The 72,089-nt window shown below is 39.4% G+C and overlaps 1 protein-coding gene and 1 non-coding gene across 2 annotated transcripts; both read right to left on the reverse strand.

Annotated features, from left to right (window-relative positions):
- Positions 1 to 3,697: 3,697 nt before the first annotated feature.
- Trnat-ugu (transfer RNA threonine (anticodon UGU)) lies at positions 3,698 to 3,772 on the reverse strand. Its single transcript has one exon. It is a non-coding gene; the product is annotated as a tRNA-Thr (tRNA).
- A 13,566-nt stretch (positions 3,773 to 17,338) lies between these two features.
- Positions 17,339 to 48,039, reverse strand: LOC126248148 (cystinosin homolog). Its single transcript, XM_049948884.1, has 11 exons — positions 47,999 to 48,039; positions 47,053 to 47,139; positions 46,881 to 46,971; positions 45,461 to 45,640; positions 43,189 to 43,329; positions 42,004 to 42,103; positions 40,290 to 40,409; positions 37,985 to 38,155; positions 30,478 to 30,595; positions 30,231 to 30,333; positions 17,339 to 18,142 (listed from the first exon to the last, which is right to left on the reverse strand). Exons 2-11 carry the CDS (start codon positions 47,105 to 47,107, stop codon positions 18,073 to 18,075), a joined length of 1,149 nt encoding a protein of 382 aa, XP_049804841.1. The 5' UTR covers positions 47,108 to 47,139; positions 47,999 to 48,039; the 3' UTR covers positions 17,339 to 18,072.
- Between the last annotated feature and the right edge of the window lie 24,050 nt (positions 48,040 to 72,089).

A 72,089-nucleotide genomic window follows, 5' to 3' on the forward strand; every position in this document is an offset into this window, starting at 1 on the left:
AACAATGAGGGAAAACAACTCTGTCACATTAAGCACAGATGATAAACCGGTAGATTGTGTAACAAACACAAATGTTTTTAGGGAAGAATATGAACTGTCAATACTCTGTGGTGATCAATATTAAGATCCAGTTACAGATTTATGCTCATCCTTCATAATGAGTCTCCATGAAACGGACTCACATGTAGCTTCTTCAGTTTCTCTCATTGATGAGTTTTCGTCTACTGCAACAAATAACCATCTATGTTTCCCATTAACCTATACTTCTCATATGTGCTTAGATATCCCTCAAAAATCTCACTGCTGTCAATTTTACGTTTTAGCCATTCTTCCTGTGTGCAGTATTATGTTAGTGCCACTGCTTTTAGGACTATCAAACTCTGGCACTTCATTGCAAATGCTTCAGCAGTTGATCACTACAATTGTAATCAGCTTACTCGACGGTTGCATTTCTTAGCATCTTATATGATATTTCAGAGGCTCCTACAGGTATCATTATCTGAACTGGTTGGAGAGCTGCCTAAATTAAAATGTCCTTGCGTACATCTCACACAGAGTCAGCTACCTGTGTGACAGCCTCTGATGTGTAGTGCACCCCAAAATCATTTAGAGGGATCCTACAGTTCTCAATTCTATGGCACAAGTCTAAAAAGCCACAGCCTTCAGTATCCCTGGTTGAAGCTTTACACTTGACTCAGAACCTGGGGTCATGATCACTTCTGACGACAATGCAGCAGACTGTGAACTCTGCTGAAATCCTGTAAGTAAGACTAATCTTCATCTTCTCAACCTTCGGCCACTGGAACAATCTAGGAATGACTTCGAGACCAGACGACAGGCTTCAATTGTTCCAGTGTGTGGTACATTCTGCAGCTAGTTACACCCTGTTCCCCAGTGGCTGCCTGAATAGCCTCTTCAACATACACACAGGGTGCAAAAGGTGATCCTTCTCATCCTTCGCTACTATTTCCCTAAGAGGCATCATTATTTGCCACAAGCTGGAACTGCCGATTATTAACAGACCCCTACCCTTCTGTGTTTGCCTCCCCTGACATGGGGCACAGCAGCAGCAGGTTCCCAGGAAGCAAAGTGTGTCTCACTGGCTCAGTTTCAGTGGAAGACAGCACCTCAAACAGGTCAGTCAGGGGGTTGCAAGTTTTCACTGGTCCCTGCCTATGCTGTAAAGGGCCCTTAAGACTGACACACCTCTCGGTGGACAAGTAGTGGAGACAGATTCCAGGAGAGCAGGTAGTACTTCAGGTACTTTTGGTATCTCTGGTACATACAGCTCTGGTAACACACTGACCACACCCATTCACAGCAGCTACTAGTTGCTTGATAGTAGTGACTTCCAGCTGCTGAAGAAAGCAACAGACTCTTCCCGTGTCCGAGAATGGCATTCACAGTGGGGATGCATTGTGGCTGATTCAATGTTTTAGAGAACAGTAAACAAATAACTCTAAACTAAGCTTGCTGATTCTTTTTTAATTTCTGGATCTATTCTATTTATTACCAAAAGGGTTACAAGTTACCTTTAACCCTTTCAGACCTGGTGGTCACAATTGTGTACATAAAGTTTGTTCACTAATATTTCGATGACAAGAAATGTCAGGTGCATCCAAACCCATAGTGCACATTTGTCTATGTTTCTTTTGGCCAAGCTCCAGCAGCTGCTGCTCTCTTGTGAGCAGTCTGTGAACCAAATGGTGTTGTCTCTCTGTGGGAAGCCATTACTCGTTGACTTTATTGTTATAATAGTCACGTTCTGGTTTTTTTTTAATGAATGTTTCGTGTGGTTTCCTTATTTTGGAAACATTAGACATTCTTTCAGTGGAATTTTCAGCACTTTCATTCAGTTCATATTTGTGTTATGTATCAGTTAATTTAACTGTACACATTTGTGTACAACAGGTCCTTAATGGTGCAAAACAGGAAAAATAGCCTAAAATGTGTCTCAGCTGTATTTGCATGGTTATGGTAGCTATGTGTGGTAATTTTTCCATTAATTCCAGTACCAGCAGCAAGGAGGAGAATAACTGACCTGTACATATGATGTTATTTTATATTGCTGGCTTTTGACTTACAAATATGGATAAGGCATATCTTTCTGTGGAGAAAGATTGTGACTTGATTATGGGCATTATTGAAAAAGGTGACATTTCTGACATTAGTCTGAGTGGAGATGACGATGACAGTGTACCACTTATTGAAAGGCAAGCTCCACAAATAATGAAACGTGTTGGAGCAGATAAAGTGGCCGTGAATGATGTTTGTAGAGACACCATATCTGAAGATGATGGAGAGGTGGTGGATGCTGAAATGAACTTTTTATGCAATGACAACAACCCAGAATTGAATAACCTGTGTGACAACATAATGGTGACACCTAAAGAATCCATAAAATGGAAACGCAAGCCTCTAAGTACCATTGCAGAAACATACAAAGCTCCATATTTGGAAGAATATGTCTTGTGTTCTCCAATACAATACTTCAAAAGATATATACCAGATGATTTGTTCACTAGCATGGCAGCACATACTAATATTTATGCATTACAACAAGGCAAATCCTCATTCAAGCAGACAACTCCTCAAGAACTAGAGGTGCTATTTGGTTTGCATGTGTTGACTGGCGCCTTGAAATTTCCCAGATTACGAATGTATTGTGATACAAGCCTGAAGGTAGATGTGTTTTGGGAAAACATATCACGAGACACATTTTTAAAATTACAAACAAATGTGCACTTGGTGAACAATCTGGAGAAGCCACCTGAAAATGATAAATTTTACAAAGTCAGGCCAACTTACTCAGCCATTCGAAAACGCTGCAGTGAACTTCCTATTTTGTGTCAATGAAGGAATTATTCCTTTCACTGGGAAGTTTTCTGCAAAGCAGTAAGTCAAGGGGAAACAAAGTCCATGGGGAATCAGAGTCTTCATGTTGTGTGGAAAGAGTGGAATAGTGCATGATTTTCTTTTGTATCAAGGTGCTACAACTGAACTAAATACCGCATACTGTAAAAAATTTGGATTAGGTCCCGCTGTTGTTTTAGAATTTTCTGTTCCACTCTCAAAAGGTAAAGGTCATAAATTATACTTTGACAACTTCTTTTCATTGTATCATCTGTTTCAATTTCTGCAACCTCAAGGCATCAATGCAGCAGGTACTGTCAGTCAAAACAGATTTCGAAAGAACTCGCCTTTTGCAGATGATAAAACAATAATGAAACAAACCAGAAGTTTCTGTGAAGAAATCATTAGTGCTGATGACATTACCATGTGTAAGTGGTTAGACAATAGGCCAGTTATATTGTGTTCAAACTTCGTTGGTAAAGGCTCTGTGGATTAAGTTGAGTATTGGGACAAAAAACACCATAAATATGTGAAAGTTGAAAAAACCTGAAATAGTGAAAAGATATAATCATGCAATGGGTGGTGTGGATCTATTTGATCAATTGATAAGCTGCTACAGAGTTTTCATCAGATCTCCAAAATGGCCTTTGCATATGAATTTTCATGCTGTTTGACTTTGCCATTGTGCAAAATTGGTTGGAAAACAGACGAGATGCAGACAACCTGTCTATCCCAAAGAAGAAGCAAATGGACCTTCTTTCCTTGAAATGAAATGATAATTAAATAGACACCCTAGCTGCAAGCAGGCGTTGATACACTTCATTGGGGACATGTTGAAAATGTGTGCCCCGACCGGGACTCGAACCCGGGATCTCCTGCTTACATGGCAGACGCTCTATCCATCTGAGCCACCGCGGGCACAGAGGATAGTGCGTCTGCAGGGACTTATCCCTTGCACGCTCCCCGTGAGATCCACATTCCCAACATGTCCACAACACTACATTCGTAGTGCGCCTAATAGATGTTTGCCCATCATACTCATTACTCGTGGCAGATTAATCTACCAAGTCCCGTACGAGTTCGGGCATAGCGTGTGCGTTCGCACAAGAAGGTCAAAGGCCGGGAACCCATATTTTTAACTATATATGACGGTAGTATCTGTTCTCTTTCGTATCAGGGTAGCAGATGGATTGACACCGTGCCAGAAGAAAGTGGCTGAAAAGAAGAGGGGGCGACCATCTGATGAAGGACTGGCTTCAGACATGAGATAGTTTGATTCCATTGACCATTTGTCTTTGCATGAGTAGGAGCTCCAAGTCAACTTTCCAAAATGTACAGGGCATTCTAGAATACAGTGCAGAAAATGTAAAGTACATTTGTGTCTCCTAAAGGACAGAAATTGTTTTTTGCAGTTTCAAATGTAACCTTAAAATTAGTGTGTTGACCATTGTTGTTTAAATAAGAACTGTAATTTGGAATTATTTTTATTGTTTCTTCTGTTTTAAAGTGAAATAAAGAGTGGCATACTTGATCCATAGTGTTAACCTACTTAACGTATGACATGAAGCTCGAGACCTGATGAACACAATTGTGTACAGTAAATATCTAGAAAACTAGAGATCATATGAAATTTTTTCTTAGAAAAATGTTGTCGGGAGACTCACCTGAATGTAAAAATGTCAGATATTTTTTTTAATGAGTAAATAAAAAAGTCAGGTCTGAGAGGGTTCAGAGCACCCTTTAACACCCAACAAAATTATTTCTATTATGACAAGAGAGAAGCCTGGGATAAAATTTACTGATTCCCGGAAATTACTTGGAAGTTTGAGCCTTCATCTTTTGATTTTTTTTAAGATTCTGATCATGAACAGATTCATATCGTGTCAAAAGTATCCTCAACAAATATTAATCACAGACAGAGCAGTAATTCAGATTCATTAGCCTATTTCATTCACAACTTATAAACAGTACATTGTGCTGCACATATTCTGTAAATCATGTTGCAAGTTCATTCTCCATTACTTTTCCTTTGACTTCATTCATTTCTATTGAAATACATTTGTCTCTTAATGCCTTTCTGCCCTATAACTAAAATGGCTTTATGTGGCTTATATGCAGAATTTCACTTTTTCATTGTTATTTATCTGCATTTGTGATTCCTCTTGTGAATAATGTAAACTTTTAAATAAATCTTCGAATGCTAGTACTTTTTCCTCTGTTGTTAGTTACTGTGCCATCTTAACCAACGAAACATAAATTCTATCCACCATAAGTTACTGTTTTGTTTCCTCCGTATTTATTTTGTTTTTTAATTATTTCTTCCAGTATTTTAATTGTATCTTCACATACCCCCTTCAAAGACCCTTGCAAATAGTTTTGTTTATTTCAGTATATTTTCTTCACCATTTGCATGAACCTTATGTTTAAATTGGCTTGTTCTATTTGACACTTTTTTTCCTTTCTTCATACCTGCAATAACTTCTACTGTTCCCATAAAAAACCTTTGTTAAATAACTGCCTTTTTTGTCTATGTTCATATAACCTTACTCTGGAACTTACTAGGCTACAATCACTTGAAATTCCGAATCAGTTTAGAACCATGACAGCCTGCATGGTACTCTTATTGTTTCATAAAATGTACTCAGTTTTATTTTTAAATCCATTTGATTTTTGAGAAGATATTTTCTATTTGTTTTGTTCTAAAAGTATATGTTGAAGATAAATATGTTGTTCTCAGTAAATTCTTCTGATGTACAACATCCAACATCTCTGTCATCATATCCAAATTTTCCCACCGAATAATCATTCTTCAGTTTTTGTCCTAATTCTCTGTTATTCCCCCTCCCCCCTTTTTCCATTTATCATCCTGCAGTAGGCTCTACTGTCAGTTATGAGTTTCTATAAGTCTCTGTACAGGTCTTCTCTCAGAATATGAACACATCGGTGCATAGGCTTGAATGATTTCCATTGAATATTCTTGCTTATTTTTCAGTTTCGTTATTCTGTCTAAGATTCCTTCAATATTTGTTTACAAATCAGAATTTCCTCTCAGCTCTGTTCCTCTGTAGTAAAACACATGACCTGATTTTAGTTCTATTTGGTCTTTTTTCGTTTTGTTTCTCTCCCTGGTGCATTTCTGGTAATTCTGCTATACTTCATTTGAAGTTAGTTAAGTCCTCTTCCAGCTACTTTAATCTATCTTCGGATTATAAAGTTCTGCAATTTATGGAACATACAAGCAACTGGGTTTCTGACTCACATTATTGTTTATTTAGTGAAATTTTGTGGGTAAGGTGCAGTTGCAAAAGTAGTTAGGCATACACCATGGCCTAAGACCATTACCTCAGTTTCCTCTGTCCCGTACTCACAGCACTTTCATCTGGTCTGAAATACCAATGTTATAGGAATTCACACATTGTAGTTGGGCCTTTCACAACTATACCCCAGGTACGCTAGCCTGCCAGGGCCTTAACAGTGACAAATATCAGCAGAATTTTGCTCACATCAGGACTGAGTGTTTCTAAGTCTCAGATCCTGAGCTCAACTTAATAGTTTGCATACTGTTCACTAGCCAGCAGAGCCCTTGAGTCTCAAGGCAATGTTTTCATTTGGCAGTTCTGTATACTGTGTAATGCATTTCAGTCTAGAGGGTTACAGACAATGATTCACCACATTACCTGCAGCATGAGAGTACTCTCAGCAATTTTCTTTGTTGAAAATCACCTGCACTGGGAAGTGTAGCATGGGATGTTGGAATGGTTCACATGCGAGTTTTGTTAATTACTTTCTTATGAAGTGTACACATTACATCACTGGAGAATTCAGCCACTGGTATGACTTCTTTTGATAAAAAGAAGTAAGCTCTAAGTAATTCCTAAAACATATAAAATGATTTTCCTTACTAACAAGGGAACCTCCCCATCGCACCCCCCTCAGATTTAGTTGTTTTGGCGCAGTGGATAGGCCTTGAAAAACTGAACATAGATCAATCGAGAAAACAGGAAGAAGTTGTGTGGAACTATGAAAAAAATAAGAAAATATACAAACTGAGTAGTCCATGCGCAAGATCAGCAACATCAAAGGGAGTGTGGGCTCAGGAGCGACGTGGTCCCGTGGTTAGCGTGAGCAGCTGCGGAATGAGAGGTCCTTGGTTCAAGTCTTCCCTCGTGTGAAAAGTTTACTTTTTTTATTTTCGCAAAGTTATGATCTGTCCGTTCGTTCATTGACGTCTCTGTTCACTGTAATAAGTTTAGTGTCTCTGTTTTGCGACCGCACCGCAAAACCGTGCGATTAGTGGACGAAAGGACGTGCCTCTCCAATGGGAACCGAAAACATTTGATCGCAAGGTCATAGGTCAACCGATTCCTTCACAGGAAAACACGTCTGATATATTCTATATGACACTGGTGACGGCATGTGCGTCACATGACAGGAATATGTTGTCGACCCACCTAACTTGTACACTTGGCGAATGGATAAAAGGATTCTTCTACATTGCCCGATTTAGGTTTTCTTGTGGATGTGATAATCACTCCCAAAAAAGCAATGAAAACATAAGAGTTTGCCAGATAATAATCGTCTGAAAATAAAAAATTAAAATTTTCACTCGAGGGAAGACTTGAACCAAGGACCTCTAATTCCACAGTTGCTCACGCAAACCACGGCACTCCTGAGCTCACATTCTCATTGATGTTGCCTATCTTACGCATGGACTACTCAGTTTGTATATTTTCTTATTTTTCTCATAGTCCCACACAACTTCTTCCTGTTTCCTCGATTGATCTGTGTTCAGTTTTTCAAGGCCTATCCATTGTGCCAACTTGTAACTAAATCTGAGAGGGGTGCGATGGGGAGGTTCCCTTGTAAGTGATTCCCAGTATTTAGATTTCATTAAAATGTTTTTGATTCTGGCACTTCACAAGCTGACTGTTACAAGGCCACTTGGCACTGTATGCCTGCCAGCGCCCACCGCAGAGCCTTACACCACATGCTGTAGCTTGGCCTTGCCTGATGCTGACACCTCCATTTAAGTCTCTTCATGAACAGAATGTGTTTTTCTTAAGTACTTAAGTAACACTAAATAGATATCTTTTACTTATGAAGATATCACAGTTGCTTCATAAACCAGGAAAACATATGACACTGGTATTTCAGGGATTGTGGTGTTTATTCCAGGATTTCATACATTTATTCATAAAACAAATCTAATTTTATTCATCTTTCAAAAGGAGAACTACATTAACATTTCATGTAACAACTAGATTTCTTAATCATTTACTGTTTTAACAAGGCTTCTGCAACATCTTTTTGAGTCTCCAGCAACTTACACACAATGATCCTTGAAGGCTGCATAATGGAGGGGGAAGGTGGCCAAGGACTTGTGAATCATTTGGAAGTTTTTACTGATTTGTTGGCTCTTTTCTGGTATGCACACATACTGCTCTGCCATTACTAATGTCGCCAATGGAATATACACATTGCACTGTCTGCTCTTGCATTTGTCACTTTGGAAGTCTACACTTGCTGAACTTGTGTGTAATTATTGACCACTGCAGTTGTCTCCATTTACAATTAATCCATTTTGGAAATAATGTTTCACTGTTTAAATTTTCAAGCCTTGTTTATGTAACATTAAATGTGGCGATTACAGCAATGCAAAGAAGGATAATCAGAGATATGATGAACTGTAACTAATTCCATTCCATTCAAAGTAAATGAAGAATTTGACATATCTGGGGATGTGTAATACTGCAAAATTGCATGAAATGTCAAGGATGAGTGACACACAGCATATCAATATGAACAATCTGATACAGGATATAATAATTCATGAACAATTACTGCTTCATTATTGGACAGTGTTTTATTTAAAAGTTTCCAAATAAAATACAAATTTACATAGATCAGAAACAAATGTGACTGATTGTACACTGACGTACACTTCAGTGTGAATGGGAAAAGGAAAAAATACTTGTACAGCTGAAACTATATCTTACATACATATCCATTTTTGTTCATATATTCCAACATAACTCTTGGACCCTTGGAGCAATTTCAACCAAACTTGGTACATATATGACTTACTATTTGGAAAAAAATACTATGGGACTTGAACACACCTAGCCCTCTTAGGAATGGACATGTCGGCAGAGGAATCAAACATTACAAAATTTCGATCTGTTCTACTAATTATTCCAAATGTGCTTCAGTTGCTCGCGGATTTTCTATTCTATTTTATTTAATCCACCCCTCCCTCTTCTTATACTCATCAATATTTTCACATAACATAAAGCAGAACCATTTCTTTTTGAATATACATTATGTTGTATGTATCTGTCACTTGATAAAGCACTGCAGACTTGGAGAGAACAATTACTCATACGAATAAAGACATATTAAGTTATTAAACATATACCATATTAGTCTAAAAATAGCAACTGACACAAAGTTTTCAAAATAACATTTAAAACCAGTCCACACTTTGCCTTTAACTGGTTTGGTTAACAAAGCACTTTCAGATCTTTCACTACATCAGTAGTGGTCTGCTCAACAACAGTATCACATGGCAGCTTCACCTCAGTGTTCAGCAGGGCATTAGAATTCATATTTTACCAACATATCCAAAAAAACAAGCACATACCATACCTGTTAAACAGGGTGCCTTCAATTCTAAATTCCTCTCTGTTGACTAACTCTTATACCTCACCCATCTCCTTCCTCATCAACTTTGTAACAAAAAATCTAACCTTGTCCTTGAGGAAGGCAGTCTATATTTTCAACAATGGAAGACTGTTTGACTCAACTGTCAACATGTGCAATAAAGTCACATGGTAATTCAAATATAATTCACATTTAGTTCAAACATTATTTAGAAAAAATAATTAACAGGCTTGTACATTTTGAATAAATATTTCTTACACAATTATGAGAGAAAATTACAAGCAATGCGCCAACTGCAGAATCCGTAACTGTGTAGGTGCAGTTACTTTTTAAGAGGTTATAGGCATTAGACATCACAATTCTCCTCATTTGGACACAGCAAAAATGAGAGTAGGGGAGGATGGGGAGAGTTGGGACAGGGGGAAGTTTGGGACATTCATTTTAAAACTTTGTTGTTGGTATCACTGGCTCAGTTCCCATCCATAATCTTTGACTTTCAACTGTTTATAACTGCCATAGTGAAATTTCACCAACTGACTTGAATTTAGACACTACAGGTAAGTTAACATGAATTTCACCATGCAAAAATTGTGCTACTTCCAAAGTCAATAGACAGTGAAATAACTAAATTTATGATAGACAGTGAAGTAACTAAATTTACTGAAGTGCATGCCTTATTATAAATTCCTCATTAGTTTATCTTTGGAACGTAATAAAAGTTTTTGTCATTACATATATGAAATCCAGTATTTTAGTATCAAATAGAAAAAATGGTAACCAATGGAGGGTTGGGTCACGACTGTCCCAACCCACCCTTATTAAAAGTTGATATTCCTTTACTGTTTACAGTTTGTTTTGGGAGCTTGCCTACAAAAAAAGAACAGTCGGACAGCCACTGTCCAAGGAAGCAACACAATCTGTCATTGAAGCACTGAAAAATGGAAGAAGGTTGCAAGAGACAGCAAAAATGTATGGAATACCTAAATCAACCAAATTGATGTATGCAGCAGATCATGCTAGTAAATTCAATCATATTGAGAAATACAGTTCTCTGTATAATCATTCACGAGTCTTCACGAATGAAGAAGAGTCCATGCTAGCTCAGTATCTAATTACATCTGTCAAATTGAATTATGGATTAAATTGAATTGCACCTAGGAAGCTTGCATATGAGTTTGCTGTCACAAATGGAAAGTTTCACTCAGTACCCAAAGGCTGGACAGCTAATAAAATATCAGGAGAAGATTGGATGAGAAGTTTTATGACACGAAACAAAAGACTGTGACTGTGAAAACCAGAAGCTAGTGGTCTTTCTCGTGGGACAAGTTTCAATAAAAAGAATGTCGGAGATCTTACAGATAACTTGAGATCTGTTTTAAAAAGATACGATTTTCAGTCAAACTTCATATATAATTTGATGAGACAGCCTTAACTACTGCGTAAACACCACAAAATGTAATTGCTCAAAGAGGAAGCAAGCAAATGAACCAGGCAACATCAACAGGAAGAGGTACATTGGTAGCTTTGTGAAACAATTCCAGCTAGTGGAATGTTCATTCCACCATATTAAATTTTTTCCTAGAGTCCACCTCAAAGAGAATATGCTCAGTGGTTCTCTACCCAGATCTTGAGGTTCTGCAAATCCTTCGGGATGGATGAATGCCAGTAATTTTATAGATTACTTGCATCGTTTCACGAAATGTGCTTCTCCAGCAGCAGAAAACTTTCTTATATTTGACAACCATGATAGCACATTTCTTACCCCTAAATTTTTGCAAAGAGAACCACATTAAAATTCTGACACTGGTTCCTCACTGTAGGCATAAACTGCAGCCTTTGGATGTATCTGTGTTCGGGCCCCTGAAGAAATATTAAAACACTGCTGGTGACTCTTGGATTAACCCTGGAAAAACCATTTCTATATATGACATAGCTGCATTATGCACCAGTGCAATCACTCAAGCATTTTCACCAAGAAACATATTTTCAGGTTTTAAGAAGAGTGGCGTCAATCCTTTTGATTCAGGGATATTTTCTGAGGCAAGACTTTATAGGTTCAAGTGTAACCGATTGACCTCCCCCTAATGAAGGGCATCATACCAACATTTGAAACTGCTGTGGACTCCAGCTCAACTACCAGCAAACAGCAAGCAGAATCAAGAGACACAGACACTTCAGATTGAATTGAAATTGTATCAACTGAGGAGATATGGTCATTTTCAAAAGCTCCTTTCGGAGCAAAAAGTCACATACTGACAGACACCCCAGAAAAAATCAGCATAGAAGAAGAGCTTATGAAAAGGTAAACAAACAACTGTGCAAAGAAGAATGTTAAGAGAAGAAGTTTACTCATTCTAGCAGCAGTGAAGATCTGGATGAATTATGTGATTCAGCAGTGATATTTTTGAAATGCCCTCAGATTCAGAACGAGAAGAGGAAATATCTAAGGGAAAGTATGAGGTGTGATTGGAAAGTTTTAAGAATGAGCTTGTAATTGTACAATGGTGGTACTTACATGCTACTGTGATGCATCTCCTTCAAAATAGCCCCTTCTGACTGAACTCACCAACTCCAACTGTGTTTCCACTTTTGGAAACATTCCTGGAAATTTTTTGCCTGAAGTGTGTTAAGGACACACTCTGTATTTGCCTGGATGTCTTCAATCTAGCCAAATCGCATCCCTTTCAGTGAAAATTTCAGTTTACGAAAGAGAAGTCCGCAGGGGCCAATTCAGGGGAATATGACAGTTGTGGAAGCACAGGAATTTTGAATTTGGTCAAAAATTCAACGACGGAGAAGACATGATGAGCCGGAGCATTGTCATGGTGTAGCACAAAACTCCTGTCTTTCCACAATGCAGGCCTTTTCTTCCGCACCTTTTCGCACAAACGCTCAAGGACACATTTGTAGTATCCCTGGTCAATTGTCTGTCCTCCAGGGGTAAATTCATGATGCACAATACCAGTGGAATTGAAAAAAAAGCAGCAACATTGTGTTCACCTTTGACCGACTTTGCCGTGCTTTTTTTGGTCGTGGTGAACCTGGAGTCTTCCACTGCAAAGACTGCACTTTGGTTTCAGTATCATATCCATACACCCATGATTTGTCACCTGTAATGACCCTATTTAAAAAATCTGGGTCATTTTCAGTCCAATCAATCAAGTCGGCATTGTCTCTAGTCACTTGACAACACCTTTGGAATGAATTTTGTAGACACTCGACACACGTTCAGCTCTTCAGTTAAAATTGACTGAAATGCATAGAAACTTAAATTAAGTTCATCAAGCATCCCCCTAACTGCAAGTCTACAATCAGAGTGCAGTAAGTCGTGAACTTCCACAACATTTTCATTCGTTTTTGAGGTGGAAGGATGGCTGGACCGTGGTTCATCTTCAAATGATTCACGACCACTTTTAAATCTGCTGAACCAGACAAAAACATTTGACTGGCTCATACAATTATCTCCAAAGGCTGTTTTTAATAGTTCGCAAGTCTCAGAAGCTGATTTCTCGGTTTTAAAACAAATTTTTACACAAAGTCATTGCTCCATTTTTACGTCCATTTTCACCCAGACAAGATCTGGCAACATGCCATAACAGACCCGCACTCAACCAGCTGCCACAACGAACTGAATAAAGGAAACATAGTTTCCTGTCAGAGGGCATTCACGAACAAGGCAATGACTCACTCCCCACCCTCTGTGTACCTGCCAGCCAAACCAGTACGCAGTAGCGCATCCATTCTTAAAACTTTCAATCACACCTCGTATGTGCTTGTTCAATTTGCCACAAAATTAAATCACATTCATTATGTGGGGTGCACAAAACATTCTCAGTGAGGACTGTGAAATTGTATTTTTGAGAAGGAAACATACTAGTTGTGAATTTATATGTCCTGTTGTAGATGATATTTCTAATGTCAGCAAGGGTGATATTGTTCATGTCTTTCAGAGCCCAATGAAAAAAGTATGACCTGAATGAAGAGAACTGCAACGGTTTTCTCCAGAAAAAAATTTGAATAGATTTCAGAACGTATGATAAGAACTAACTCAAAAAATAATCACTGTAATTTGTATCAGTGCACTTCATTTTATACATTTATATTTGATTAGTGTGTATTTTCATATGTGGAACTTGTATGTGTCCCAAACCTTCCATTCCACTGTCCCAAAGTCTCCCTTTGCAGACAGAATGCAGGGTATCATAAATTTGTTTGTACTTGCTATAAATATATTGTTTTGTAAAAAATAAAAAAAGAGTTTTTAGTTTAGAAATAACCAAAGAACAATATTTGGAATAAAAAAATTAAAAGGAAAAGTGTCACAACCCTCCCCATCCTTCTCTACGACATATTATATACATTGAATGTAAAGATAAATAGTGTATGCAAGATACAAATTAAAAAACAATAAATAAATAACTTCCTACAAAGATTTGTCTTTAAAAGTAACAAACAAGACATATCATCAGTCTTTCAGAAACTGTACATTTGCTGTTTATGATATAATCTGTGAGCGTATAAATAAATATTGGACACTGTATAAGTACATAAAAACATAATATGAATAAACAGTCAATGACTAGGAAAGAACATAGGCCACAAAAGTAATCTTTCCAATATCAACATATGCAAAGCATACATATATACAGGGTGTTACAAAAAGGTACGGCCAAACTTTCAGGAAACATTCCTCACACACAAAGAAAGAAAATATGTTATGTGGACATGTGTCCGGAAACGCTTACTTTCCATGTTAGAGCTCATTTTATTACTTCTCTTCAAATCACATTAATCATGGAATGGAAACACACAGCAACAGAACGTACCAGCGTGACTTCAAACACTTTGTTACAGGAAATGTTCAAAATGTCCTCCGTTAGCGAGGATACATGCATCCACCCTCCGGCGCATGGAATCCCTGATGCGCTGATGCAGCCCTGGAGAATGGCGTATTGTATCACAGCCGTCTACAATACGAGCACGAAGAGTCTCTACGTTTGGTACCGGGGTAGCGTAGACAAGAGCTTTCAAATGCCCCCATAAATGAAAGTCAAGGGGTTTGAGGTCAGGAGAGCGTGGAGGCCATGGAATTGGTCTGCCTCTACCAATCCATCAGTCACCGAATCTGTTGTTGAGAAGCGTACGACCACTTTGACTGAAATGTGCAGGAGTTCCATCGAGCATGAACCACATGTTGTGTCGTACTTGTAAAGGCACATGTTCTAGCAACACAGGTAGAGTATCCCATATGAAATCAGGATAACGTGCTCCATTGAGCGTAGGCGGAAGAACAAAACTAAAATGAGCTCTAACACGGAAATTAAGCGTTTCCGGACACATGTCCACATAACATCTTTTCTTTATTTGCGTGCGAGGAATGTTTGCTGAAAGTTTGGCCGTACCTTTCTGTAACACCCTGTGTGTGTGTGTGTGTGTGTGTGTGTGTGTGGTAAAACTTTCTTTCGCATTATGGAAACAAGCACATTTGTGAAGCATGGCCCTAACAGTTTTTAACATTCAGTCATATTCGAGTACCGAACTCATCTATCAACAATGAGCAAACTGAACTGCTGTGATGGTTTCTTTACCTTCTTACTGAATGCCTCTTTAGAATTTGGAAAAGTGAACTTGTGGAATGTGTCTCTACACTACAGCCTTTGAACTCTTGATAGAATGTCTTATTAAAAGCCTAGGAACTTGCCAATACCGTTCACTGCTCACAGCTTCTTCTCTAAGGTCACTACATATCTATCACATTTGACCTGATTTCACATCATTGTTATCCCACTCCTATACAAAACAATACCTAAAACAAAAGGTTACACAAAGACAGTTCATTACTGAGTTGTCAATACAAGAAGATTGGAACAGAAATCTTAAATTATACGTGCCCTCATTTGATCTGTACAGCCACTCACTTTAAGGACACCATTAGGACAAGAAAAATATATATCAAACAATGGAAAATCCAAGATGGAATAATGAAATATTATGAAAAGGGTAGACTGCTACTCACCATATAACAGAGACGTTGAGTCACGCACAAGTACAATAAAAAGACTACTGAACATGTAAGCGTTTGGCCAGAAGGCCTTCTTTCGAAATAGACAATATCCACTCACACATTCAGGCAAATGCAGCTCAGACGCACATGACCACTGCCTCTGGCAGCTGTGGCCAGGCTCTGGTCCCGGTAGCCAGAGACAGTGATCGTGTGTGTGAGCTGCCATTGCATGATTCAATATCAATTTCAGAAAGCCCAAATTTCTAAGCAAAATGCATAATTTTTTCCACACTTTTATGGACAAGCAGAAAGGTTGTACGTCATAAGACATTCCTAGATAATCAGTTTTAACTAGGTTGCAAGAAAATGTTTTTGTTTACTTATTTTAGCATTTTTAATTAAAACAGCTTGTTAATGAAAACTGTGATTTTTAAAAGTGCATATTCCCCCCCCCCCTTTTAAAAATTAGTTTTGGTTGAATGTGTAAGAAAGCAACGCTAAGATAAAACCAGGATGCTTACAGCATATAATACTGCAAGGAGAAAAGCTTGCTGCAATTGGGCAGGTTAGTCATCACTTCATTGGTCAGTTACCTCATCAGATGATGTCATTCTCATGGATGGTGAATCCGCGTGTTCCAAGACGCAGTGTGTTGTGCATCAGTCATTAGTTCAAGTGTGCACTGTTGCTCACTGTTGTAATTAGGGAATGCCACCCACAAAAACCTCTAAATCAGCATTCTTATGCAAGTGCATAAACAAATGTGTTTGGAAGAAATGTTTTATTTGAAGACCGGTAGTGTCTGATTTTGTGTGGTGAATGAAAAGAGTGTTTCTGCGAATAAAAAAATGACATTATGAAGCACAAAAATGTCACGTGGCTTAAAAAGAAGTTTAGGAAAAAATTTAAGTTAAACCAACCACTGATTAAAAGCAATGTTGTCAAACAAGTGAGTTGTAGAGACACATTCTTCAAAGATAGTGCCTTTTAGAAAAATACACAAACAAAATGGTACTGGACAAACTAGGTTGCACCAAAACTATACACAACAGTGTTTTCAAGGAGAAATTTGAAATACATTGAACCATGAAAGAATATTAATTTCTACTGCTGAAACTGTCATAAGTTAGTATAATGATGTGAAGATTTTGTTTCTAATGCGAAGAATGCGTTTGTCAAGTCAGCAAATAGAACTCAAAACTTCTGTGAACTCCTAAATTGGGTTTTACCTCCTAAGCCAGTTTTAACTCTGTAGGGATTGTGGTTACAGGCTGTGTTATACTATGCGAAACATTTCAGGGAAGTGAAAAATGTTTTGAATTGCCTAAATGCAGAAGATGCAGTCAGTCTTGCCACAGTTCAAAAATGTTTAGCTAAAAAAGGCACCCATGAAAAAATACAGTACATCCATAATCATTTCTCCAAAATATCTGATATTTTAAAGCAGATGGAAACTCGAAATAATTCCTTGGAACATTAAGTTTCGCTGATAGATGAGAGTTTAATCACATTGTCATTAGAAACACACAGGGTTGCAAAACTTGCATTTGAGACACTTAATCAGGTGCTACAGAATAATTATGGTTGCAAAACACTGTACCAATTTTTAAAAAAAATTTTCTGGTGAAGAAACAAACACTGAAGAGGAATTCACCAAAGAAGAACTGTGGTGTTTTTCACACGCACCTATCACGTCACGTGACACTGAAACAACATTTCACTGTACAAATCATTCTTCACCTATTGATGCAGGAGTTTTACATAAGAAAATCTCACGATGACCTCCTTTGTGTACTGTAACAGCCTTCAATAAGATTAGAGTTCTGTGAAACTATCTTTTGTGTGTGTTCATTTTTGCTTATTTTCAACATGTTTCCCACTTATTTTACTATTTCATTGTGCTGAGAAATCTGGGCTTTAGTCATCACGTTCAGTCTTAATTCTGGAATACAATGATATCCAGTAGTCAAGATTACATGAAAAATTTAGCACCATCAATTCTCTTGTCTTAATGAAACTATCATAATTTGCACAAATGCAACTCACATACATTCAACAGTCACCTTATGTGGCTACATACATCACAAAGGAACACTTGTTTGAAAAAACTAAGGAACTTCAATGCAGCACATTTTTCGTATCCTACACACAATATTTTTTTCCATAATAAACATCAGTGGCACATTATTTCAAACAGAAATTACCTAGTAATGTACAATAAATTCATATAAAAACTGAAGTATCAGATCCACAAAAACACTCTAATTTTAAATTCAAGAAACTAACAATGTCAACTAAATAAATATAATGAGCCCTAAATTACTACAATTTAATTGTCTGATATGTGGTAATAATGAAATATTCCTGTATAAAATATTTTGAGAGATCACAGCAATTAAATAATTCACATCACATTAGACACTTGCAATACTTCTTGAGAGTCATCATAAGTGCAGTTAGAATTTGCATTAATACTGAGATTAATTCAAAATTAATCATGAGCAAGCAAGTAAAACTAAAATGATCACACCTCGAATTTATGAGCTAGTGCACTGTCATGCACTAATTGGTTCACTGCTGGATGAGGTGGTGGTGGTCCCGGCCACGATTTCATATCCACGGGTTCTGTAACAGAGAAAAACAAATAAAAGCCACAGGCCAAACTAGTTTCATTTGTTTCTTTCTTAAAAAATATTTCTAATTAATCCCACCCAGTGTTATCTTCTGTCTCATTCACAGTTCATAAATAACATGAACCTCACTTTTCAAAATTTAGATATCCTTATCATAACTGTTCATACACCTAGACAAGTCACTGATTTTTGTTATAGCAATATTTAGAGTGGAAGTTTCATTTTTATGCAAACAGCAATTGTCACGAAGTTACTCACTGAAATCATATAACACTAATGTAGTATCTTGCAAAAAATGTTCTGCCTTTTGACCTCTACAGCTGTATCCTACGACGGAGGAAACATGGTATGTAGCAGCTTCGCTTCCACACAAGGGCTATCAAAGCGATTAAAGGTAGAGCAACTGCAGAATATTTGTCAGACATCCACTGATCAAAGGCAAGGGAGATGAAAATGGTCACAGGAAACTGCAAAATGTATTACTTTTTGCACAATAATATAACAGATTCTCACGAGAAAACTGCTTATAACAATAATATAATATTTTTTTGTAACAAAGCTGATTAACACGTCAACTGCCACACACTCAGTAAAGGACATTTCACCGCCGGCCAGGCTCAGCTCATGGCTTTAGGCGTTTGTGGCCGCCGACAGCCTTACGCCAGTCAGAGTATTACTTAATGTCATTGAATGCTCATTTCATTTACATAAATATTTAATGAGGTTAATTACTTCTAGCAATACAGAAAACTCAAACAAACTCTCTCTACCTTCTCCATTCCTGATGAAAGCTCTGCTAAGATAATGAACTTTCCATATTATACGTGTATAATTTGTAAAATTACAAGACAGTCACTGCAATGAAGACCATACAGAATGGTATCCTTTTTTGATACAATTTATTTTTGGATTATAAGTTTAATGTCATAAGTGGAAAGCTACAAACTTTAATGTCATTGATCCCATGAACAAACAACTAAATGGAAGGCTGTCAGGGTTTAACACACAGACTGTGGAGAGATCACTGGTGGACACAGCAGAAATTCACACCCGACACTGTGTGCCCAACAGTGGCCACATACTTAACTCCATTTAGTACAGCATATCTTTAGGCGGTGAGTAAAGTCGCAAAAATTAAGCTCGAAACATTTAACACAAAATTGTACCAGATTTCTTGTATGCTGGAACCAACTCAATCCAGACACACACATTAATGCACAGTACTGCACTATATACTGTACTAAACATTGGAGCTTGTGGCCGCCCGGCTGGCACACAACACTAGGCATAAATACCTGCTGTGCTCGATGATCATCATGTTAAAAGAATCATTAACTAACAGACAGTTAACATGTCTGAAATGTATCGGCGTAACACCCCTCAAATTTTACTGAAGCAAACAATACTGTCCTTGTCTCACAATACACCCACCTGTCACATTGCTCATTCTGACTCACCAGTCACATGTAAAAACCTTAAATAGGTTGGATTACAATGCCAATGGCGACTGGAGGAAACAATGTATTTCAAATGAATCTTAACAAGAATGCCATTCTTCTTTCCTTTTCTGCCAAGATTATTTATTGCATTCTTTTTACCATGTGGTGTCAATAAAAACAACATTTACCGATACACTAATAATTTACTGCATGATACTTGCATATATTGATAAGCAGTCTCTGTTACAATATGGGATACTTTTGAAATGATAATATCCAAAATATCCTTTGGGAAGGAGAATAGAAGCAATCACAATAACTTGTGGATGCAGATATTTTATTAAGTTACCACAATATTAAAATTTTCATCTTTCCTGAAAAACTGAGTTCTCTTTCTTGCACTACACTGGTACTGTTTTCCACAGTGGGTAGTATTATATAGTAAGCAGGCTCTTTTTTATATTCAATACCTATGAAACTATTTGAAAATATACATGGAACACTAATAATGTCATTACTTCTTTTATTGCTTTTTGCTGAAATTGTTTTCTTTGTGACATTATGGCATGTAATTCAAAACGACATTTGCACAATTGCTACTTTGGTTTCACCTTCCCTTTATCACAAACAAAATGGTAATAGCGCTGTTCTGTAGTAAAATCAACAGCAGTTCCTCATGTTTCAGACTAGCTTTGATATTTTCAAAAAAAAAAATAATATAAGCACTCAAATGTGACAATGGAGGAGGACGAGGAGGAGATTGAGAGAAAGAAGAAAGAGTACTGATGTGATGGGATATGAAGGAATTATTGGCATTCAACAGAAACCGAAGGCAAATTTGAGGAACTGCACAATTAAGTAAATTAATTGTAGTACAGTACAGTACACAATAAATACAAAAATATGAGGTGCGATTAAAAAGAAATACAACTTTTGCCGCAACACTTTTATTTCTTATGGTACAACATTTTAAGCACTGCCCCCTCCTCCCCCCTCATAGTAGACCCATATACTGGCAATACACCATTTTCAACCCACTTTTGGAAATCCTCCTGAAATGCATTTTCTGGGATGACTCACAGGTCTCTCATCACATTGTCCTGAATCTCCTTAATAGTTTGGGCATGACATCCTTTCAACATAGGTTTAAGTTTGGGAAACAGGAGAAAGTCTGCTTGGGCTAGGCCCAGAGAATAGGATGGATGGGGGCCCACAGGAATGCGATGTTTTGCTAGATAGCTGCGGATAAGGAGTGACGTAGGAGCCACCACATTCTCATGGTGCAACATTGATGTCTGGTTTTCCCACAATTCAGGCCTCTTCCTCCGCACTAGGATTCATCTGCTGCTTTTTGAACAGTTAATTATTCCCACTAATCAAACAACCCTCTCTACATCATCTGTTGATATGGAAGGTTATCCAGGCTTGCGGGCTATCATCGATCAGCATTCTGCCCTGTTGGAAACACTGAAACCACTAGTAATGCCACATGTGATTCTTATAGTTCTCCGTGTATGCTTGGCCAAGGCAAGTTTCACCAAGTTTGTAGCCTGCTGGTTGGGGTGGGCTATTTCAAAAGCTCTGATTCTTTTTGAACACACCCTGTACTTTACAGTCTTGAATGAGTTGTATGATGTATTTCTGAATGCAGTAATAAAACTGGATGTAAAAGTGGCTATTTTCTTTTATTGAGGTCAGTATTTGGAAAAACAATGACAACAAATAAGTTGCACTGGAGAGCACATTTAAAGATTTGCAACTATGCCACACGGTGTAGGGATTCAGATGTAACAATTGGTACTGAGCTCATTCTTTCAAAACTAATGTAGAGTTTAAAAAAATATTAACAAAATAGTGTTTCAGTTCTGGAATATATTTTCAAAATAAAATGACTGCAGATTTTAAAAAAAATCTTCAAGACACATGATCACAGGGACTGTAATGCAGAAAGCTTGTAAATGAAAGTGATTAGAGGTTGGGCCCATCACATGAGTACCTCAACATTAAATACAATAATACATTGCACTTCTGAGGATGAGGAATTACGGACTGCAGCCAAAATGTCAGCACCCACATTTTAACTATAGGACTGATTTCAAAGAGTGATAACTGTAAAAATTCATTTCTCTTAACACAACCAATTAGACTACTCAGCAATCACTATTGGCTCATATGATACATTGCAAACAGTTATGAAATGATAATTAGGGTGTCAATTTAATTATCATTTCATTTCTAGCAAAGCTGAATGGTCATCCAAGGTAACTGTTCTTTCGGGAACAGATACTACCGTCATATATAGCAAACAGTTATGATTCCACAAACAAATTTTGCCCGTAAGTAAATAGAACAGGGAAAAAATCTTCCTTTATTTAATACAGTATTTTGCAAGGTATATTGATGATAAATGTTTAAGAGGAAAATGTGCAACTGAACTATATAAAACAAAATGGATAACTTACAGAATGGAACTTTCTCACAATGATCTCAACCTGTGATAGAACAATTTTGTCAACCATGACCTTTCCTGCTTTCGGTCACATTTTACCTTGCTGGTTAGCTTACAATTTCGTTTAAAGATAATTAAAACAGAACAGCCAGATTATTTTAAAGATGTAATCAAAGAAAGCATGTCATCTGCAGTTCACAGCATTGTATTATGAAAAACACATTCTGTAGCTAGTTATTATAGTCATGGAATTCATAGCATCTTTCTCTTGTTCATTTTATTGCACCATCTTCTCCAGCTTTTCTCCACTACACTCCATCTTAAAACATCTTGGTTGATCCTCTCGCAGACCTCTTTATTCAAAAAGTCTGCTGCTAATGTGTAATATGTTGGCTTATTTCAAGTATTACTGACTAGTACGCATTCTCCTACAAACATTCACTCTGAAGATTTCAAGGCAATTCATTCTGAATTGCCTTACAGAATTCCGTAAGTCCTAATGAATTTTTGTGTTTCCACATGAAATGTCTTAACTGCACAAACGCATTTGGTGTCAAAAACATGCATTTTTCTTGTAGTTGCAAACATAGAATTAAAATACCCTCAATAATTGTAAAGCAGCTACAGGCAACAAGGAAACACAAATATTTCATTTAACAGAAATAGTAGTTTGATCCATCTGCAAGACCAGTACTAGACAAATTTTCATAAAAATTGACATTTATTCACAAAATAATACTTCTTTCAACATCACCTTGTGACAAATATTTATGTCAGTGGTAACATTTTATTACAAAAAATTTTGTAACACTGAAAGTTATTCCATTACAAAAGGACTGTGAATTCAGTCACTCATTCAACCATGTTTCAAACCATCTGTTTCCAACCTCCCTCATAGAAATCTGAGCACATTATCAGTCCTACTTGTTCCCCCTCCACAAAGATTGTGAAAACCAGATCTGATAAAAAAAAGGAGGGAGGGAGGGAGGGGGGGGGGGACTGAGCTAATTAGAAAGACTACAATAGCCAGTGCAATAGGCCAGCCTTTGTAATACCAGTCTTCAGCTTCCCATCAAGAATCCAACTAGTAACATGGTACATCACACTACTCTTTCATTCATTTTACAAAGTCAGTTCCTTTAAAAACAATGACATGTTAGCAGGGAGCACAGTGGTAAGAGATTATGAGTTTGACATGGCTATGCATTTCAAAAATTAAAAAATTTGCTGGGCTACAGAGTACAAGTCAGTTACAACTATGACACTAGGAAATTTAGTACAGTGATAGTGGAGTAGGAATGGCCACAGTGCACAATAATAATACCCTTTTAACTTTAATCATGTTCACATAATTTGGATCCTTTGACATCTTATATTACTAACAGAATTTAATACTGTAACAATTATAGATATTATCAAATTTACTCATATTTTACATTTGTCTAATAAATAAAACACACACACACACACACACACACACACACACACACACACACACACACACACAATTTTAAAACATAAATATTTAATAATAATGGAAGTAAAACAGAAATCATTGCACAACAGGGATTGAGGAGATTTGGAGTGTATATTGTTTCTTTCTGTTTCTCCTTGTGCTTTCATTTGAAAGTGACTACACACACTTAATCATTCATGTATTTTTTGTTAAATATCTCACAATAAGATAAAACATGACAACTTGAACAGGATTCATCACTTTCTGCCAATTTCATCTGCATGCCACGGCACTGCAAAACTTGGTGGCCATGGCACATACTGAAAAATATCCTTCAGCAGATTCAACCTCCCACCAACAATACTGACTAAAATTTGAATCAGAGAAACACGGATCTTTTACATGAAGAGTTGTTTCAAACTCAAAAATTAGGTTTTTATAATATATGGCTATAAAGTTGGTCCTCAAGGTAACTTTACATCACTAGTCATAATACTTTTTGTTTTTCTTTACACACAGTAGAATGTACTTAATAGGTGACATTTGTACATTTTTAAAAACGCATTTCCTCCACCTTGCACTTTACCATAAAATTCAATAAATACAAATATGGTGTTCGATAAGGCAAGATTATCTCTCTTCTTATACCGTATACTCTGCCATACCATGACTGAAACAGTCTGTCATGAATATGTAACACTAAGCAGCAGAAGAAATAATGTGATAATAGAATTAAAACCACAGGGAACATAAAACTGGTGTCATGTTATATAGGCTCTTTAATACTTTCTGATGTCTGCTTTCGATCACTGAAATCAAAATTCAGAGAAGTGGTAAGACAAATTAATATATCCTGTATATAACAGTAAGATAAATTATTAAAAAAAACTAACAAAATAATTCTCAAACATGTCAAGAAATTTTATGTACCATCAAGTCTTCACTCTTTAACATATCAACTGCCACTCCTGTAGTGATGGCCATTTCACCGTCAGTCTAGTGGGCACACAGTGCAAGGCTCTGCTGTGGCCACCGACAACCTCTTGGCAGTCAATGTGTTAAACATGAGTGTTTTGCACAATCAATCCCATATCTTTTGAACAAAATACTCTGATGCTACAGGTCTCTTACTGAGGAAGGTGGCACTGACTAAGTTGTTGGGCTCATGTTTAGCTGCACAATGGTTCAGACTCTCCACCCAGTTATTTACATTTATGTCCTGCACAGTGTCTAAATCAAATGAGACTAATATTACATCCACTCCTTTGCAAAGAATATTGCCAATTTACTTTGTTATCCTTGTCCTATGCAACTTGTGTTCAGACTTTACCTTGTCATCAATGGGAGTTTTATCCTAATATTACTTACCTTCCTTCCTCACTCTCAATATAATACTAAAGCAAACCGGGGGCGGTGGGGTGGGAGGGAGAGAAGTCTATGAGAGATCACATACCCAAAAGAGGATCTTAGGAATTAAAAGAAGATATTCAATGCACCTGCAACTAATGCCATAATTAATAAGAACTTCAACGCTGTGTACTCAAGTTTTTAAATATGTTTACGTACAGAAAGAATATTCCATAAATACACTATTGGCCATTAAAATTGCTACACCAAGAAGAAATGCAGATGATAAACGGATATTCATTGGACAAATATATTATACTAGAAATGGCATGCGATTACATTTTCACACAATTTGGGTGCATAGATCCTGAGAAATCAGTACCCAAAACAACCACCTCTGGCCGTAATAACAGCCTTGATACACCTGGGCATTGAGTCAAACAGAGCTTCAAGAGGTGACAGACATGTAACCAATGCCACCCCATACCATCACGCCGAGTGATACGTCAATATGGTGATGACGAATACACGCTTTTAATGTGCGTTCACCTTGATGTCACCAAACACGGATGCGACCATCATGATGCTGTAAACAGAACCTGGATTCATCTGAAAAAAAAAATGGCGTTTTGCCATTCGCGCACCCAGGTTCGTCGTTGAGTACACCATCGCAGGCGCTCCTGTCTGTGATGTAGCATTAAGGGTAACCGCAGCCATGGTCTCCGAGCTGATAGTCCATACTGCTGCAAATGTCGTCAAACTGTTCGTGCAGATGATTGTTGTCTTCCAAACGTCCCCATCTGTTGACTTAGGGATCGAGACGTGGCTGCACAATCCATTACAGCCATGCGGATAAGATGCCCGTCATCTCGACTGCTAGTGATAGGAGGCGGTTGGGATCCAGCACAGCATTCCATATTACCTTCCTGAACCCACCGATTCCATATTCTGCTAAGAGTCATTGGATCTCAACCAATGCAAGTAGCAATGTCGCGATACGATAAACCGCAATCACTATACGCTAAACTCCGACCTTCATCAAAGTCGTAAATATGATGATACACATTTCTCCTCCTTACACGAGGCATCACAACAACGTTTCACCAGGCAATGCCGATCTACTGCTGTTTGTTTATGAGAAATCGGTTGGAAACTTTCCTCATGTCAGCACATTGTAGGTGTCGGCACCGGCGCCAACCTTGTGTGAATGCTCTGAAAAGCTAATCATTTGCATATCATAGCATCTTCTTCCTGTCGGTTAAATTTCGCGACTGTAGCACGTCATCTTCATGGTGTAGCAATTTTAATGGTCAGTAGCGTATTAATGCTACCATAAATACAGAACCCACTGCATCACGTTTTAATATGCCAGGAGAAGAAAGTAAATTTAAACTGATTTACACCTATCTGCACATCTGAATTACTAACAAGGGAGGTCACGACATTGGGATCACAGATTTTACTTCAAACTTTTTACATCTTTAGTAGGCAATTAACATAATGTTCAAGTAGTAAGGTGCACTACACTGCCAATTCCGAGAAAATCACAAGAGAAGTTTTCCGTTTTTATACTGTGGCTTATGTATCTGTGTGCAGGTGCTGGACATCAAGAGTTCGTGGTGGTCAAGTGATATAGCGTTCCAGCTTTGTAGACAAATATGTATAAGGTGACAGCTGAACTCCCACTAAGACTAAATTATTAATCTATTTTTTTTCCATCAGTGGTCATATTATTTAATTTATATGACATTTGAGAGGTCATGTAATGCAAAAAAACATGTATTTGCATCAAGTTTCAATTTACGTTTTCCATGTCTGTATGAGAGGTACCATCCTGCAATATGTGCTGTTGAGAGCACATCTGATGAGTAATTGTGCATTACTCTTAAGGTCTGGTACATTGTGACTTACCATATTAACGATTGTGAATAACATCATTCACATAGTTATTTACTGAGTTTTGACTTCGGCTTGCCAAGACTGTCTCTCACCCTTGAAAATTTAATTACAAATAGTAAATATCAAATAACATATGAAATTCACTACAACTTCGTTAAAAAATGTCATAAATTAAATAATGTAACCATTGGTGAAAAAGATATAGATTAAAAAATAAGTGTTAGCGGTATCTGAACCATCACCTCGTCCACGACTCTCCATGCATAGCTCGAACACTTACTGCTTGACCACAATGACTTCATATGGCAGGCACTTTCGAACACATACATAATAGACGTGTAAAACTTCTCTAGCAATTGCCAGAGTAGTGCGTCTTACTATATGCAAACTATGTGCAAACAACCAGCTTTAGAAAACTGGACGAGCAGTGACAGCATGTTGTGACCGTAATGCGCTGCAGCACATCTGAAATATCAAGTGTCTAGAGGATTGAGCAACTGTTCACTTTTCCTGATGGAATGTGTGTGTTTTATTAGAGTGAGCTAAGCAGAAGGCACCGTCATCAGAATCACCATAGCAGATAACATTTTTATTTCTTTGGTATATCAAGCAAGGTCTCAGTGTTCACTGCATGACGCGTCACATGCACTGGTAATAAAAAAAAGAGATCGTCTTTTTCCCAACATGTCTGATGGTTTCGTGTGCAATAGTGCACAAATCAGTTAAGTGCAGCACAACATTTGCAAGTGGCCTGGAATAACATACCTCAAGAACTTTTTCCAAGCTGGCCTGCCATAGATGGAATATGTAACAGACATGGGCTATAATACAAACCACTTAACAAATACCATCAATATAAATCTCCAAATTAAATATTAAAGAATTACGTGTGATGGCTGACAAATTATTTGACAGATCATCTACGAAAATATGAACGTTTCGCGATCAATGTGTGATAGCAATGCCAAAATATTTTCACAGACAAATTAAAATAGATAATGATTATCGGCTTTTACATGGAACAATTCATGTAAACCTAATCTAGAACATTTGTCAACAGCTCATTTACACCATTCAGTGTTACAGCACTGCAAACAAATGATTATATTACAAATGTAACACATTTACCCAAGTTTAGTATGATCCTTAATGCAAGACAACCTCTTTTCTTAATTATAAAAGACGCACCTTTTTAACATATTCTGACTAATCAAAATTACAGACTGTCAATAAAAACAAAGTATCTGCCTAAAAAGTTAACATTGTTACAACTATTTTAAAGTTATGCCATTTAAGGACTGTCTACATTATGATAACACATGGGGAAATAAAATAAACAAAAACAAATAATTTACATTAATTTTGATCTTCACTACCTTTTAGCTTACTAAGGCTGTCATCCACATTATCACTATTTTGAATAACCATCATTATCCTAACAGCACAGCTACAAAATTTGTATCTTTGTAGTTACAAAGATTTTGTTGTTTCTTCTTAATGTTGTGATTTCTGAGGTTGTGGTTATGATTATAGACAGAGACCTGACAACATAGCTATATTTGTTTCTGAATAGTGTACACAATGGACTTCACTTTTATACTAATGTGAGAATGTAACAATTTCTCTTGCTTCTAAACGCATTGTCTGCCTGCCACTCTCTCATTGGCTGTTAGAACCAGCAGCTGACACATCCCCTTCTGTACCCAACATGCCTCACAGTGAGCATCAAAAACATGACTGTAGGAAACATTTAAGTACACCATTGGTCCCTATCCAGAATTTTACTGTCTCCTGTAGAAATGTCTACCATTGTCAAGTATTTGACCAATTTCAAAGTACAAATGGAGTCAGGCTAACTGCAGTTTAAATGTAATAGATGTTCATAAAAAGCGAAAGTATGTGGTACAGATTCCCAATGTTGGCAGGATGACAAAATCTGCTGCCCACACGTCACCACTCCCCCACCCACCCTCCCGTACTCATCATAGTTATGTAATAACAGCAACTAATTCATAACTAAAAGAGTGCAATCACGATTCAGTCCAATTCTCAAACTTTCATTTGTCCCATGATCTAGTGATATCTGTTGGAGCTATCTCCACAAAAGGTCCTGCCATCATAATTTATTCTCCTGGTAACTATTACAGTCACTTCAATAGAATTTATTTTACTTATTAGGCATTTAATACTGGATTAATTTTCTTTTTTGTTTCATCTGGATATCACCATATGATTAAAAGCTGGTGACATTTTTACCTGATATTCTAATATGTGAACAGTAACCAAAATTCTCATTTGCAATCCACTTGGCAACAATCTCACACACTCCTAAAGAAACAAAATATTGGCATGGGTTCAAAATCAACTTTTTTCTTTTTAAGGGCAGCATTTTCAGCTTTGAATGTTACCTTTACTTAAAAAGCACCATAAACATTTGTATACAGTATCCATACTAGTACAAGTATGAAAACTTATTTTTCCTTTTCTTCTGTGTTTAACAAAATTATCAAATTTTCATCAGAACAGTAGAGTGGTGTAGTGGCTAGTTCACAGTTTCTCGTATATTCCATGTGTTAGTGCTGTGCGAGGGAAATGTCATGTGATAATTCGAGCAAGGCCCATACTGCATTGAGCGCTGCAGCGTATTGGGAAATTTCGAGCTAGATGAAACACAACATAGTTTGCCCAGCCCTAGCCTCCTGAGTTCTTCAAAACACACTTGCTTGCGACCCCAATAGCCAAACCTTCATCCATGAATATGGCAAAACCCCTGTATTAAGCTATTAAACAACATAAAAATGTTTAACTACGCAGTGATAGCTTAATCTGCGATAGCAAGATGACCCTATATTTATTGAATAAATTTATCAACCAGTTTAATGGGCAACGTATCTTCTCGCTATAGACAAAAATTTTATTTTATTTGCATGAAAAATGTTTTCTTCCAGGATAAAGGAAGACAAAACAGCTTTTTTTCCTCCAGGAACTTTTAGCATTCTTACAATGTGCAATACTGACCAAGATGAAGATTGATGATGCCAAAGGCTGGTAGTTTGGTAAACACACTTTCAGAATCAAATTAATCTATCTTTCATTATAATATGTAGGAAGTAACATGAATTCGAACTGAAGTCAAGAGAAATTATGTTCGAAACATATTGGAATGCCTAATATACAACCAAACTTACAATGAAGAGAGAGAGAGAGAGAGAGAGAGAGAGAGAGAGAGAGAGAGAGAGAGGAGAAGAAGAAGAAGAAGAAGAAGATACCTAGCAATGCACTGTTCTGAAGGTAGTGTAGTACTTTTTTCCAAATAAAACTGAACTTAAAATATCAGAAAATTAAGTTTACACTACCAGACATTCAGCGGGGAAGTTGAATTGCCTACTTATCTTTCTCTCCCCCCCCCCCCCCCTCTCCCACCAAACCGGCCACACACCTTTGACACCCCCTCCCATACAGTTTTGTTGCAGATGCTAATTACACTTACCGGTAAAGCACATAGTGCTGTATAATGAAGAAAATATCAAATATCACTGAGAAAAGACCCAGCCCAAATTTTGTAGGATCTCCAAATATCGAATTCCAGTCATCTGGAAATTAAAAAAAATATTTTACTGACAATGCTTTGATATAATCAGAACAAACTAAAATTCAAGGAGAAAGGTATGACTTATTTTAAAGTACAGCATGGTGCATAGTAATGTTTATACAAGAAATAAATAAGTGATATTTACTGTAGTTGTAGGCATTAAAAATCATTTGCAGCATGCTCAGCATTCCTCCAGTGAAATCCAGCAAGATGTTTCCAATGCTCCACCCCACTGTGCTCTTGCGTTTGTAGTTCATGTAAGCCTATAAAGAGTTTTTCCATTACGTATGTAACCAACTTTTAATTTATTCAGTATCATGAAAAAAGAATCAAATTTATTTTATACACAAAGTACATACTGAATTACTGTCATATAAAAGTAGTTTTAAATGGCTAAAAATTGAAGCACATTGGTGATTAGTGCGCAGTAAAGAATAGCTCACTCTTAACAGTTGTAATTCAATCTGTTGGCAGTTTCAGAGTAGAACAACACAAAAAGTCATCAAGCTTAATCTTTCTTGGAATATTTATTTACACAAGAATTACACTTCATCAGAGTGTCAGGGTGTGTCTATTCAGCCACCAGAACTCACTGATAGTGAGGAGAATGAAATATAACCACACTACAGTCCATAATGGACCCACAACAAATATTTGTTGGTTGGGGGAGGGGACCAAACAGCAAAGTCATCGGTCCCATGAGCTAAGGTGGCAAAAAGCACCGAGGAACAACACAAACAGTACAGTCCAGCTAGGCAGTGGGAAAATGGGCAAATAAAGAGGTAAAAGGAATGTCGGGGACATGTTTTGGGCACCAGCACAGCCACCGATTCTTCTCAATCCCCATGCCATACCGTGAGCACAACAACGGGGACAACACCAGAGAAAGGCAACACAAGAAAAGGGGAAACAAAACGGCATTAAAGTCCACATAAAAATGTAGGAAAGAGGGTGGGACAACATGCCACTTTATTTATTTTTTTGGCACAAGAACAACTCAGGTCATAAGTGCCAATGTCATAACCTTAAACACCAATAAGTAAAAGAAGTTTAAAGTGACTATACATTAAGCGGAATCAATGAAAGGGAAAAAGAGCTTAAAGCAAGGAATTCCCCACGGAGAAAGGTTTACAAAATACACCGTACAGACAGTGGAGGTCCCAAATCAAAGATTAAATGTCTTTCACCATATTGCTACAACGGATACAAAGTAGAATGTGATCAACAGCCCATGCACAGTTCACTAAAATGGCAGATAATTCAAATGGTAAACACACTGGATTGTAAGTGGTTACAAAATGGGCATTGGGTCAGGAAATGGCGAACAGTCAAAAGTTTATGACAATAGCACAAAGTGGTGGGATATCAACACGTAACAAATGGCAATGGCTAAAATGACAGTGCCCAATAGACAACCTAGATAAAATTATCTCCTTGCAATGAGAGGGCCAAGAAATTGTCCAAGCCATTGGGAGAGGTTTAATTCCTGTGAAGAGAAGACCAGGGGTGATGTCAAACTGGCACCATCTGCCGACAGATGGCAACACAGTTATCATTCAAAGGAATGGAAGAGCTAGCAGACCGAGGTAAGAGGACTGCAGCCTTGGCAGCAGCAGCATCAGCAGATTTCCCACCAGACTGACGTGACCAGGAACCCACATGAACATCACAATGGCTTCCTCAACAGAGAGCAAGTGGAAGCTTTCTTTGACTCATTCAACTAAGGGACGGACTGTGTACAGCACAAGGAGGCTCTAAAAGCCCCCCCCCCCCCCCGAGAGAATCAGAGCATATGACAATTAAAAACCCTGTGTCACAAAACGTACCGCGTGATCTGGTAGAGAACAAAGAGCTCTGCTGTAAAAAAATCTCGCAGAGTTCTGGAAGGTGATACCGAAAATGGTCGGTGGCAACACACAGTCTGTCTTAGAGCCATTCAGTGCCCATGAAAGAGTTAGCACTAAGTTGTATGCGAAGGTTGACAAACGTACAGCTATAGATCCAATCCTGAGTAGTTTCCTTGGGAAGTGAATGAAGTACAAGATGAACATAGGCCACCACACAAAGCCAAGGCAGCGAAGGGTTCACACCCATCAGGAACATGGCAGGTAGCGTGAAGTTAAGTTGCCGGAGCAGTTGCCGAAAGTGAACTTCCAGGATGTAACAGAAGGTCACACCCCGTACTGGCGTTCAAGGGAGACGTCAAAAAAGGGGGGCACAGAACGGGTGGTCGGGCATGGAAGACAAATGGAATGCATATCCATTGAGGAGGACATCACATCAGTATGACAGTGGTAGCTCGGCAGCTTATGCAGAGACTCAACGGAGCTAGTTTAAAAGCACCAGTAGCCAACTGTATTCCAGGATGGTGGATTGCGTTCAGACAGCCTATGCTGCATGGGTGTGCAAAGGAATAAATGAAACACCCATATTCTAGTTTCAACGGGATTTGTATCAATGGAGGAGGGTGGCCCAATCTGCTTCCCAGGAATTACTGCTTAGGACACGCAGTACACTGAGGGACTGCATACAGCATGTGGTCACTTAAGACATGTGGGAGAACCAAGAAAGTTTCCTATCAATCATGAGCCCCAGGAATTCAAGACATCACTGAAGATGCTGCTCAAGGAGACAAATTCGTGGAGAACTGCAATAGATCTCAAAGTCATCAACAAAAAGGGGTGGGAGACAGTCTGTAATAGGGTTAACGGTTATAGTGAAGAGGACAGAGCCTTGAGGCACCCCGTTCTCTTGGATAAAGGTGGCCAACAAGGCTGAACCCACACGTACATTGGAAACTCCATCTTTTAAAAATTCCTGATGGAAATGGGGCAGGTAGTGTCTCAAGCCCCATGTGTCGAAAGTATGGAGGATACCAGTCCTCCAGCAGGTCTCTCAGGCTTTCTCCAAATCAAAAAGATAGCCACAGTCTGGTAGTTACGCAGAAAACCATTCATGGTATGCGCTGAAAAGTGATGAGATGGTGAACAGCAGAACGGTGTGTGCGAAAATAACATTGTGCAGTGGTTCGAAACTCGAGCCACTATTCCAGCCCGACATGAATCATACATTCCATTACCTTGTAAACACACTTGGTGAGAGAAATGGGACAGTAGCTAGAAGGTAGGTGTTTGCCTTACTGGTATGACACACACTTCACGCTAGCGTCTGGGAAATGAGCCATCTGCCCAAATGTGATTGTACATATGAAGGAGAAAGTGCTTGCCCACAAGAGAAAGGTGCTGAATGTAAAAACATCATCTGGCCCTGGGGCAGCAGATCAGGATGAGGTGAGAGCGTAGTAAAGCTACCTCACAGTAAAAGTGGAATTGTAGGACAAGGATATTACCCAAGTGGCCTCCACTCATTTCCGAGGGATAAAGACAGGGTGATAATGGGTGGAGCTCCAAATCCCCACAAAATAGTGGCCCAAGGTGTTGGAGATAGCAACAGGATCCATAACAAAATCATCTACTACTGTCACAGGCCGTGTATTAGGGAACGAACCCTGGGCCCAGAGAACCAAAAGAGGTTGCCCCCACATAACAGAAGAGGGAGTGAAATTGTTGAAAGACCTAACAAATAAAATCCAGCTAGCTTGTTTGCTACCACCAAAGAATGGGCAAGAATGTGCACCTGTTTATAACCAATACAGTTCACCATCGTAGGATGACTGTTACAAACATGGAGAGCACATCTCCGTGCGCGAATTATGTCATTGCACGTCTCAGTCCACCAAGGGACTGGACATGGCACAGTAAAGAAGAGATGTGAGGTATGGAACATTCTGCAGCTGAAAAGATAATGTTCATAATGTACTCTACGTGGTCATCACAACTGGGGAAATATTTGTTGAAGGTCAACAGGGAGGAGTAAAGCCTCCAATCAGCCTTAGGGAGCTGCCAATTGCGTTTGCATGCAGGTGGGGGAGTCAGCAAACAAATAGTGCACAGGAAATGCTCTTTCAAGTACGTGTCAGAAAGAACAGACCACTAGAGACAATGGGCAAATGGAGCAATGCAGAACAATAGGTCCAAATGGGGAGAGGTGTGCATGGAGTCCAAAAGAAATGCGAGTGCTCCAGTCTTAAGACAGATGAGGTTGAGTTGGTTGAGGTCAGACAGGTTCTCGAAGGGCCCCAAAAGGGATGGCGTGTGTTTAAGTCGCTGAGCAGCAAAAAGGTGAGGGAGCTGACCAATAAGCTGAAATAAGTCTGCCCTCTTGACAGCAAACAACAAAGGGATGAAGACGTTACAAAGAGAAAAGGTGAAACGAGGAAGGAAAATGTGGACTGCAGCAGCTTGCAGCTGGGTGTTCAATGAGATGGTTTGGCTATGGACATCATCCCAAATGAGCAGCTGTTCAAACCCAGAAAAAAAAAAAAAATGTGTTTTGGAAAGATCTTTGGTGTGGGGCATTTACACTACATATTTTCATAAATATAAACTAGAATTCCATGAAATGCAGCATAGTAGCTTCCGAAGCACCGAAATCGAGATTGCAACACACTTTTGTCAGCCAATCACAGGTTATGTCATGAGATCTTGCCACCAAATGCAGGCAGATATTCAGAGCATAGGACACGTGATGTAGTCAGGCAATACCAACATCACTGTTAAGTAGTGTGAATGCACAAACAGGAAAAGTTTATGCTTTAAATTAATATATGTTTACATACAGTATAGGTACAAGAAAATTTCAGCTTTTACATATAATACTGGTCGTCAAAAAGCTTTTACCGTTTCTTTTTTCCGAGGGTGTGGTTACACAAGATCCTAAGAGTACAGCTTAAATTGCAGCAGCTGAATTTATAAATTTCAGCTGCTGTGCACCAAATATCTCTTGGGTTACCTGGCTTAGTACATGTTCCATTGAGCAATTTGACTTTCCAATAGAAACGTCAATTACATGTGAAATTGCTCAAGTACTCACTTCTAATCAATTTTTTAAAGGATAACTATACTTTCTGTTAATCGCCTTGCTGCATTGGTAACACCAGTTCCTGTCAGACCACTGAAGCTGTCGAGCTGGGTTAGCATTTGGATAGGTTACAGTCGGTCTGCCAAGTGCTGTTGGCAAGCAGGGTGCAGTTAACACTTTGAGGCAAACTGAGGAGCTACTCGATTGAGAAGTAGCGGCTCCAGTCTCGCAAACTGACAACAGCCAGGAGAGTGGTCTGCTGACTACATGCCCCTCCATATCCACATCTGGCGACACCGACAGGTCAAGGATGACACAGTGGTCGGTCAGTACTGTTGGGCCTTCTGAGGCCTGTTTGGACAGAGTTTAGTTTAACTATATTTTTTGCCATCATTATTGCACAATTTGTAATCTATAAAAGAACCAAAATAAATATGAGAAACCAATCTTGAAACTTAGTCTTTTTTAGCTTGTGTTAGCATTTAAGATATATCAAACACAAATGTGCCACTGAAATTTTAAATAATTGCAGAAATGGCTGGTCTTCTGGCTGAAATCTTTTTGAGTGGCTGATCCAAAGTGTTACGTTTTGAATGAGAGTCTAACGCTCTATGATTTAAGAAATTTATCACACATTCTCACATGTAACACAACTGAACTTGCAAAAAAGGAAACTTACTTGGAAAATAACTCTTCTCAAACCACCATTCACATTATTTTCCCCCACAACCTACTAGAAACAAACAGTTGTGATGTCACGCTCATCGAAACAAAGCCCAAAAGAAAGACGCATTGAAAGCAGTTTGTTGTTACAAAGTACTGCATAGACTTCGACAGATTTTGCAGTCAGCTGTGTTTTGCTGTTGTAAATGGTACATTTTCCCTGTGACTGAAGTTTCATTTTGGTGTTATTTTCTTTTTTATGTTCTATTGCTGCAGTTTTATTCTGCAGTAGCAAGCTAAAGTAAAATTCCTCTTTAGAGGATCAGTTTTTACCAGTCAAAATTACAAAAATTTAACTGACTCAAACAATGGAAATGCACATAGGAATATCAACAATGTAGGAAAAAGACAGATTCCTAGTTACCCTAAAGACGATATGTCAACCTGCAGATAGGCATGATCACTTGCATGTAGCTTTCGGCCACAGCCTTCATCAGTAAAGAGAGAAAGAGAAAGAGAGAGACAGACACAGACACACAGAAACCACCAACTCCAGCATTCCGGCCTGAGATGCTGGAGTTGCTGGTCTCGTGTGTGTGTGTGTGTGTGTGTGTGTGTGTTTTTTTTACTGATGAAGGCTATGGCCAAACACTACATGTTAGTGTCTTAATTGTGCCCATCTGCAACTTGGCGTGTCTTCTTTATGGTAAGTAAAAATTTAACTTAAAATTACAACTGTGAAAAATCTCTGAATTGTAAAAAATTCCTGAGTCTTTCCTGGATTTCTCCTAGATGAAAAAAAAAAAAATCCCATTTTTTCCCAATATTTCCCGGAGGGAAGGATGGGGCAGAAGGGAAGGAGTGAGGACCGGGGAGGGAAGGGCAGGGGGAATGAAATGCAGCCAGGAAGGAAGAATGGGCCGCAATAGCTCAGGGTCCAATGTCCGCGGCACACAAACTGTGAGCCTCCTCAGGGGCCACAACAAATAAACGGCACTTTCCTTCATTTTTAGATTATTGTAGCCTCTGGTGGTATGTAGCATTAATAACAGGGCAAGATACTATGATTTTCAATAATGACACAGCCCGCATTTCTGATACCAATTTATTGTAGAGTACCAAATATATTTAGCATTCTAATACTATGAGGTTCCTACAACCTACATAATTCCTCTACAAAAATCAGTATAAATCTGAGAAACAGTTTCACATAAAAACTATCAAGTGTGTCATTCAAGAGGTCCACTTTTTATGGTTGCTTTCACGCTTATCCCGTAATTCAAAACTACTGAAAAGCCTCCACAACATGGTTCTACATCATTATTTTATGAAGAAAATACATGCTTATACAGTAACAAAAGACAAGAAGCTGGATAGTACATCTATTGTCAGGTAAGACCTGACAAGTTGTCGTGAATGAGGAGAAAGTGTCAATAACTAACAAATGTCGACTTGGCCCCAGCAAATGTGCATGTTGGCCAAAAATGAACCAGAAACAAATGCAAATTAAACTGCTACCCTGTAACCATCAGTATGTGTGTGCATACTTTTAAAAAAAAGTGCAAATGTACACAACGTTTCACATTAAAAGACGTTATTAACAAACTGTATTTATGTACTGCTACCGTACACACCATAGGAGGAAAGAAGCTTCAGTTTAGCAGACACTGATGTTTTGGACCCTCTACAGAAAGTATAATATGATTTCTCAGTGTCAACGTGATCACTAAAAACCATACAGGGGCCTGAAGATGGGGTGGAAACTGGTTGTGCAAGAATGAATCACATAAATACACTTGATGTGCTATCTGTACTACATAAAAGATACAGTAACAGTTGTTGTCACAATATCCCATAGAAGAGTTATGTAGAGAAATAATTAGGTTTCTACTTAAAAGACAGAAGAAAATATTAAATACAAACAATGCAAACCCCTCTCTCACTGTCACACTCATTCATTCCATAGGAGAAAGTATCCCTACTACACAGTAAAGTTAACACTGATTTAAAACACTACGAAGAAGCCTTTCACAGTTTCTGTTTATTACCAGAAAAATTTAACAACTCACCTGTGGAACATATTTTATAAGAGTAATAGCCAGTTTAACGTAGGAACAATAATACAGAAAGTCAAGCCAAGTAATGACCAATGTAGCTGCAAGGATTACACTTATGAACAAGAAAAGTGCAAATATGCCATGTATAACCCGTGCCGTGATGGAAACTGTCTGGTCACCTCGCTGTGAATGAAGAGAAAACATTATCATGAGAAACTTATATGAAATGTATCTCACTAATGTGGACATAAAATTAAAACAAAACAGAAATAGGAAAACATCACTTCACTCTAAGATTAAGTATCATACAGAATAGTACTATACTTAATATTTATGTAATGCAACCAGATAATGTCATCTGGGTTATGACATACAACTCAACTAAACTCTAGTTATAAATTACTTGCTCACCCAACACTAGTATCTCCCACTATAGCACAGACCATTTGTTATTTAGCCAGAAAATAAAACAATAATGATAGTTGAGGTATGACAGAAATAGCTAAGATGGAGGAAGCTTTCAGTCACGCAGGAAAGGAAATGGAATAGCTCTAGCAGTTTCAAAGCTAGCCTGTCACATACATTGCTTCCACAGTGACTTTTCTTTTCCTCTTTCACATTTTCCACACTTCCTCATCCCCTGATGGAGAATAAAATGAAATCCTAATCTTCAATGTTTCTATTACTTTCTTTTGGTATCATTAACTACACTTCCATATTTTTTGTGTGTACATTTTTCTGTTTGTGTAAATAGTATTAATAGTAATTTAAAAATGAATTCATGGGGACCAGAGTCACATTGTTTGAAAGTGTGCAGTTTATATATCATATCCAAGAACTTACATTAGGAAGATGATATAGTCTGAGGTCAAGGGCTGCAATTAATAAATGTAAAGCACTTCATTGAAATACACATTTCTGATGAGAGGCATGAAATATTTCATTGGTAGTTTGTTTTTAACTTTTATTTCCCCATATACACATGTAACCAGCTATCTTCATGAACTGTGTTAATAAGACCAAGAACCGATGATGCAGAAAGCTGGAGGAGAGAGAGAGTTACATGGGAAATGGTAATGTCAACAAGGCATGGAAGCATGCGATTCTCAAAAACTTGTGAACAGTGCTGTCATCAAGTAGCAACAGCACATCTGATACAAATAATGAAACAGGTGAAGTGGTAAAGAGCAATAGGGCAACTTCACCCTGTTCTTTCGAATACCAATACAACAAAAAGGTAGAGAAAATTATCTACAAATATACAGAGAGTACTGCTAAGCACTGTGTAGAGACATAGGACATGAGGAGACAGAGGCAGGGGAAGAGGCTACTGGCACTGAATTACACGTTCAGGGAAGAAGTCTTAGCATTTCAAGGGTGAATAATGCAAAGAACAATAGAATAAGGGATTATGTGAGCCAGCATGACAATAACTGAAGTAACAAAACAAAACATCTACTCAGGCTTGGTCATCTAGAAGAGGTGGGTGACAGTTGGAAATATTAATTTGGAAAATGTCTGTACATGGGAGGACAAAGAGGACACTTAGAGAACGGAAGGAGCATATCCTTAAGGCAACAGTGACCAGAGGCTTCTAGTAAGGAGACAGGCTGAATGGCAAAATGTGGAAAACTGGCAGCAAGAAATGAATAAAAATGATAAACAACACAAGCACTGTGACACACACTACTCATCAGACATAATCTGTTTTAATAGGTGCCTTTCACCATACATATTTCTTATACAGTGAAGAACTACATCTTCATTTCTGTCCTTGTGCGACTTCTTGCTCCCCTGAAAAATGTACCAGTTTTCTTTCCCATAGGTAATAACATCTGAAAACATATTCTAAATACTTGTGCTGATAACATAAATCCTTAGACAATATTAAAAACTATGCAATTTCATTCCTCTCTAACTAACACACATGAATATATATGAAATACCCACGTCAAGTACAACATAAAAATTTCTGGCAAAATATACAACACAAATTAGGAAGTTCGTTAGCATCTGAAGAGCACCTGATGTCATTCCCCTCAGTGTCTAACCTTATCTGAATCTAAAAACTCTCCAACTAAGTGCTTTGTATCCTATCCAGTCGCTTTTCCTCGATTTTGTTCCTTTGTAATATGTTAAGTTTGTGCTTCCGACAAAAAAAAAAAAAATTCAGTGTAAAGTTTATTGGCCCTATCTCAGACACTTACACTTGGTGGGGCTTATCTTCATTTAACTCCATTTCCTTTCTGACTTTACTATTATTTTTAAGCTATGTCATGGCAAGACAAAGTCAACTGTAATGAAGTGAAGTACTTACTTCATAGATGAAGCACTGAACTATGGTGATGAATGTCGCAAATGATGCGTGAAGGGCAAATACGATGTCATTTACTTGTACAGGATTCAGTCCTTTAGGATAAAGTTTGAAGTATTCCTCCTGGAAAAATTTAACAGGTTACTGTAAACTACAAATACTGATGCAAAAAGCTTAGGGAAACAACATTTACCATTATTAAAAGCACAAAAAGATGTAACAATTATTTAAATGTGGTCAAAGATTCCAGCTAACTTGAAGCAAACTCTGATGTGAAATGTATCACTGTCCACACACTTTTACTTTATGCATTCCTGAGCAAGAAAGGAATCTCAGCACTTCAAATAAATAATGAGCCAGTACCAGCATCTTTAATCAAACAACCATGACTTAGTAGACACCAAAGCACATTTGGATGCTGTAGTTTACACATTTCGCGTGAAAATAAGTAGTGAAGTTCTTACCTAGGGGTCCCATACACATTCTTCTAAGAGAAGTGAAACTTTTTTTTTCCAATTTTAACTCTATGTCCTAGGTGTGAACACAAAACATGTCTTACTGTCGTGAAAAATGATACAACATTAAAGAGGTGGAAACATGTCACCAACTCCGCACAGTTTAGTGTTCTCAGTGGGTCTTCCTTCCTGTTCTTCCCTTCAATGAACAGTGAAGTATGCAAACTATACTAAAGCCTCATTTTAAGTTTATATTTCCCTAAAACTCCCACCCACTATGACAAGCTGCTGCATGTATTAATCTGCAATTAAATAAATGCAATGTGCAGACTATTTTCTACTCTGCAATGAAAGTTGCTGCAGATAACAATATTATTATTGCTCAACAATGATAAGGAGATGTGCTGTAAAATTATTCTGTGTCTACAAAGCTTCACAGTTTGGGAAACATGTGCTTGAAATTATGGACAAGAATCTGAAGGAAACAACGCATGACACCTTATAATGAGTGAACATTTCCAATCAATTTCCTTCTCCTTCAGTTTACTTTGTTCTTGAGTAAATACACAACAGTAACGCAGTATGTTTTTGAGGTAATGTTAGTTAAAAATAGATATAATTCTAACCCTATGGTGTTCCTGAAAACAAACTATTTAAATTACATGTTGGAATATTTTTAAAAAAACTGTTACACATATAGCTTTCAGCCAAGAGCCTGCTTCAGCAAAGAAAAAAAAACACACACACACACACACACACACACACACACACACACACACACAGAGAGACAGACAGACAGAGAGAGAGAGATCATATGTGCACGAGATATGCTTAAGGATTTGGCTGAAAGCTGTAATGTGCAACAGTCTTTTAATTGTGCCTGTCTGCTACTCAATTGGGTCACCTCCGTGGTGAGTAGAACTTCACCTTTTCCTAATATTGTTAGTTTCTAAAAACTACTTAAGTGATGGTCATGGTGTACCAGCATTACAGCGTGTTAATCTATAATTAAAATTAAACTGAATAAGTTACTGCAAATGCCAGTTCTGTAATCTAGAAACCATTAAGTGGGTTAATAATGACACCAACTGTCAACACTCGATAATTTACTGTGCACTTTTCTGTATTATTTTAGTAATTTCATTGAAAATATGGAAAAATGAATTAAGAGAATGTAGGCATAACAGACATATGTTCTCATAAAAAAAGAGCAGGGATCTATTTTAGAACAAAAGTATTAAAAGAAATGAGAAACGGCCTACCTCCACCTCAGGAATCCAATACAGACCGCAGTTGAAAAGTGAATATAAAATAAAACCAAGTATGTTCAATGACAGAAAGTCAAAATTGAGACCCACAACACTGGAAAAAAAGGAAAACTCTACAATAGGTGCGAACACTGCACTACACTTTGAGATGTAAACAATGTAACATCAATTTGCAAAATAATGTACGAGAAATACATATATTAAATAATTCATAACAAATGAGAATGCAATGGCAGTTCTATACTCTGCCCATGTCTCTCTGAGACTACTTGACGAACAGTACATGCCCTTAATGAGCAAAGAATACTCGCAAAACATTTTGCAATGCCAATTATTAAATAATATTGACTTCACTCAAAAAAATAAGTGTTGGACTTTGATAAAAAATAAATAAATGAAGCAATACTGCAATTCAGAATTTAATTAAACATCTAGAAAATATGTGCCTGAGTGAAGTAGCTCGAAACGGGAAGGACAAAGGTTCTACCAACGTAACTTTGGCAAAGCTTATTATTTTTCTGCGCCCCATGTCCATTGTGCTTCAGACATATACACTTATCAAAACTATTATGAAACAAATGTTAACTCGAGCTAGTTACTGTTGTTTTCCATTTCCCATTTAGAAATATTTTGTATGTCTCAAAGCACTACACAACAATAAAAGCAAAAAGTTGTGTCAGGGCAGTTACAAAGGCTTATATGCCTTATCACAAAACTCCCGTAACTAACCCAAACTCACAATCTGAATGGTTTTCGTGAATTTCCTACAACACTTGGCTCCTGGTACACAAAAGCGGGAATTGAACCTCAGAAAACTTTTCTTTCTACCATTTTTGTTACGTTGAAGGGGAAGGCAACACAGTATGTTATCAACAAGAAATTATAGCATGCCTCCGTTTATGAATTGCCATTTTTAATGCAATGTATTGTACCAGAGAGGTACAGTGAACTCTAGATCACTTAAATATGCTCAGCAGTAGTAGCAACAATATTTTATTAATAACGCTTACCCTTCTTACACAACGAAATGATTTTAGCAGAAGGAGGGAGGGAGGGACAGTGGCAGTAGGTTCCATAGAAGCCCTCACCAGTTTATTCGAACATTTCATGCAATAGTCACACAATGTTCTCATTATGGTATCAATCTTTAATTTTTACTGTGATTAATATTAGACTCACCTCTTCCTCTTCCAATTAATGTATATTTGTGGATAGAAAGATATCGACCAAGCTGCAAAATATACCCATCCAACAACAATGCTGGCATGATAAAGGAAATCTGAATGCTGAATAGTGAGCCTCACGAAGGCTTCAGTTACACTGGGAAAAAAATGGGAAAAAAAATGGCCAATGTCATTCACAACTGAGCAACTTACGTAAGCACTAACAGATTTTATATTTTCCATTATGTACTAGACAGCATAAGAATATGCAGAAAAGCTATCAAAGGTATTAAAAGATCTAATATCAGCCACCTTTAAAATTACTAATTACTAGTAGTATCACAGGATAAGACACAAACACAGTTTTTGGGGGTTATTATAAACATGTAAACCGTCAGAATATAAATTTATAAAAATCAGCGCACACACACACACACACACACACACACACACTCTCTCTCTCTCTCTCTCTCTCTCTCTCTCACTCACTCACTCACTCACTCACTGTCTGTCTGTCTGTCTGTCTGTCTGTCTGTGAGTGCTGGGGCCGGACTATGTGGTAAAGGAATAGGGACTGTAGTGTAGAATCTATGGAGGAAATGGATGGTCTCTCTTTATAGAGGTGGGTAGGTTATGGGCGATTGACTGAAGGTGTTTGTTCACGAAAGCAGAGATTCTCTCATTAGGGGCACAGTAATTGGCTACAAAGGGGCGTCCTGGGTGATTGGGTTTATGGAAGAATGCAGAACACAGCATTGAGAGGGGGGTTGGGAGAAGGGAGGGGGGGGGGAGGGAGAGAGAGATATTCTGGAATGTTAACAGGGGGTGATTCAGGGGAAGTGGGGGTGGATCACGCAAGGAGCAACGAAGACGCTAACACTGGCTTTGGGATGAGTCTTGTAGGGTTGGCTTAGAAAGAGTGTTTCCACTGGAGGGACCAGAAGGAGAAGAGAAGGTCCTGGGTGGTTGAATTTGGGAGCAGGGCAAAAGGTAAGGCCTTTGGAAAGGACTGATACTCTATGGGACTAAGGCTTTTGGAGGAAAGGTTCAAATCTGTGTTTTGGGTATGTTTACACTCTGGATTGTGTATGGTGATGGAAGGGAATTTTCAAGGGTGTGGTAAATATAGGATCACAGCAAGGCAGGGTTTGTGGGCTATGAGGGGACGGAGGAGAGGATTGGGGGCTGTTGTAGAGTTGGTGGATAGTGGTAGTCCAAGGAGGGAGTAAGAGGCAAACAGGTGGGAGAGTGTTTTTTGAGGTAGCGTTTTGCCTATTACTGAAGTTCTTGGAGAGTAAGAGTTTCATTGTAAAAGATGGGATGCCGAAATTGGATACTGCAGAGCAGGTGAATTTTACAGGTGGAGAAGAAGGAGGTTTAGGCCTCATGCATCCCAAGATGGTTAATTTGATGGTAAGGTTCATTTGAGAGGGTTTCCATGATCTAGGCAACAATACACAAACAGTATGTGGAACTGGGTTCTGACAAGGGATAAGGAAAGAGGGGAGAAACATGGATCCATGGTGGAGGGCAAAAAAAGCGTAATGATGCGAAAAAAAAGATGAAACAAATGAAGTATGGGGCCTCAGCAGCCAGAGACATTGGTCTTGTGTGTGAATTTTCTGATTTAGAAGGTCTTTTGGCCGAAGGCTTAATGTATAGTAGTCTTTCTTGTGCCTGTCTGCAACTCTATGGTGGGTAGCAATCAATCCTTTTCATAATATTGTCATACTGAGGAGTATGTGTGACTCAACACTCAGAAGAGAAGGAAAAAAAAATTCATATAATATTCAGACAGATGTATGTATGTATGATAACCTTCCATCTTACACATGGACAGGAAAGGCCATAAAAAAGCAATGGCAAGTTAAGGATAATTGATTAAAATTTAAGACCCTAAAAAAGCAAGTATAATGGTACAGAAAAAGTGTTGCACTGCATGGAGTTAATCTGGGTGTACAATGAAACTTTATTTCTGAAATATCAAACTACATTCAGCCAGCTATTTTAGTTCATTGTACCACAAGTTCACAGCATCACACAGGCAGTTAATGGTTCAAACGGCTCTGAGCACTATGGGACTTAACATCTGAGGTCAGCAGTCCCCTAGACTTGGAACTACTTAAACCTAACTAATCTAAGGACATCACACACATCCACGCCCGAGGCAGGATTTGAACCTGCGACTGTAGCAGTCGCGCGGTTCTGGACTGAAGCGCCTAGAACCACTCGGCCACCGCAGCCGGCACACAGGCAGATAGAAGTATTCTACTGGTAGTTATACTCACTCAATTAATGAGCTAGATGTATTTGCTGCAACAAGTGCTCGACCAACGTCCACAGCTGTCACATTCACAGTCCATGCCTCAGATACATTCCCTTCAATAACAGTTATGGTGGATGGATAAATGTATACCAGATCTGCATGATCTGCAGAGATTTCAATAGTTGCATTTTCAGGTGATTTCCTACAGTCATATGAATGAAACATTAATAGTTAATCTCAATAAAGCAATACAAGTATCTATTATTTTTAAACACTGTTGGAGAAAAAGGAAACAGTAAAGCAGCCAAATGTGTTAAGTAATATCTTACTGAAATATGATTATAGCAAAGTTCTTTAAAGATATACAGAAAGGATGGTGGGAAGTGGGGACGAGAACCTAAACTTTTTATTGACAAAACTATTGTCAGTTAACGTTTTCATGTAACATAGAATTTTGTCTACTTCGGAAGGCAAATCTAAAACTGAAGTGACACATGTAAGAGTGGTTCTCACATTTGGGCACAAAAACCAGTCTATACAGAATGTTTTTTTCTGGTTCTGTATCAAATATCCAGTGGTGAGAGTACAAAGTAGTGGACAGTTTCACCAACATTAATTTCATGTAAGACACAATTCATATACTTGATCCATTCTGTATCAACAAAGACATTTTGGAACGAATCTGGTAAAGATACACTTGAGTCCAAAAACTTGCCAATAACACCAAAATAATGTCTGAAGCTTCACTAAATTCAGTAATTATAATTTTCAATTTTGCAAAGAACAATGTATTTTGAATACAAATTAAATTGCTCAACTTTTTTTATAAGATGAACTAAATAACAAAAATCCAAATGACCCATACTAACACACAATCATGAGCAAGTTATCAGTTTAGTAAAGTATGTTGTGCAGACTACAAGTAATCACCAACAGTGAAACTGGAATGTAATATACCAATATGAAAAATTAAATTCAAAATATTAGATAATAGGAGGATGTCAAATTTAGTCTTATTTCCATTTAGCTTCAGGTCTCTTCTTTTGCCATTTGTGACAGTATCATTTTTTTGCAGATTCCTGATAGTAACTAAATGTGAAGTGAATATCGTTCCATAGCTGTGACCTTTGATACAGAATTACCAATATCACTGTGCGATGCCTTCATATAATCGATGTACAAGCTGTCCACATTTATGTCATATTAGTCTTTCCACATACCAATTGCTCCACTTCAATACGAGCAATTTCTTTAATTTTACAGTAACAAACATCATGCTTGTAATGTAGTTTAATCTCTGCTTTTTTTCAAAATTTGATTAAAATGTTTCCATTTCATCGCAGAAGAAACCTGCAATCTCTTATTTAACTATATTTATCTTCATCAAACATTAACACATTAAGAAAGAGACGTACACGAGACTGAAAAGTACATTTACTCACTTTAGGGACAGAAGAATACTAGTAGATGCCCCTTTCAACAGAGTCAGATCTTGTGGGGTGAACCGAAGCTCCAATGATGTACAGGAGCCGTCTGTAAGCAAAATTATGTATACAGTTCACCAGATTATTAATGAATGTATTCCATAATACAGTAAGACTGAAGATGACTTACATGGTGCTACTGCAGCAAGCAGAAGAGTAAGCACTTTCAGCATTTTACCCTGCATCAGGTGCTGCAGAAAAAATGTGATGATTCTACCTAAAACACAGTGAAAGACCATATCTGTAAAGAGTGTCTTCTCTACATTTATGTCTCCTTAGGAATTAGCAAATAATGTAGTCATAAATGAGAAGTTTAGTTTCAAAGAACACATACGTTACTGAATTTTTGAACTGTTCATTCAAACGCAAATGTATTCTTATTGCAGTAACATTTATGCCAGTACTCCATGCAGATAATCATAAAGCTCTTACTTCCAGTAGTGAAAGTGAATGCAAACTAAAATAATGAATCAGTAATACATATATCAACGAAAAATAAGTATGAAGTACACTTGTGCGAAATGGATTTAATGTACCAGTTACTTTACACATAATTCACAAATGTCTGTCTTTTTTGCCTTTTTTTTTCTCTTACTCTCATTCACGCAGGAAGACTATGATACAGAAATACCTCATGAAATGCGTAGAGCCAAATTCCATAGCAGTATGTCTGTAAGTTTTCTACACGCAATCAACAATGTCATCTGATTTACTGCATGACATACAGTTTCATCATAACATCAACCACGAATCAATATCATTCTATCACAATTTCAACTCTACAAACACCTTCTAAATAAAAACTTCTATTATTTTATCTTGCAACATTCAATAACAGTATAGGAGACGCATTCGTTTCTCCTGTTAACGTTTGATTCATTTCAACACACGATGATTAAAGCTTACTACACTCATATTATATGCACGGTTCTGTGAATGTTATTTTACTTTACAAATGTACTAAACATTAACAAGAAAGTGCTGTTGCTGAACTGTCGACAAACTCACTCACTTGCCACAAGCGCCTCATGAGTCTGACTACGTTTGTTTGGTGCAGCTACTATTTGAACACCCACCTCCCGTTTTCTCTTTGCCGAAGTTGTGCGACTTCTCACGAGTGAACTGTGAGCTTAGCCGAAGTGAGTCATGTTATAAACGCAAGGCGCCCGTGGTGGGAAGAAGATGACGAAACAGCGTACTTACACAGCATATTTTGCCGTGTGTTAAGTCACCCTTACCTCAACTCAGTAAGTTAATTCTCGTCTTTTTCCAGAGGATTTATTCTAATCTAATTACCATCGACTTATGATAAAATGTCTGTTGATGTGGTGTAATCGATAGGCTATCTAGTAACGAATCAATGAAGAGATCATATTGTTTTTAGCCCATTTATCTCTTTGAGGACAATTTTGTTGCAACAGCAAACAGACCGTTAGACGTACAGGGGGAAGCACATCGTTGTTTTGTGGAAGTCGCATTTCAACTTCTACATCCATACCCGGTAACTGGTGTACAGTACTTGGCAGAGGGTACTTCGTAATGTATCGCTTATTACGAAAATGCCCCATTCCGTTCGCGTATGAGGCGTGAGGAGAATAACGCACTGTAATTACGGTAATGTTGTCTCCGCGATCCCTACAGGAGTGATACGTAGGCTGTTTGTATATTCCTAGATTCGTCGGTTCAGGCTGGTTGTTGAAAAATTTCAGGTAGGCTATCTCGGGATCGTGGGCGTCTTATTTTCAAGTGTCTGTTACTTCAGGTTTTTCAGCATCTCGTGTGGTCACACGCTTTGCTTTCCCCACCTCCCCCCCCCCCCTCTTTTCTTTTGTAAGTTCAGTATCCCATACAGTCGTATTTGGTATGGGCCGACCACTCTTGAGCAATATTCTTGGGTGAGTCAAAAAAGTGTTATGTAAGTACTTCTCCAGTATCACACCAGTCAATCAAAGTCTGTCACCAGGTTTTGCACTGTGCCTTTGTGATCATTCGATTTCATGTCACTACAAGTTGTTACACCCAGGTATTTCTATGAGTTATATGATTCCAGTTGTTAGTCACTGGTATTGTAGTCATATAGTACCAAGTGTTCTGGTTCTTTGAAATGTCGAGTTTACATTTTTTCTCACCATTTAAAGCAAGTTATCAATCATTGCACCACTTTTAAATCTTGTCAAGACCTGGCTGGATACTGGTGCAGCTTTTTGTCAGAGAGTAAATCTTTGTACACGGTGAACTACGACCTCACCAACAAACTTTCAGAGATTGTTCAGGGTACCTTCTGAGTATTTTGGAATAAGAGACCTACGCTGTCCGGTTCTAGACGCTACAGTCTGGAACCGCGCGACCGCTACGGTCGCAGGTTCGAATCCTGCCTCGGGCATCGATGTGTGTGATGTCCTTAGGTTATTTAGGTTTAAGTAGTTCTAAGTTCTAGGGGACTGATGACCTGAGAAGTTAAGTGCCATAGTGCTCAGAGCCATTTGAACCATTTTTGAACCCACGCACTCCAGCGGCTCGAACCAGAGTTACTGCGTTTTGTTTGGTTTCTTGCCGCACATACCTTTGTATCTATACTACACTGAAAATATTGCACAACAATGTCGACGGTATGCGCTGTTTACCTGTGAACAAACTTTCACGTTTCTTGCCGTTGACAACAGTAATGCCTACCTTCCTCTTTGCCCTCAAGCTTGCATTGAGCATTGCTTAGGTTTGTTTTCTCAGCAGTCTTAATTGTATGCTACCTGTGATACACAGCAGTACTAATAGGTTTATTGTTATTGATGAAGAGTTGGCTGGTATTCATCTCTTGTTTGGCATCTGTACACGCGCACCTACTAGAATATGGGTCCTTCCATGTTACAATGGCTTGCATATTACAGGATTTTTCATTGTTTGCTGGCGTTTTCAAATGAATTAATAGAGGTAACATATCGAAAAAATCGTAATTATATTATTACTCAGTAACCAGCAGCCAGAGACCGTCGGTTCCTTATACCAAAATACTCAGAAGATATCCCAGAACAACCTCTGAAAGTCTGTCGTTGGTGTTCTGGTTCACCTTGTGTATAACTGCATAACCTACGAAAAATCTAAGGTTACTGCTAATATTGTCTGCAACCTTTTTCATAGACAATGTAAACAGCAAGGCTCCCAGCACTCTTCCTTGGGTGAATCTGAAGTTACTTTTACATCTGTCGATGACTTTCCATTCATTATAATAATCTGTATCATCTCTACCAGGAAATCTTAAGTTCGGTCATAAATTTCATTCAATACCATATGATCACACTTTCGTTAATAAGAGTCGTTATGCTACTGACTCAAATTTGTAAACAGTAGTACTTTTAGATTACATGAATCAATGAATTTCGGAGAATTTCCTCCTAAAGGCGTAGGTACAAAGCAACTTGAATAGAGTGCAGTTTTGCATTAGGTTCACCCATTGCGAAAATGTAGGGGCTTTCCTGTTCTACAAGAAAGTCAGTGAAGGTAGATTTACATTTGATGGAACAGAATGTCAAAACATTATAGATTGCTTTGAAAGGGCGGCATTCACATTACCAGTGAATGGAATGGGACTTCAGCATCAATGTTTGTCAGTAAGAAAATTTCGACGTTGATGTGGATTGGAGGGGAGGTGTGTGGGGGGGGGGGGGGGGAGGGGAGAGGGCTCGACATCATCTGCTCACGTTGGAAGTTAACATATTATAGGAACGTCACAATAGATGACGCTGGTTACACATTTTAAAACCTTTAATTCCAGCACACAATATCAGAACATAATATAACAACACAACATAGACGCGCTATTAGGACGCCCAGCGTCTTTCCGCTAAAGCTATTTCAGACTGTCTAGTTTGTCTCTTGTTTGTCGATCCGTGCCCCAGGCCCATACACCCAACCCACTTTTTCTTTTAAAACGTGGAACCCCGGGATTTTTTACTGTGCAGCCAGATCTTGTAGTTCAAATGGCTCTGAGCACTATGGGACTTAACTTCTCAGGTCATCAGTCCCCTAGAACTTAGAACTTCTTAAACCTAACTAACCTAAGGACATCACACACATCCATGCCCGAGGCAGGATTCGAACCTGCGACCGTAGTGGTCACGCGGTTCCAAACTGAAGCGCTTAGAACCGCACGGCCACACCGGCCGGCGGATCTTGTAGTGTTTGGAACCAGTCCCAGTGGGGATGCTGCTTGTGACAGCCGGTAAGGGTGAGGTCATCCACGCTGCGCTGCCCAGGAGTGTCTGGCGATGTGGTGGGTGGTAGTGGAGCAGTGTTCTCTGTCGCCCCCATGTCTATGTGTACAAGTTTCAACTGTTCGACAAAGTATTTCGTCTCATCCACTGTGTCAAATCTTAAAAGTGTGTGGCTCCTGCTACAGAGCCTTGTATGGGTCACTGTATGGCAGCAAAAGAGGTGGACGGACCAAGTCGTCCTGCAGTCAGATGAAAGGAATGCTGTAGAGGAGGGGCCCTTGTATATTAAGACATTCTTTTGTCCGTGTAACAGCAGTGTGGAGAGGCGTATTTGGGCCATAATATCTCAAACGTGTTGACCAAACTCAGTGGTGGAAGCAGGGGAATAAAGCCAAAATTGGTGCAGTCTGCATTGTTGGCCAATTTATTCGAGGTGGTGGCTCTCCCTGGGCGGTCTTACACCTCCTCAAAAATGGTTCAAATGGCTCTGAGCACTATGGGACTTAACTTCTCAGGTCATCAGTCCCCTAGAACTTAGAACTACTTAAACCTAACTAACCTAAGGACATCACACACATCCATGCCCGAGGCAGGATTCGAACCTGCGACCGTAACGGTCACGCGGTTCCAGACTGAAGCGCCTAGAACCGCACGGCCACACCGGCCGGCCATACACCTCCTCTGTGTGGGAGGGGGCGGGGGTTATGTGGCAGGGTTGCATTTATTGATGATACCACCACCCTCACTCCTCTCCCTTCCCCACTATCCTTCCCTTAAATCACTTCCCCTCCGCACTTTCCCCTCCCCACCTGCACCGCCTCTGCCCACCCCCACTTGAGAATTGGAGGGAAAAGACTATCTGTGCTGAGCTGTTGGAGAGGAAGGGTGTAAGATACTGATTCGGGAATCGCGTTCATTTATTTATATGTGCATTACCATACTGGAAGAATTTCCTAAATTTTGGTAGAGAAACTGAACTGACAATTACAGCCTTGCTGCTTGAAATTCAAATAAACACAACTGCTTAAAATTCGTGGGGCGATAGAAAAATGCTCCCATACAAAAAAAAGAAGAAAAATCGTCTACAAATAGAAAAAAAACCTCCAAAATCGGTAACAAACAAAACAATAATCTCGCCTACACGTCGAAAAACGCTTTCTAACTCAACAATGCCTCAAAAAAATTCCAACTACAAATAGAAAAACATCCAAAAAACTTCAGCGAAAAAAACACCTGTTGTAATAACACATTGCTTCCTACAGATATTAGAATTTCGTGTACACACACACACACACACACACACACACACACACACACACAAATCGAAAAACATCGATGAAATGGTCACACAAAAACCGAATGTTGCGAAAAAAAATCATCGATGAAAACTGTCTTAAATACACAGCGCTAAATAAACCGAAGGCTGGAACAAAGCTATAAACTGCTCTACATATATAAAACAGAATGTCGTGAATGAAAAAAAAGCTTCCCATTCATAAACTGTCGTGCCGCCGAAAAAGGCAGTTAAATAGCGTTGCAAGTCTAAATGGTTCAAATGGCTCTGAGCACTATGGGACTTAACATGCAAGTCTAAATAAATCATGTGCTGCCACTGTTGGTCTTACCCCACTCCTGCCAACACTTCATTTCTCGTTCAGCTGATGGGGCTGTGCTGACTGTCACACCACCTTCGTTGGCTTACGAGGGAACCTCCCCATCGCACCCCCTCAGATTTAGTTATAAGTTGGCACAGTGGATAGGCCTTGAAAAACTGAACACAGATCAATCGAGAAAAGAGGAAGAAATTGTGTGGAACTACGAAAAAATAAGCAAAATATACAAACTGAGTAGTCCATGCGCAAGATACGCTGCATCTAGGATAATGTGAGCTCTAGAGCGCCGTTGTTCCGTGGTTAGCGTGAGCAGCTCCGGAACGAGAGGTCCTTGGTTCAAGTGTTCCCTCGAGTGAACCTCTGTAATAAAAAAACTGAGTTAATGGATCAACGACGAACTGAAACGGGTGTCTTGCGACGTCCGCCCTGAGCAGATACAACGAACTAAAAACGAACAAAAAAAAGTGAAAAGTTTGTTTTTATTTTCAGACAATTATTATCTGTCCGTCCATCCGCTATATTTGCTGGATTCATATTGCCCACGGAATACATCTCACGTATTTAATGCACTCTCGTCCAAAGTAGCGAACAGTCAACTGCCAGCCAGGGAGCCTCGTTAGCAGGAATACTCTCTTCCGTGTGCTGTAGTCGACTGACTTGTGTTTCGATGTTTGTGTAGTTGTAGCGTCCCCATACTACGGCGTAGTTACCTCGCATCGGACGGACGGACGGACAGATAATAATTGTCTGAAAATAAAAAATTAAAATTTTTCCACTCGAGGGAAGACTTGAAACCAAGTACCTCTCCTTCCGCAGCTGCTCACGCTAACCACGGGACCACGGCCCTCCTGTGCTTACACTGGCCTTCTTATGGCCTATCTTGCGCATGGACTACTCAGTTTGTATATTTTGTTTATTTTTTTCATAGTTCCACACAACTACTTCTTGTTTTCTCGATTGATCCGTGTTCAGTTTTTCAAGGCCTATCCACTGTGACAACTTATAACTAAACCTGAGGGGGGTGCGATGGGGAGGTTCCCTTGTTAGCAGTCACTACCTCAACTAGCACAGGGCTATTGACCAGTCTCCTGCTGTCCGTAACGCGATACCTGCTCTAACCTATGGCTCGCTACCTGCTCGTGGCCCAGGCTCTGGTGTGTGTGTTTTCGTCCCCCACCAACTCAGCCACATACAACTGCCTGTTACAAATTACCCAGCAAATGCTTCGCATCACTTAATGACTTGAATTGACACTACCTGTTTTCTAAATTTTAGCAGTGAAACAGAACTTATAATTACCATACAGCCTTTCTGCTTGAAATTCAAATAAACACAACTGCTTAAAATTTGTGGGACAATAGAAAATTGCTCTCATGAAAAACAATCGTCCACACATACACTATGTGATCAAAGGTATCTGTATACCCCCAAAAACATATCTTTTTCGTATTAGGTGCATTGTGCTGCCACCTACTGCCAGGTACTCAATATCAGCGACCTCAGTAGTCATTAGACATCGTGAGAGAGCAGAATGGGGCACTCCACAAAACTCACAGACTTCGAACGTGGTCAGGTGATTGGGTGTCACTTGTGTCATACATCTGTACACGAGATTTCCACACTCCTAAACATCCCTAGATCCACTGTTTCTGATGTGATGGTGAAGTGTAAACGTGAAGGGACATGTACATCACAAAAGCGTACAGGCTGACCTCGTCTGTCGACTGACAGAGAGCGCCAACAGTTAAAGAGGGTTGTAATGTGTAATAGGCAGACATCTATCCAGACAATAACACAGGAATTCCAAACTGCATCAGGAGCCATTGCAAGTACTATGACAGTTAGGCAGGAGGTGAGAAAACTTGGATTTCATGGAAGAGCAGCTGCCCATAAGCCACACATCATGCCAGTAAATGACACACGACACCTCGTTTGGTGTAATGAGTGTAAACATTAGACAATTGAACGGTGGAAAAATGTTGTGTGCAGTGACAAATCACGATACACAATGAGCGATCCGATGGCAGGGTGTGGGTATGGCGAATGCTCAGTGAATGTCACCTGCCAGCGTGTGTACTGCCAACAGTAAAATTCAGAAGAGGTGGTGTTATGGTGTGGTCGTGTTTTTCATGGAGGGGGCTTGCACCCCCTTGGCCGGCCAGTGTGGCCGAGAGGTTCTAGGCGCTTCAGTCTGGGACCGCGCCACCGCTACGCTCACAGGTTCGAATCCTGCCTCGGGCATGGATGTGTGTGATGTCCTTAGGTTAGTTAGGTTTAAGTAGTTCTAAGTTCTAGGGGACTGATGACCTCAGATGTTAAGTCCCATAGTGCTCAGAGCCATTGGAACCATTTTGAACCTTACACTCATTATTGTTTTGCGTGGCATTATCACATCACAGGCCTACATTGATGTTTTAAGCACATTCTTGCTTCCCACAGTTGAATAGCAATTCGGGGATGGCATCTGCATCTTTCAACATGATCGAGCACCTGCTCATAATTCATGGCCTATGGCGGAATGGTTACACGACAATATCATCCCTGTAATGGACTGGCCTGCACAGAGTCCTGACCTGAATCATATAGAACAGTTTTGGGATACTTTGGATTGCCGACTTCATGCCAGGCCTCACCAACTGACATCGCTACCTCTCCTCAGTGTAGCACTCCGTGAAGAATGGGCTGCCATTCCCCAAGAAACCTTCCAGCACCTGATTGAACGTATGCCTGGGAGAGTATAAGATGTCATCATGGCTCTGGGTGGGCCAACACCATATTCAATTCCAGAATTACTGATGATGGGCGCCACAAACTTGTTAATCATTTTTAGCCAGGTATCCGGATACTTTTGATCACATAGTGTATCTTTCGTCATTCGCTTGTGGGATCCAGTGTACGGCAACTTGAATTACCCTTGGACTAGGTTTTTGTGTAGCTCGCCATTTCAAACACATCAGAGCTAGACAGGAAAATCAGAGTCACCACAGCACTAAGAATTGCGACACTCAAGATCACAGTTGCCTGACGCCTACTATCCTGATGCTTTTCCACATGCTGCCACAATTGTTCTGCAGTGATTCATCCCCTCCTGTGCTGCTATCATTCGACTTAATGAACGGTCCAGGAGTATATATACTCGACAAACCACCCACTGGCCCACATTATACTGAGGTAATGTTCCCACTCGCTTCAGTGCCTCATCCTGTTTCTTCAATTCCTTAGTATTTGCTTGCTGGACCTTTCCCCACACTTCCGTTACCTACCTTGCAATTCCTCAGGCAGACTCCCCTTTCCTGCCTCCTTTCCGGCTAATCGTGTCGAATGGCGATGGTGTCTTCTTCCCATAGACAACATCAAATGCGACATCCCTGTGCTAGTTTGTACTTTGGAGTTGTGCACACTCGTTATGAAGGAGAGATATATGTCCCAGTCCAAATGGTGTACATTTGTGTAATAACTAAGCACCTTTCCAATTTCCAATGAACACATTACATCCTTCTGTTAGCTGGTGTATGAAGTGGACTACTTCTCAACTTTGTTACTTTTAACAACTGACACTACTCATTTATCAGGTTCAACGTGGAGTTCGTATCCTTGTCCATGATTATTGTATCCAGCACCCCAGGCTGCAATATCCACCTATTAACCCATAGCTGTGCGATTATGACTGCTTGTTGGTCCATCGTCAGCACCATCTCGATATAACAATAAAAACAATCTATTATGGTCAGCACAAAACGATTATCTGCTGGTGTTTGGATGAATGGACCTAACACATCCACCCCAATAAAACTAAATGGCTTCAGTGCTTCTGTCAGTCTCTGTAACAGTACCCACTTCAGATTTGTCAGTTGTGCACAATCCACACAATTTCTGACATACTGATCGACATCTTTCTTCCCTCCCTTCCACTAGCACTTTTCCACAACTTTCCGATTCGTCGACTTGCATTCTCCATGGACTGATAAGACGTGATCAAGCACCTAACATAGTATTTCTTGCAACAGCTCGACTGGCACCACCACCCATGGATCAAATTTCGTTTTTTACACAATAATCCGTTATGCGTGCTAAGCTGCTGTATTGTCTATGCTCTTGGTTGGCACTCTGTGCTGTTTGCCATTCCCCAAGATCCTGACCTAGTACTTGTGCTACTGTTATTTTCCTGCTTAACCCAGCTGCATTTCTATGCTTCTTCCCTGGTTTTTGGATTACTTCATACTCGAACTAATACTCAACTTATCAGTCTACTGGATGGGTCATTCAAACCTAGTAACCACTTGAAAGCGGCGTGGTCCATCACTACCTTGAACTTCCTTCTGTACAGGTAACACTGGAAGTATGTTACTATATACTAAGCATTTCTGTGTCCATTGCAGAGAAATTTCTCTCTGCTGTATTCAACTGTCCTGATGCAAAGGTGTTCTTGACCATCGACATTTTGGCTCAAAATGCATCCAAGGGCATGCCTCGATGCATCACATGACAATATAAACTTCTTCTGAAAGTATGGAAACACCAACACCAGACTCGATGTTAACAATTTTTTGAATTCGCCAAATGGTCCCCGACATTCCTTTGACCACAAAAGTGTAAAATTCTGCTTCAATACCTGCATAAGTCATCTTACAGTACTGGCAGACCTGTCCACAAACTTCCTATGATAATAATTGTCATTGCAAGTCCCCGAAAAGGCTGTGATAGTTTCTGGTACTGGAAAATCTTCCATTGCTTGCATTAACCGAGGATTAGTCCTTACACTATCCTTAATAATCACATGACCTAAACAGTTGACTTCTACTAGTGCAAAGTGACGTTTCTCTGTACTTAGTGTCAGATGAGCTGTTTGTAACCTCCTGAATACTTCCCTCAGTTGCTGATTATGCTCCTGTGTAGTTCCTGAAAAGACAATTATGTTATCGAGATACACAACACTGATGTGGTTTCAATCGTTTCAGCTCTCTGTCCAATAAATTCCGTAATGTTTCCGGTGCATTTTTTTACCCAAACGGCATCCTATAGTGATAGTGTCCCCAAGGTGCTGAAAACACCATTTTCGATCTATCCTCCAGAGCAACTTCTAGTTGACGCTATTCACTCCTCAAGTCCATTTCTGAGGAGTACTCATATTTCCCTAGATTATCTGTCTCTGTAGTGCTAGGAATTGGGTATGTATTTGTCATAGTCTTGTTATTCAAATGGCAGCAATTACAACAAAAGTGGTACTTCTTCGAGCCATCCATAGAATTCTTGGGCACGATCACAATTCCCACCCCTCCCCAGGAGCTACTACTCTCTTCTACTATACCACCAGCCAATTGTTGATTTATAAATTCCTTCAAAACTAGTTGCACTGATCATGGTATTCTGATGCCCTGGTACCGTTTGGAACCCTGTGTTGTGTCACTGGTGAAGCATGCAACAAACTTTGCAGAAAAAACAGATCCTGAAATTCCATCAACAAGTCCTCCATCTGTGTTTCTTCTCTACCCTTTAAATGCTTCAATTTGTCTCTAAATGCAGTCCTAGCAGCATCTTGTGCCCTCTTGTAGTCTACAACCTCTGTGTGGGAGTCTCCAATCTAGCCAACGATCTTCCCTTCAACAAATTAACCTCGTCAGCGCCAAAATTATCCGCACTGACTGACACTCCCTTGCCTTCATCCCTCTCTTGTCTGCGAGTGTGGTTCTCCGAACAACATGCTGCATTAAATATCTCACTATCGTCCATTGGTTCCACTATACAAAACATATCACTTGGTAAATTAGTCTCGACAGTCACCCATAGTGACTTCCGGTGCCACTTAACACAGAATTGAGCGAATTAAGCTTCAGTGTCATTGTTTGCAGTCTAAGTGGATTACCTTGTACATTAGGTGCTCCTCGCTACAGATTCATTGCAGAGTCAGTTATCCAGCACACTGCTACGAACAAGAGGATGAGTAAGAATAGTACAAATGCAGAATAATAGGATTTCACAACTAGACCACAATACCACTAAGCAGTTTTTTAAGCAAGTCAAAAAAACACTTAGAACGATTTCTCTTTCATTTGGTGACAAAACCTGCAGGTGTCTTGAAGTAATGACTCCACATGCCCCTTGTTTATGGGCACAGCCAAAGATTCATTAACTGAATGTCCCAATGAGGTCCATTGTTAATTATATGGGCAGTCCTGCATACAGGCTTTGCAGTAAGTTAAATGAAACTGTAGTTACTAACTGTGTGTTTGAGCGAAAGTTTTCAGTCAAGAAAACTTATGACCTGGTTGAAAAATTAAGGATATTCAGATACCTGATAAATACAAATAGATGTCACTAGACATTGTAAATTTATACGCAAATGTTCCTGTAAATTAATCAATTTCTCCGGTAAGACTGAATTTCATTAAGCAAAGAAGCTTGTCTGCATGTGAGAGTGATGACTTTTTAAGATTGTTGAAACTACACTCATGCTCATAAATTAAGGATAATGCTGATACATGGTGAAACAACGCTCCGGTGGGCGGTTTGCGGGTTTAAATCACCTCGGTGTATGACCATGCAGTGCATTTGGCCTGCAGTCGTCGCACGGTGGCGCTGGCAGCAGTCGACATACACAGAGGTGCATGTCAGAGTACGGTGCAGCGAGTATGTGTGCAGACGTTTTCAGACGTACTGATGGTGACTGTGTGTTGAAAATGGCTCAAAGAACACATATTGATAACGTTATGAGGGGTAGAATACTAGGGTGACTGGAGGCTGGTCATACACAGCAGGTCGTAGAATGGGCCCTCCGTGTGCCACAAAGTGTGAGCTCAAGATTATGGCAACGATTCCAGCAGACAGGAAACGTGTCCAGGCGCTACAGTACGGGACGTCCACAGTGTAAAACATCACAAGAAGACCGATATATCACCATCAGTGCCTGCAGACCAACCAATGGAACAGTTGTCTCCAGACACCCACTCTACAGACGACTGAACAGACATGGTTTATTCGCTCTGAGACCTGCAAGGTGCATTCCACTGACCCCTGGTCACAGGAGAGCCCGTAAAGCCTGGTGTCAAGAACACAGTACATGGTCATTGGAACAGTGGTCCAAGGTTACATTCACAGACGAGTCCAGGTATAGTCTGAACAGTGATTCTCGCCGGGTTTTCATCTGGCGTGAACCAGGAACCAGATACCATCCCCTTAATGTCCTTGAAAGGGATCTCTATGGTGGTCGTGGTTTGTTGGTGTGGGGTGGATTTATGATTGGTGCATGTACACCCTTGCATGTCTTTGACAAAGGAACTGTAACAGGTCAGGTGTATCAGGACGTCATTTTGCACCAGTATGTCCGCCTTTTCGGGGGTGCAGTGGGTCCCACCTTCCTCAAAAAAAAAAAAAAAAAAAAAGTTCAAATGTGTGTGAAATCTTATGGGAGTTAACTGCTAAGGTCATTAGTCTCTAAGCTTACACACTACTTAACCTAAATTATCCTAAAGATAAACACACACACCCATACCCGAGGGAGGACTCGAACCGCCGCCGGGACCAGCTGCACAGTCCATGACTGCAGCGCCCTAGACCGCTCAGCTAATCCCACACAGCCCCACCTTCTTCCTCATGGATGATAACACACAGCCCCACTGAACTGCCATTGTGGAGGAGTACCATGAAACAGAAGATATCAGGTGAATGCAGTGGCCTGCCTGTTCTCCAGACCAAAGCCCCATCAAGCACGTCTGACATGCTCTCGGTCGATGTATCGCTGCATGTCTTCAAACCCCTAGGACACTTCAGCAGCTCTGACAGGCACTGGTGCAAGAATGGGAGGCTATACCGAACAGCTGCTCAACCACCTGATCCAGAGTATGCCAACCCATTGTGCAGCCTGTGTAAGGGTGCATTGTTATCATATCCCACACTGGTGTCGGAGTACATGCCCAGGAAACAGTGGCGTTTTGTAGCACATGTGTCTCGGGACAGTTTTCTCAACTTACCACCAATACCGTGGACTTACAGATCTGTGTCATGTGTGTTTCCTATGTGCCTATGCTTTTGGCGCCAGTTTTGAGTAGTGCCACGTTGTGTGGCACCACATTCTGCAATTATCATTAATTTATGAGCATGAGAGTAGTTCTGTCATGTAATAGTTTTTCAAACCGCATCATGGGTTAGCAATGAGATGTTGCCTCTCAGGAGCACTAGCTCATATTTTTATCAATCATTTACAAGAAAGTTTTCTACACAATAACAGGAATCAAGTGGTTTAATTTTTTACTTACTGTTATCGCTGTGTTGACAATACGCTTTTATTATTTTAATGAAGAGAATGTAGGGTTAAAGAGAATTTTTGAGTCATCAATATTATATGTTCCAAGTTGCGGGTTGCATATGAAAGTGAAGTAAACAAGAAAATTAATTTCTTGGATGTTACAGTCATGAATAGTAATGGAAGTCACAGGTTTGCGATCTATAGGGAGCCAACAGCTACTGATGCTATTATCCCATTTCATTTTGCTCATTTTGCCAGATATAAAACTTGTTTCTTTTATAGTTTGGTCAGCAAACTAGTGGATTTCATTAGAAGCTGATGAGAGAGAAAAGGAAAAACATGTATTAAAGAATGTAGCGTTCAGTGATGGGTTTCAGCCTGAATTAATTAACTGTATATATTAAAAGACTTCTGATTTGCTACATGAGATTTCTTTAGAGTGTATAAAAACTGACAAAAAAATTTTCCAGTATGAGTTACATTGGCCCACTGTCAAATGGACCTCATAGACGATTTTGCAATTTATGTCCATTCCCAAAAAGAACGTTGCTGTTTGCTGAATGAACAGTGTCAAAGATCTACCGATTCCTTGACAGTCTTAAAAATTCTTTGTAGACCATAAACTGGGGTTTGTTCCTTGAAGGTTTGGAATTACTCTGATATAATAATGAGTACATATCGTTATTAGGAACTGTACAGACATACTGTAGTCTCGATGTATTGAACCATGTAGTTTTGATGTGAACCGTTACGAATTTCCACTTACTGCTTTTGTTATTTTGACTCCTGTCTTTTGGGTTCCATCCAGATAACACATAGATGTGTTTTGAGGTTCCATCATTATGGTACTTCGCTACTCTGAGAGTATGAGATACTATCACTGTGTTGATGTTTCATCTCTGCTCTTAGCCTCGATGTCTTTTTATCCCTTACTTCTAGTAATATGAATATGGTGATATTCTTATTCAGTTACGATATTCCTTGTACACAATATTGTTTTCGATTACTGACACCGACAGTGATATACACATATACTTCTACCTTTGATTCCGACCAGCTTCTCTGAGTATTCGCTGACTCATGTTTTCGGATGTTCTGTTTTGAGTGTTACTCCAGTCAGTTGGTAGTTAGTGGCAGCAGACACAACATCACTGTTACAGGTACTTGTGGTGTTTTCACTTGATGGTGGTTATTTCAGTTGTACCTTCTGGTGTTTATGTGGTTTTGAGTAGTATTCTATGGAAGTCGTTCATAGATGTTGGCCACTGATGGGATCGTGTATAATTTCAGAGTTCACTCCCTCATCATCAGCTAAGGTGAGCTCCTCTGTGCTTTCGGTGTTGTTTGCGCGTCTTTTACATATGGTTGTACGTCTGATGTCGGGTAAGTGTTGGGGAGGGTTTTCCTGTATCGACTTACGCTTTCTTGCTAAAGCGTCATGTTAATTGGCGTTTCTCTCTTGTTCTGATATTAGAGGTGCGTCATTTATAGTGGTGGGTTGTTATGCTGTCTATTACACTCTGCCTTATGACTGTGCAATTACTGCAACCCTTTTTTCTCCCTTCCCTCCCTTCTTTCATCCACTTCCTGTTATTTATACGCAACAGATCATGTTTCCTTTTATAACTGTTATAGCATGGACTATGTATGCCACTAATGCAGTCCTGTTAGTGACTGTTTGTTTCATAATAAATCTATTACTTGACTTATTTTGGGTTATCTGATCATGATTGGTGTCATTCAAGACATATGGACTATAGCGTATTTTTGAGGGTTGCTTGAGTGAGGATCTGTGCCGATGCGTGTGGTGTTGTCATTGGGCTTTCGTTACATGCTTCGTGGTATAACTGCATGTGGTAGCCCAATAATTATCTCTAGATAACGTTGAATGTCTCCCTCTTTCTGAAATGCAATTATTTTAATCATATGTGACACATTTAGTGTGTCTGCACCACTCTTTAATTTTAGATGAGTTTGTTTTTACTTTTACTTGAGTTCCACTGGAAATGACATACGGCATTGCCAGTGGTTTTATTTGTACTATTTGAAGGTGCCTCGTTGATTACTGTCACGTGTTCATAGTCTTACATTAAACAGCCATATTGGAATTACTTATAATTTCTTACTGGCATGTTATGTGGCCTTCTCACTAGTTAATTAATAATGTAGTTGTCTTTTAGACGACATGTGTGGCCAGTATCTATCATTTGACATTTTGGTTTACATTAATGTAATGGCTTTTGAATTTAGTGTGTTATAAATGAATAAGGTGTGTTTTGTTTTGCAATATGTACATCAATAGTTATATGCTGCTTTAATTTTTTTTGTATATGTTTCCATACATATGAGAAATGTTCTTTGTGATTCGTTAGTCAAAAAACTTTTCTGGTACTCCACGAACTGATATTGTTGAGATATCCATAATGGTGCACTGCAGCCTTGCAGGCTAGTACCACCCATTTTGGTAAGGTATAATGGAGATGTTGAGGATGCATCTTCCAGAGGGTACAATTACACTCCTGGAAATGGAAAAAAGAACACATTGACACCGGTGTGTCAGACCCACCATACTTGCTCCGGACACTGCGAGAGGGCTGTACAAGCAATGATCACACGCACGGCACAGCGGACACACCAGGAACCGCGGTGTTGGCCGTCGAATGGCGCTAGCTGCGCAGCATTTGTGCACCGCCGCCGTCAGTGTCAGCCAGTTTGCCGTGGCATACGGAGCTCCATCGCAGTCTTTAACACTGGTAGCATGCCGCGACAGCGTGGACGTGAACCGTATGTGCAGTTGACGGACTTTGAGCGAGGGCGTATAGTGGGCATGCGGGAGGCCGGGTGGCCGTACCGCCGAATTGCTCAACACGTGGGGCGTGAGGTCTTCACAGTACATCGATGTTGTCGCCAGTGGTCGGCGGAAGGTGCACGTGCCCGTCGACCTGGGACCGGACCGCAGCGACGCACGGATGCACGCCAAGACCGTAGGATCCTACGCAGTGCCGTAGGGGACCGCACCGCCACTTCCCAGCAAATTAGGGACACTGTTGCTCCTGGGGTATCGGCGAGGACCATTCGCAACCGTCTCCATGAAGCTGGGCTACGGTCCCGCACACCGTTAGGCCGTCTTCCGCTCACGCCCCAACATCGTGCAGCCCGCCTCCAGTGGTGTCGCGACAGGCGTGAATGGAGGGACGAATGGAGACGTGTCGTCTTCAGCGATGAGAGTCGCTTCTGCCTTGGTGCCAATGATGGTCGTATGCGTGTTTGGCGCCGTGCAGGTGAGCGCCACAATCAGGACTGCATACGACCGAGGCACACAGGGCCAACACCCGGCATCATGGTATGGGGAGCGATCTCCTACACTGGCCGTACACCACTGGTGATCGTCGAGGGGACACTGAATAGTGCACGGTACATCCAAACCGTCATCGAACCCATCGTTCTACCATTCCTAGACCGGCAAGGGAACTTACTGTTCCAACAGGACAATGCACGTCCGCATGTATCCAGTGCCACCCAACGTGCTCTAGAAGGTGTAAGTCAACTACCCTGGCCAGCAAGATCTCCGGATCTGTCCCCCATTGAGCATGTTTGGGACTGGATGAAGCGTCGTCTCACGCGGTCTGCACGTCCAGCACGAACGCTGGTCCAACTGAGGCGCCAGGTGGAAATGGCATGGCAAGCCGTTCCACAGGACTACATCCAGCATCTCTACGATCGTCTCCATGGGAGAATAGCAGCCTGCATTACTGCGAAAGGTGGATATACACTGTACTAGTGCCGACATTGTGCATGCTCTGTTGCCTGTGTCTGTGTGCCTGTGGTTCTGTCAGTGTGATCATGTGATGTATCTGACCCCAGGAATGTGTCAATAAAGTTTCCCCTTCCTGGGACAATGAATTCACGGTGTTCTTATTTCAATTTCCAGGAGTGTATTACAGAGTATCTACCTTAACTTTCTTTTGACTGTCCTCTAGCTTGACTTGTCTACCGTTGTGTAGCCTTAATGACTCGGATGTTTGCTGACTTTATAATATATTACTGTCTGGTATGTACCTGGTTACGTAGGTTGAGGTAAGTTCAGTATAAGTTGTGTTACACTGTTACATCACTTGCAACATTGCTCAGTCATGTATGTTGGCTCCATACAGATATTTTATGTTTTTGTTTTTCTTTTACGATATGAATATTTTCTTCACATGTCCATACTATATATGACTGTATTTGGTACAGGATTTATGGATAGGTCATATTGATGATGCCTCTGCTGTCCACTTTCTCTAGATAGAACTCATTACTGAGTTTGTATATACTATTGAGGAGAATGCAGTATTTTATTTGCATCCAGTATGTCTGGTTAACTTTTCATGCAGTTTACTATTGAAATATTTTTGTGTTCCTTTATAGGTATATACTGATGAGGTATCCTTTATTTTGTACCACATCCTTGCAGAATAGTACTACTTTTTGGTATGGTATGATGTGCATGCTCTGGATGTACCTTCCAGTTGATATATATAGTACAGGGTAGCCATCTTAATACTCCCTGTCTATGCCCTACTTAACCTTCCAGCCGTAATGCCAGTGACATTTGATGACAGTTCGTTGTATTATTGACTGGTTTATTACCTGGTTACACAAGTTGTGCAGAGGTTGGTGTAAGAGATCGTCTTACACTATTCCACCTTGTTACAACATTACCCAGATGTATATATTGGTTCCATACAGGTACTCCATCTTTTATTTTATGACAGAAGCATCTCTGACGATATGTGATACAGGGTATATGAATAAGTCATATATATTTCTTGTATTTTGTAGTTGTTGATTACTTTGTGTAGATAGGATCAGTGGATTACATACAGATTAATAGGTATAATATGATTTTCATCAGTATCTAATTCTTCTGTGCAACATTGGCTAAATGTGAAGTTTTTTGACATCTGATATTACTGATAATTTATCATGTATTCTACAGATACTATATGTTATGTAAAGGATGTTATTAGTTTTTGACATTTGTGTGGGTTAGGTAGTAGTCCTCGTGTGCTATTTGTTTTACAGCAGTACGCAATACATGTACGGATTCACACTTGAATGTTGTTCACCCTGTATAGTATCTTGTGGGGGGTTTCCATACATTCTGTACATTTTATGATGTAGGTGGTTTTCCTTATTTTGTCCTTTTGTCATGTTTTGGGCACTCATATTATTCATATGACATAAGTATGCTCTTGTACAGTTTGCACGTCAGCAGTTTTTGCTTTAATATGATATACAAACAAATTTATTTTGTCATTTTGATCGCTTTACATACATTGACACTTAAGTTTTATTGATACTGTCTTTTGCAAGGGATGCTTGTACATATAAATGCATATGTTGTTCATTCTGAACATTATCTTAGGTTCTGTAGTTTCTCTGTCCTGTATGACATAGATGATTTACTGCATTTGGTTTTATGACCTGTTATTGGACATTAATTTTATGCTTAGGACATAAATATGCCCATATACGGTTTTCAACTCTGCATTTTATAAATTTGATGAGACATGTAGATATATTTATACTGTCATTTTGATAGCTTTACCTGTTCTGACACTTATAGATTGGTGATGCTGTTCTTTTGTAAGGCCTATTTGCACATAAATGCATATTTCTTTGGTTTACTTAGTTCTGATGTTGTACTTTCTTTCATGTATTGTGCGTTTTCTACAGCTATTTTTACAGGCTGGTAGATTACGTGAGGATTTTGCAGTTTAGTATATCTCTGTACTGACCAAGTTATAACAATGGAATATTTAATTAATGATTTTATTAATAAATAGCTCATTTCTATAATGTATAGAGTGGAAATTTGTTGTGTTATACTGTATGTAATTCTGTTTTCAGTATGTGACAATAGATGTATCTGCTGGATTTTATCACATGATGACTGTAAATTCACTTAATCCTTGATTCTTATACTGGTCCGAATCTGTCTTTGTATTTGCATGATTGGTAAGTTGATTGGTGCTATCATTATTGTTTATGCATATAGACCTGAAGATGGTGTACTGAGTCACTGAAACTGGTTGCCATATAGTAAAATAACATCAAAACAGATGACTGCATGCGTTTATTTTATTACCTCAGTGAACATCGGAAGACCCATTGACCATTGATCACAAGGAAAGTCACAAAAAACATGATTTTAGTGAGCTGCTTCACTACGCTATTTTAGTATTTGAACCAAGGGAATTGGAGATGCTCTTAATTTATCTAATATTTATTTTAATCTTCTCTTGTAAGATACAGTCCTGAGATGCTATAAATAAATTAAAGCTTCGGTTTCCAATTCTTTGTTCTAAGAACACAAAGAATTCACTTATTCCTCACCATAAATTAAACTTTAAAAAATATAGAAAGCTGTAATTTCCACATATTTATAATGTCAATAAGTAGCTTAATGTATGACTGAAACTAGATGTGTCTGATTTCTGCTGTTAAAATTAGACATTTGAGTATGCAGAAGGAAGAAAAATATGGTGGATAATTTTGAAATCTGGCCCTCTTCCCCAATACTTGTGGTGATATGGTTTGTTGCCCCATATTAGAAAATTCACTCATGTTTTGTGAATTACGATGCAGATACATGCCTGACCTGGCATGAAATATAATGTTCTCTGCTAGAAAAGCTATAATAGATACTAGTCGCACTACCTGTGTCAATACTGTGCAAAATAGTTCACGTTTCACATCTGGCTAACTACGAAATGAACGAAATTCGTTAAATGAAAACTCCAATATATTATCACTTTTTATTTACAGATAGCTACAACCAAGTCCATACTCTATACAGTTGGTAATACAACTTTCACACATTCAGGATAATCACTGTAGGAATCAATTTAAGCTTTTCACCCTTAGCGTTTTATCAGAAATGTGTTTTATTCTGAAACTTCCTGGGAGATTAAAACTGTGTGCCCGACCGAGACTCGAACTCGGGACCTTTGCCTTTCGCGGGCAAGTGCTCTACCAACTGAGCTACCGAAGCACGATTCACGCCCGATACTCACAGCTTTACTTCTGCCAGTACCTCGTCTCCTACCTTCCAAACTTTACAGAAGCTCTCCTGCGAACCTTGCAGAACTAGCACTCCTGAAAGAAAGGATATTGCGGAGACATGGCTTAGCCACAGCCTGGGGGATGTTTCCAGAATGAGATTTTCACTCTGCAGCGGAGTGTGCGCTGATATGAAACTTCCTGGCAGATTAAAACTGTGTGCCCGACCGAGACTCGAACTCGGGACCTTTGCCTTTCGCGGGCAAGTGCTCTACCAACTGAGCTACCGAAGCACGACTCACGCCCGGTACTCACAGCTTTACTTCTGCCAGTACCTCGTCTCCTCCCTTCCAAACTTTACAGAAGCTCTCCTGCGAACCTTGCAGAACTAGCACTCCTGAAAGAAAGGATATTGCGGAGACATGGCTTAGCCACAGCCTGGGGGATGTTTCCAGAATGAGATTTTCACTCTGCAGCGGAGTGTGCGCTGATATGAAACTTCCTGGCAGATTAAAACTGTGTGCCCGACCGAGACTCGAACTCGGGACCTTTGCCTTTCGCGGGCAAGTGCTCTACCAACTGAGCTACCGAAGCACGATTCACGCCCGATACTCACAGCTTTACTTCTGCCAGTACCTCGTCTCCTACCTTCCAAACTTTACAGAAGCTCTCCTGCGAACCTTGCAGAACTAGCACTCCTGAAAGAAAGGATATTGCGGAGACATGGCTTAGCCACAGCCTGGGGGATGTTTCCAGAATGAGTACCGGGCGTAAGTCGTGCTTCGGTAGCTCAGTTGGTAGAGCACTTGCCCGCGAAAGGCAAAGGTCCCGAGTTCGAGTCTCGGTCGGGCACACAGTTTTAATCTGCCAGGATGTTTCATATCAGCGCACACTCCGCTGCAGAGTGAAAATCTCATTCTGGAAACATCCCACAGGCTGTGGCTAAGCCATGTCTCCGCAATATCCTTTCTTTCAGGAGTGCTAGTTCTGCAAGGTTCGCAGGAGAGCTTCTGTAAAGTTTGGAAGGGAGGAGACGAGGTACTGGCAGAAGTAAAGCTGTGAGTACCGGGCGTGAGTCGTGCTTCGGTAGCTCAGTTGGTAGAGCACTTGCCCGCGAAAGGCAAAGGTCCCGAGTTCGAGTCTCGGTCGGGCACACAGTTTTAATCTGCCAGGAAGTTTCATATCAGCGCACACTCCGCTGCAGAGTGAAAATCTCATTCTGGAAACATCCCCCAGGCTGTGGCAAAGCCATGTCTCCGCAATATCCTTTCTTTCAGGAGTGCTAGTTCTGCAAGGTTCGCAGGACAGCTTCTGTAAAGTTTGGAAGGTAGGAGACGAGGTACTGGCAGAAGTAAAGCTGCGAGTACCGGGCGTGAGTCGTGCTTCGGTAGCTCAGTTGGTAGAGCACTTGCCCGCGAAAGGCAAAGGTCTCGAGTTCGAGTCTCGGTCGGGCACACAGTTTTAATCTGCCAGGAAGTTTCATATCAGCGCACACTCCGCTGCAGAGTGAAAATCTCATTCTGGTGTTTTATTCTGTTTTCCTTCCTGCCTGTTTCCTAATACACATGGACTTGTCAAACAGCTAGTTACCCATGGATTTCTAAATTCTGTATTTTATATAATTTTGCGAATGTCAAAAAATACTATGGATAGGGAATTGAAATTAAAATGGTAGTAAGCTATGTACACTATGTAATGTTGTACAAAGTTTTATTTCATTTGCTGCATGGCAAAGGTGGAATTTCATTTATAATAATGAACATAATATTTCAACATTGGTATGTTGTCGACACCACGTGGCTGGCTCCTGATGACTGCCTGAGCCAAGAAATTTCTGTCATGGAGAAGCCATGACTAATCACATGTGTGAAGCTAGCTGTTATATCATTTATATAGGGGCATTGTACACTGCTACACCACATAATGTTTGTACGATTTCTATTGCATGTAGCCTTAAAAATATGTCGTTCTGATGTCATACAGAATAATATTTTAAAAAGTCATTGGAGATCGTTCAAACTGGGCAGCATACTTTCTACATAATAAGCATGTGCAAATAAATCTGTTTATTTGTGACTTTGAGTGACTGAACTCGTCATCCAAGGAGGTATTCTTGATTCATTAACAATAATTGTTAGACATCCATGCATGCTTTTGAACTAGATCTCAACAAGTGATTCCAGCTTCACAAGAACACAAGTGTGCCCACACCACTATGCTCATGCAAGATGGGGTGACACCACAGGCTGTTTGCCAGGCGAAAGATTTGTTTTGAGATGCCTCCAGTAAAAACCAAATCATCTCTAGGCAGTTTCATGTGTGTGGCCATCCGGATCCCTCAACCTAAATCCATGCCACTTCTGGTTGTGGGGGCAACAGCCTTGCCACAGTGGATACACCGGTTCCCGTGAGATCACTGAAGTTAAGCACTGTCGGGTGTGGTCGGCACTTGGATTGGGCAACCATGCGCTGTTGCCATTTTTCGGGGTTCATCAAAAAATAAATGTAAAAAGCTTGGTATATAATAAACTCAGTCGCCAAAAATAGCAAACCAAAAGAGGTAACTGTCTCAGCAAATGATTTTAACAATTTCTGTATGCAGTCAGTTAGAGATATTCAGAAAAATATCATTAAACCCGTGGAAACTGCTGCTCAAATGATGGAAAATTGTAATTTGGGGTTTAGGTATGACAGACATAATTTTGTGTTCTCTGAAGTGACGCAGCAGAAGGTTTTAAATATTTTAAATAAGTTTAAGTTGCCGATATATACGGCATATCCTGTAAGATATTGAAAAATGTTATTGAATGCATTGTCGGCCCTCTAACTTATGTTATAAATAAGTGTCTGACCCAGGCAATTTTCCCCAATGTACTGAAGTTATGTTGAGTTGTTCCTGTGTATAAGAATGGAGATGGAAAATGTCCGTCTAGTTACCATCCCATATCCCTCACTCCTGTTTTTTCGTAAGTCTTAGAAACTGTTATGTATAACCAAATGTGTAACTTTCTAGATAATAATTATATTATTTCCAATGAGCAATTTGGTTTTAGGAAAAATAGATCGACCACTCATGCTATTGATTCGCTCGTTAAAAAGGTTCTACAGGTATTCGAAGATAAGGAATTTGCTCTGGTCAACTTTTGTGATCTGAGTAAAGCATTTGATTGTGTGAACCACAAGTTACTTCTGCATAAATTAGAGATTTTAGGTTTTCAAAACAGTGGCTTGGGTATTCTTAGGTCTTTTATGAGCACCTTTAGCAGACTGTTTGTATTAGTGAAGATAGATCCAATGTAGCCGATGGCCTGTGTGGTGTCCCTCAGGGCTCGGTGCTTGGCCCACTGCTTTTTCTGATTACGATTAATGATTTACCATTCAATCTTATATGCTGACGATACAACCTTTATCAACAATGACCCTGACATTGAATTGTTAAAAAATATAACAGAAAATACCATCAGTGAAGCATCAAAATGGTTCAGAGCAAACAGTTTTTTATTAAATGAAAATAAAACACAGTCCATGTTTTTCAGCTTAAGAGATACCTTATTTCTGAATGTTTCAAATAATGTTAAATTTCTTGGTATATATTTAGATAGTAAACTTAATTGGAATTACTATATTAACTATAGATCTGCTAGGCTTTCTAGAGTAATCTATTTGTTGAGAAGGTTGAAAGGTTGTGTATCAGATCAGTATATAAGATCAACATATTTTGCCTTTTTTCAGAGCATTATTTCTTATGGTTTACTATTATGGGGAAACTGTAGCCATGTACTGCAAAAAAAAAGTTGTAAGAATTATCACTGATTCTGGTAGACTAGATTCCAGCAAACCATTGTTTGTGAAACTTAAAGTTCTGATTGTTGTTGATCTCTCTCTCTATATATATATATATATACTGTTGTTCTACATACCATGAACAATTTACCAAACCAGCAATTAAGAGAAAATATACATGCGTATAATGCGAGAAACAGGAAACACATTGATGTACATTTTCAACGTTTAACTAAGTCTTTAAAAAGCTATCATGTAATAGGTTCCAAATGTT

The sequence above is a fragment of the Schistocerca nitens genome, chromosome 3 (genome assembly GCF_023898315.1).
Source record: "Schistocerca nitens isolate TAMUIC-IGC-003100 chromosome 3, iqSchNite1.1, whole genome shotgun sequence".
NCBI classification, from domain to species: Eukaryota; Metazoa; Arthropoda; class Insecta; order Orthoptera; family Acrididae; genus Schistocerca; species Schistocerca nitens.

Coding starts and splice junctions, on each gene's coding strand:
- LOC126248148 (XM_049948884.1), bottom strand. CDS start 47,107: ATGCAGGGTAAAATGCTGAAAGTGCTTACTCTTCTGCTTGCTGCAGTA. Junction 43,330..45,460: donor ACATCTAGCTCATTAATTGA/GTGAGTATAACT, acceptor TTTTTTTCCCAG/TGTAACTGAAGCCTTCGTGA. Junction 38,156..40,289: donor TTCAGTGCTTCATCTATGAA/GTAAGTACTTCA, acceptor CTTCATTCACAG/CGAGGTGACCAGACAGTTTC.